Source organism: Polypterus senegalus, chromosome 8 (assembly GCF_016835505.1).
Source record: "Polypterus senegalus isolate Bchr_013 chromosome 8, ASM1683550v1, whole genome shotgun sequence".
Taxonomy (NCBI): Eukaryota; Metazoa; Chordata; class Cladistia; order Polypteriformes; family Polypteridae; genus Polypterus; species Polypterus senegalus.
The window spans coordinates 167,094,967-167,167,055 of NC_053161.1; the positions used below are offsets into that span (position 1 = coordinate 167,094,967).

The 72,089-nt window shown below is 39.5% G+C and overlaps 2 protein-coding genes across 2 annotated transcripts in view; both read left to right on the forward strand.

Moving 5' to 3' along the window:
- The window catches only part of LOC120534469 (oocyte zinc finger protein XlCOF6-like), a 67,745-nt gene extending 64,768 nt beyond the window's left edge, over positions 1 to 2,977 (forward strand). Inside the window, exon 4 of the mRNA XM_039762068.1 lies at positions 1,952 to 2,977. Within this exon, the coding sequence (XP_039618002.1) occupies positions 1,952 to 2,649 (698 nt within the window). The 3' untranslated portion in view covers positions 2,650 to 2,977. The remainder of the gene's footprint in view (positions 1 to 1,951) is intronic.
- Positions 2,978 to 35,807: 32,830 nt separating this feature from the next.
- LOC120534467 (zinc finger protein 3-like) lies at positions 35,808 to 46,994 on the forward strand. The gene is made up of 3 exons (XM_039762065.1): positions 35,808 to 36,487; positions 39,691 to 40,118; positions 44,281 to 46,994. The coding sequence occupies exons 2-3, from the start codon at positions 39,770 to 39,772 to the stop codon at positions 44,715 to 44,717; spliced, it is 786 nt and encodes a 261-aa protein (XP_039617999.1). The 5' UTR covers positions 35,808 to 36,487; positions 39,691 to 39,769; the 3' UTR covers positions 44,718 to 46,994.
- The last annotated feature ends 25,095 nt before the right edge of the window (positions 46,995 to 72,089 follow it).

The window sequence follows — 72,089 nt, forward strand, 5'->3', positions numbered from 1 at the left end:
AAAGATGATCCGCTGTGGATGGATGATCCGCTGTGACAACTCCTAACAGGAGCAGCCAGAAGAAGAGGAAAGTTGATTATTTAGTTTGATGTGTCTGAAAGTATCTTTTCCTTTCATTTTGTGGGTGGTCCCCCAAGAGGAAGGGCCATCTGCCCATCACTGCAAGGGACTGTTCTTACCCCTTTAAAGGCTCAGGAAAACCCAAAGTCCCTTGCGGTTCATTGAATGTGTTAGGTGGGTGGTGAGTTCTGCTGTATCTATTGCTCTTTTTTGATTTATTGTGATTTTATGGATTTTTGTGGACTTTTTTTTTTTTTTTTGCTCTGTTGTTTGACCATTTCTTTGCATTTCATATTGGGTCTTTGGTTGCTATTAAGCATTGCCTTCTGTATTATTTTTGTGCTTTTTGGAGCTTCACTGTTTACATGCATTTTTTTTATTTATAAAGATACATTTGCCCTTTTCCTGGCTAGCTGGATTTTAGCAGTCGTCCTTGTTGATGCTAGAGGTCAGAGGAGAATGGGCCGACTGATTCAAGCTGATAGAAGAGCAACTTTGACTGAAATAACCACTCGTTACAACCGAGGTATGCAGCAAAGCATTTGTGAAGCCACAACACGCACAACCTTGAGGCGGATGGGCTACAACAGCAGAAGACCCCACCGGGTACCACTCATCTCCACTACAAATAGGAAAAAGAAGCTACAATTTGCATGAGCTCACCAAAATTGGACAGTTGAAGACTGGAAAAATGTTGCCTGGTCTGATGAGTCTCGATTTCTGTTGAGACATTCAAATGGTAGAGTCAGAATTTGGCGTAAACAGAATGAGAACATGGATCCATCATGCCTTGTTACCACTGTGCAGGTTGGTGGTGGTGTTTTCTTGGCACACTTTAGGCCCCTTAGTGCCAATTGGGCATCGTTTAAATGCCACGGGCTACCTGAGCATTGTTTCTGACCATGTCCATCCCTTCATGACCACCATGTACCCATCCTCTGATGGCTACTTCCAGCAGGATAATGCACCATGTCACAAAGCTTGAATCATTTCAAATTGGTTTCGTGAACATGACAATGAGTTCACTGTACTAAAATGGCCCCCACAGTCACCAGATCTCAACCCAATAGAGCATCTTTGGGATGTGGTGGAACGGGAGCTTCGTGCCCTGGATGTGCATCCCACAAATCTCCATCAACTGCAAGATGCTATCCTATCAATATGGGCCAACATTTCTAAAGAATGCTTTCAGCACCTTGTTGAATCAATGCCACGTAGAATTAAGGCAGTTCTGAAGGTGAAAGGGGGTCAAACACCATATTAGTATGGTGTTCCTAATAATCCTTTAGGTGAGTGTATACCCAAAAAAAAGCACAAGGGTGACAAATGATGTTATACAAAAAGTTCATAAATATCTGACCAGTCTCAATGTCAACCAGATGTAAAGTCTGAATAGAGCTGCAGTCACCTGATGAAAAATAAAAGACCTGATGCTGCTTTAGCTTCTGTTCTTATAGAGCGGGTCTCACTGCGCTTCTCTTCTATGGTCCCAGTTCACATTTTTCTTGCATCAACTCGCACATCATTTATCCTTCTTGGTGTTAGACCCGAACGTCACTGTAAAAACAGTGTCACTTGTGCAATGGTATCACAATATGACCAATAATCCTGTCAGTTGGGTCTTTCACGTGTGATCTATTTAGTTTACTGTTTCAACTTGTTGGCTATGGTGATTGTGCTCAAGTACCAAGTAGTTGTAAAAAAGAGAAGGTAAAATTAACATATTGCGTGTTTTTGTGTGTCCAACTTAAGTTTTATATTTGCTTATGCTTATCAAACATTGTTCCTAATTTCAACCAGCAATTATTTACTTTAGCAACTTAATGTGGATAATAAGGGATTTGGTTATAAATAAATGCTCATTATTATTATTTTAATCTTTATTATACAGGAAAGAAATGTCACTGCTGTTTGGAATGTGGCAAGCAATTTCTTGACAGGAGTCATCTTCAGGCACACACGAGAATTCACACTGGAGAAAAGCCATATTGCTGTAATGAATGTGACAAACGGTTTTCAAGAGGAAGCACACTTAAGAACCACAAAAGAATTCACACTGGAGAGAAGCCATATTGTTGTAATGAATGTGGGAAACACTTTTCAAGAAGAAGCTCTCTTCAGATCCACAAAAGAACTCACACAGGAGAGAAGCCATATTGCTGTTCTGAATGTGGCAAACAGTTCTATCAGAAGAGTCTTCTTCAGAGACACATTCGAATTCAAACTGGTGGAAAGCTGTATTGCTGTTCTGAATGTGGCAAACAATTCTCTGATAGGAGTTCTCTGCGGAGACATGTTAGAATTCACACGGGAGAGCAGCCATTTTGCTGTTCTGAATGTGGCAAACGATTCTCTGATAGGAGCCATCTTCAGAGACACACAAGAACTCACACTGGAGAGAAGCCATACTGCTGTTTGGAATGTGGCAAACAGTTTTCACGAACGAGCCATCTTCAGAGCCACACAAGAACTCACACTGGAGAGAAGCCATATTGCTGTTTGGAATGTGGCAAAATGTTTTCACGATGGAGTGATCTTAAGAGGCACACTAGAATTCATAAAGGAGAAAAGCCCTTAGGAGTACATTAGAGGTGGGTGATGCCTGAAGGAGTCAAAAACTTCCTGCCCACAACTTTAAAATAGTACATTTACCTGGTGTGCTTTGTTTTATAAGTTGGGTCATTGCATGTCAAATCAACCAATGGCCCAATTGACCAAAATTCAATGTGAGCTATATGTAGGCCTCAGAAACACATATTTGTAACCAACACAGATATACTATATAGGCTTTCTGAAAAAGCAATAAACAGAAAGGTAACTATATCAGAATATGAACAGCAGACCTCTCAGATCTTTTTTTTTTATTGATTGTATTAAAATCAAATAATATTCCATACACAACTCGAGTTTTACAAAAAAAAAAAGAGGTTTGAAACAAATCAATCCCCACCCCTGAGAAAGAGAGCTAGGCCAGCAGTGTAAAACTTCATGCTAGTAAAAATAAGCAAATAGAGAAATGAATAAAGATAAATGGAGTAAAAGAGGGGAGAGAACCTGCTTCCTCAATTTACATGCTTATTCTAAAATGTTATTGATCCTGCCAGGTATTGAAAAAGTTTTGTACAGATCCAAATGAAATTTTTTCCAATTTCAGTAGTATATAACATCAGTTACCCACTGACTTAGATAAGGTGAGTTAGGATTCTTCCAATTGAGCAAGATAAGTCCACATGCTATTAGTGTAGTGAATTCAGTCACAGTTTGTTTGTCCTTCTCCACTTTAAGCTCATCTGTGAGCCTACCAAACACAGCTGTTAGTGGGTTAGGAGGGATTGTGACACCAAGGCTGTATGAAAGACACTTAAAGGTTTTGGTCCAGAATGATGTTAATTTGGTGCAGGCCCAGAACATGTGGCCCAGTGAGGCCGAAGCTTGATTGCAGCGTTCGCAGGTTGGATCTTGCCAGGGAAACATTTTGGACAATTATAAACGTGAGAGATGCGCTTGACATATAATTTTGAATTGAATAATTCTATGCTTTGTGCATATGGAGCTCGAGTGATTTCTCTGCATCGCTACTTTCCATTCCTTTTCTGAGATGTTGAGTGAGAGATCCTTTTCCCACTGTTCTGTGGGATCTTTGAAAGGGAGGGACTGTAAAATGTTTTTATATATTACAGAAATGCTCGAGACTGAGCAATATTTTTTCTGGCATAGAGGTAGGAAAATTGGGCAGGTTCTGTTTAACAAAGTTTCGAATTTGAAGGTAGTGAAAGAAATGTGTTGCTGAAAAGTTAAATTTGGAGTGTAACTGTTTGTAGGATGCAAAGATGTTGTTTATGTACAGATCTCTAAGTGATTTAATCTCAAATGTTTTCCAGGCATTAAAAACTGCATACATTTGAGAAGGTGGAAGAAGATGGTTCTCGTGCAGAGGTGCCACAGATAAAAGGTTCTGGATCTTAAAATGCTTCCTATATTGGTTCCATATTGAGTGAGTGAAGCACAATTGGGTTGTTAGTATATTGGCGATGACTTGTACTTATTGGGGTACAAAGCAAGGAATATAAAGAAGTACTGCAGGATTTTATTTCTTTGGCAGACCAAGCCTGTGTATGTTCATCTATTTGTGTCCATTTCCAGGTTTTTATAGCTTGCATATTTGCTACCCAGTAATAAAATTGAAAGTTAGGTAGAGCCATGCCACCTTCTGCCTTAGGTCTGTGTAGGGTCGCTCTTTGGATATGTGAATGTTTTGAATTCCAAATAAATTCAGTTATGGTTGCATCTAATTTCTTAAAATATTATTTATTGATGTACATTGGAATGTTTTGAATTAAAAAGAAAAGCTTCAGAAGGATATTCATATTAAAAATGTTAATTTTTCCAGCTAAATTGAGATGAAGGGTTGACCATCTGTTTTACTTATTTCCATACAGACGGCACAATTTTGTTGATAAAGAGGTTTATGTTTACTTGTGATGTTTACCCCTAGATATTTAGGGGTGTTTGACTTTGCTGGTGAATATACTTCATTAAATCGGTGTCAAAGATTGGGAGCTAAGTGTCGGCCTTTAATAAATCCAGTTTGATCTTGTGATATTACCAAAGATAGCTCTCTCTCCATCCTTCTAGCTAGGACTTTGGAGAGTATCTTAACATCATTATTCAGAAGTGACATTGGTCTGTATGATGCACATTGTAATAAGTCCTTATTTTGTTTAGGAAAGACAGTAATTAATGCATGGCGAAAAGTTTGAGGTAGAATTTTATTGTCTCTAGCTTCTGTAAATGTTGCTAATAAGAGATGGAGAACTTATACAATTCAACAGGGTAGCCATTGGGACCTGCTGCTTTCCCAGTCTGAAGTGACTTTATAGCATCTAGTAATTCTGATAGTGCCAACAGTTTATCCAATTCCTCTGTACAAAGAGTATCTACAGTGGCTTGCAAAAGTAATCGGCCCCCTTGAACTTTTCCACATTTTGTCACATTACAGCCACAGACATGAATCAATTTTATTGGAATTCCACGTGAAAGACCAATACAAAGTGGTGTACACGTGAGAAGTGGAACAAACAATTTTTACAAATAAATAACTGAAAAGTGGGGTGTGCGTAATTATTCAGCCCCCTGAGTCAATCCTTTGTAGAACCACCTTTTGCTGCAATTACAGCTGCCAGTCTTTTAGGGTATGTCTCTACCAGCGTTGCACATTTAGAGACTGAAATCCTTGCCCATTCTTCTTTGCAAAACAGCTCCAGCTCAGTCAGATTAGATGGACAGCGTTTGTGAACAGCAGTTTTCAGATCTTGCCACAGATTCTCGATTGGATTTAGATCTGGACTTTGACTGGGCCATTCTAACACATGGATATGTTTTGTTTTAAACCATTCCATTGTTGCCCTTGCTTTATGTTTAGGGTCGTTGTCCTGCTGGAAGGTGAACCTCCGTCCCAGTCTCAAGTCTTTTGCAGACTCCAAGAGGTTTTCTTCCAAGATTGCCCTGTATTTGGCTCCATCCATCTTCCCATCAACTCTGACCAGCTTCCCTGTCCCTGCTGAAGAGAAGCACCCCCAGGAGCATGATGCTGCCACCACCATATTTGACAGTGGGGATGGTGTGTTCAGAGTGATGTGCAGTGTTAGTTTTCTGCCACACATAGCGTTTTGCATTTTGCCCAAAAAGTTCCATTTTGGTCTCATCTGACCAGAGCACCTTCTTCCACATGTTTGCTGTGTCCCCCACATGGCTTGTGGCAAACTGCAAACGGGACTTCTTATGGTTTTCTGTTAACAATGGCTTTCTTCTTGCCACTCTTCCATAAAGGCCAACGTTGTGCAGTGCACGACTAATAGTTGTCCTATGGACAGATTCCCCCACCTGAGCTGTAGATCTCTGCAGCTCGTCCAGAGTCACCATGGGCCTCTTGGCTGCATTTCTGATCAGCGCTCTCCTTGTTCGGCCTGTGAGTTTAGGTGGACGGCCTTGTCTTGGTAGGTTTACAGTTGTGCCATACTCCTTCCTTTTCTGAATGATCGCTTGAACAGTGCTCCGTGGGATGTTCAAGGCTTTGGAAATCTTTTTGTAGCCTAAGCCTGCTTTAAATTTCTCAATAACTTTATCCCTGACCTGTCTGGTGTGTTCTTTGGACTTCATGGTGTTGTTGCTCCCAATATTCTCTTAGACAACCTCTGAGACCATCACAGAGCAGCTGTATTTGTACTGATATTAGATTACACACAGGTGCACTCTATTTAGTCATTAGCACTCATCAGGCAATGTCTATGGGCAACTGACTGCACTCAGACCAAAGGGGGCTGAATAATTACGCACACCCCACTTTGCAGTTATTTATTTGTAAAAAATGTTTGGAATCATGTATGATTTTCGTTCCACTTCTCAAGTGTACACCACTTTGTATTGGTCTTTCACGTGGAATTCCAATGAAATTGATTCATGTTTGTGGCTGTAATGTGATAAAATGTGGAAATGTTCAAGGGGGCCGAATACTTTTGCAAGCCACTGTATCTGTGGTATACTGTATGTAATGCATTAGATTGTGTCTTATCTTCTTTAACTCAGTAGAATGTATGGATTTATAGTAGTCTTGAAAAGTGTGCATTATATTTTTATGATCAATGATTTTGTCTCTGTTGGTGATTGCTGGGATTGCATTGCAAACTTCTTGCTTGTGGATTTGTTGAGCTAAGATCTTATTAGCTTTCTATCCATGTTCATAATAATGATGTCTTGCTTTAAGCATGAGCTGTTCAGCTTCTTTAGTTGTTAAGAGGTTAAAGTTATGAATGGAGAGCCTGTCTGTTCCTATGAAGAGCCTCATTTGGACACGTGGCATGTTCTTGATCTATTCTAGTAATTTCGCTGATTAGCTCTGATACCTTTCTTGGTTTCCAGTGTATTTCTGTGGGAAAGATATGAAATAATCTGTCCTGTTAAGAAAGACTTTGGGGTCTCCTAGAGTATTCCTGCAGAGATCTCTGAGGATGTATTTGTCTCTAAAAGAATCAATTTGTTTTGATATAAATTCTGTACAGTTCTCGTCTGCTAGTAAAAGTGGATTAAGACGCCATTTGCAAGATGAGTATCTGGGGCATAGTGATTTTAGCTCCAAGATCAAAGGGGCATGGTCAGAAATAACAATAGCATTGTACTTGCAGGATTTAATTGTAGGCAAGAAATTATTATCTACAAAGAAATAATCAATTATTGAGTAGCAGTGATGCACTGGTGAGAAGAAGGAATATGCTCTTGAGTTTGGTTTAGAAATCTCCAGGGGTCTGATAAGTTGTGGTCAGTTACAAACTGTGTAATTGTCTTTGCAGTGTTAGATGTCATCACCCCTTAGGCAGGAGACCTATCTAAGAGTGGACTTAAAACACAATTAAAGTTTCCAGCCATTATAATTTTGTGAGTGTTCACATTGGGAATGGAAGTATTAGGTGTGTAGATATTTATCAAAATCACTTTACTGTTAAATTTCCCATGACCATCACATATCTCCTTTCAGGATCAGGTACTACATGTGAAACTGTTCTAGGTATAAGAATTCCCACACCTCTAGTTTTCTTTGTATAGCTGGAATTGAGCAGACCTCTCAAATCTAAAACATCATTTTGGATTTCATTTTCAGAGCACCCAAACGTCAAGTGGGAATGTGGAGATAATTGTTTAAATATTTTTTGTTTATTCTACATTGTCCCTTCTTTCTCAAAACACAAATGTTACTTTTTTATGCAAATCTTTCATGTTTATTTTCCATCCTACCTCTATTCTCAATGTGCCAGGTTTCATTAATGGTAATCATTGACTTTTCAATCAGTAAGTTTATCAAAAATGTCAAACTGTTTTCCATATCAAATGACAATGTCCTATCTCGTGTTGCTGAACACAGAAGGTGATTCTCCATGGCCAAAAGAGTACCTGGTACTCGAGAATACTACTGTTACATCCCTACAGAAGACGGCAAACTCAAAGTCAGCTGGGTGTCTGGTGAAGACAATCAATCGACTGCCCGAATATTCACCACTGAAGCAGCAGTGGAGGTCCTGCCCTCTCACCATTACACTCCTGATGGAAAAGATGCATCCCTTATCTTAGACCAATGTCCTGTTGGAGGCTACGTTGGGTGCATCTATGATGAAAAATGATGGATTGGTGTGATTTGTGACAAGAGTGAAGTGGAATCATACATCCTGATATGTTTCATGCATCTAAACTATCCTGTACAGTCTTACCATTGGCCACCTAGAAAGAATATTTTTTTGGGCGCCATTACACCTATAACAGTCAGTGGGAGGCTACAGTGCCATCTTGATTTCAAAGGCAAAGATGCCCTACACTGTGCACTTCGGTTGAAGCATTCCTGCTGTTGCAATGCCAAGATGTTAACTAGTGTGGTATTTAATGATAAAAATCAAGCAGCTGTTGTTCCTGTGTTGTGCTTTTTGTGATTTATTTTTTTCCATTAATCCTAAACTCTAGTTAGTGATGAAGAACTTGATGAATATCACTACTGACAAATGGTGAATTTAACCCATGTTTAGAATGAAAAATAACAAATTAAGATTCACATAAGAAAAACAAGATTTGTTTTTTGAGAAAGAAGGGATCATGTATGATACAGGAAAATTATTTAAAAAGTGTCTGGACATTCCCACAGCGGATTAAGCTTGTCTGAAAATTAGACCCAAAATTATGATTTTTTTCACATTTGAGGGGTCTGCTGGTCAAACACTGATGCAGTTTCTTGTTTGTTTATAACCTTTTGATAAGCCCTGTGTAGGTTTCTAAACTTGGAAATAATGTCAGCAGGCTGTGTCAGTTAGAAGTGTGCTTTCTGAAAGTCTAAACAGGGCAAAGCCAAAAGCGCAATTTTTTTTTCTTCCATTTTTGAAGATCTGTGCTTACCAGGTGGTGTCAGCTGGAGCAAACCTTTTGATTTTGTTACATACTATACCTATAAAAGTACCAAGATGCAAAATCTGAACCTGCTAGGTGGTTTAGTTCTTGAGATATGGTCTTTGGTCTATGGAAATTGATGAAAAAGTAAAGCCGCATCAACTTTGACACCCCTCTCCCCTCACTATATTGACTGTATCTTGGAAAGTGTTGATCTTACATTGAAATAATTTGACAGGGTTACCTGGATACACCTGGTATTTTTTTCAGCATTTTTTGAGTGGATGGAATTTCTGGAAAATTGGTTCATTTAACATAGAATGACCCAGATCTATACCAAACCCCATCAAGATAAAAACTATTTTCGTAGTATGATCCAAAATAGACCTTCATTCTGGTTGCATGTCTCCAAGGATAAGAAGGTGCTCAGCCCCGGCATCAACACTAGGGTAGCTGATGGTGGTAGCAATAGTGCAACATCTTCAGAGGAAGAAAGAAAGACCTTCACTGTGGTAACAGTCCAGATGAACAGTGTTACTGTTCTCACAGCAATGAAATGGAGAAGACACGTAAACACACCTGGATCAAAAAATGAAAAGGACTAGATACAGTCCAGTGACCAACTGTAGATAAATAGGTAATCATGAATAGTGGAAAAAGAGGTGTGGCATGGAGTAATTAGGAGAAAAGCATTGGATAGTATATCTCACTCTTGGATTCTTAAATGTCAAAAGTCCATACAAAATCCACCCCATTCTGATAAATTTCATCTCAACCACTAGCAAGCCCTTCAGCACGACAAAGGACAGTTCAGCATCCCTAACATAAAAACAAAATCAGGAATCTTTCAAGGAGACTCATGATCACCCTTATTGTTCTGACTTGCTTGAAACCCATTAATCCCCCTTGGTAATAACCTCCACCATGGATTTATTAGCAGCTCTCGCAATGAACAAGAATCTCAGTCATTCATTTCCCATTTATTGACAATTTGAAACTGTGCAGCAGCTGGAGGAGCAGCTAGACATAGTAAAACTGTTTTCAGGTGCCACCGGAATGACATTTGGGCTTCACAAATGTACAAAAGCAGCCTTCATTCCTGGAAAGCTAACCTCCATTATAATCCTTCTCAATCAGGAGTATGCTATTAAAAATCTGAACCCAAATGAAATGGACTTAAGTACTTGGACAATACTTGGAAGGAGCAGACATAAACCATAAAACACTAAAACAACTGTCAGGCAATAACAACAACATTTATTTCAATCACACATTTTTCATACAAATGATGTTGCTCAAAGTACTTTACAAGATGAAGCAGGAAAAAATAAAAAAATTAAGCAATATGAATTAAAAAAGAATAAAGTAAGGCCCGATGGCCAGGGAGGATAGAAAAAAAAAAAATCTGCAGGGGTTTCAAGGCCATGAGACCACCCAGCCCCCACTAGGCATTCTACCTAACATCAATAATCTCAATCAGTCCTTATGGTTTTCAGGCTTCACATGGAAGAATTAAATGATGCCGGTCATGTGGACTAAGCCAAACACAACAAAATCCAAGCTATAAATCAATTTGCAATCCTTGTGCTATCCTGGAATAACACTGGGGAACGCATTTTTTGTTGAGTTAGATCTTACACTTGTTTTTTACTCATTTTTGGGTGGTGAATCCAGAAATGACCCCAGTTTTTAGCTATCACATCCAGTTTTTATGATACAGGGTACCCTCCATTTTTGTCAAATAAACATACAAATTTTACATACAATGAAAAAATAATGAAATAATAACTTGAATGTACTGCTTATTTAAATTTCTTTTGTTCATACAAAGGATTTATTGTTACTCTATGACATTTTTTTTTTTACAGTAAAACAAGTGGTTAAGGTAGAAATTTACACTTATAGCTTTTCCTGGAGTGTTCAGTGTTAGGACAATCCCACCGGATGCTCCAACAATAGTCAGCCATCATATGTACATCCTATCTACCCTGATACCATCTTTCCATGACCTTCACATCTTGGTGGTTGATTATAATCAACTAACCGCAAAATGAGCTTCATAAACTTGTAGCGGATGACACGTGCTATTATTCCGTGGGCAGTTAGCTGCTCCTTAGGCTGCATTGCAGGGAAAGTGGACACTGTAAATACACCTTTAAGGGGGAGGTCATAAAACGGTTAGGGTGGTTGGTGCTGAAGACTTAAAAACCGGAAAAGAAGGGGAAAGAAAGAGACATCTTGTGGTGGAGCAAAGAGAAGAGACGAGGTTGCGGCAAGTAAAATATCTGCTGGAAAAAGTTTATTTTTTTGAAGACTCAGCGACACAAGGGAGACACGTCTCTGAAGATGGAGACGATTACTTTGACCGGTAGGATTGAACTTTTTTGTTATCGGCTCAACGGCCGGCATATTCCGATAGGATCTCTCTGCGCCAAAAACAGAAAGGACAGTAAACTTGTTTGGACAAACTGGTTTCTCCTATTCATGAACATCGCTCTCCTAAACCGGGAAAGGTGGTTTCGATTGCTATGTATTTGATTGTTTGTTTTTTTTTATATGTAAAATATATATGTGTTATTCTTTTGCCTCTTCTTTATTTTGTGATATGGTTTGTAGTTTAATGCTGAGCTGGGACTTGTGGTGAGGGGGTCAAATAAAAGGACGAGCGTTGGTCACGTTGCCCGATAGATTTTCGATATTGAACTGCTTTGCTCCAACAGTTTTCTAATCGTGCGGTAACCCGGGTTGAGTTGTTCTCCCGGGGCAGCGGTACAAACTAGACAACAAAACAAAAACTTGCTATATGCATGCCATATTATTTAATGTATGCCAAGATTTTCTATCCCAAGATCACAAGGAGGCATGAGCCTAATTGAAATTGACAACACTTACATATCGGCAATGATTGGACTACAAGCTTACCTGACAAATCCCTACATCCTAAATGTACTACAGGGAGTGCAGAATTATTAGGCAAGTTGTATTTTTGAAAATTAATTTTAATATGGAACAAACACAGTGTTATCAGTCAATCCAAAATGTTAATACACCTGAAACCTGAATGTTTCACAACGGAAATGTGAGTGTGAACATCATCAGGGGAATACATATGTGCGCACAATTATTAGGCAACTATTAGTGTGCAGATTTATTATGCAACTAAAGGAAAAATGAAAATGTTCCCATCTCACTTGTTTATTTTCATCTGTTATAGTGAGAATAATAAACAAACACCTCAAAATTTACAAATAAACATCTCTGACATTTCAAAAAAAATAAATCAATCAATCAATGACCAATATAGCCACCCTTCTTTCCAATAACAGTCATAAGCCTTTCCATTCATGGAGTCCGTCAGTTTCTTGATCTGTTGACGATCAGCTTTTTGTGGAGCAGTGACTACAGCCTCCCAGACACTCTTCAGAGAGGTGTATTGTTTTTCTCCCCCGTAAATCTAGCGTTTAAGAAGTGCCCACAAGTTCTCGATAGGGTTAAGGTCAGATGAGGAAGGGGGGCCATGTCATTATTCCTTCATCTTTAAGGCCTTTACTGGCTGACCACGCAGTGGAGAACTTCGATGCAAGTGAAAATAAAAATCATGGTCTTTTTCCTGTATCACTGTTTGAAGAAAGTGTCTTTGAAAAACTGGCAGTAGGTTTGGGAGTTGATTTTGAGTTCATCTTCAATGCAAAAAGGTCCAACTAGCTCATCTTTAAAAATACCAGCTCATACCAGTACCCCACCTCCACGTTGGAGTGGAGCTCTGTGCCCATTACTGATCCACAGGTCCATCCATCTGGTCCATCAAGAGTCACTCTCATCTCATCGGTCCATAATACCTTTGAAAAAAAATCTGTCTTCAGATATTTCTTGGCCCAGTTTTGACGTTTCAACTTATGTTTCTTGTTCAGTGGTGGTTGGGTTTCAGCCCTCCTTACCTTGGCCATGTCTTTGAGCACTGAACACCTTGTACTTCTGGGCACTCCAGGTAGGTTGCAGCTCTGGAATATGAAAGTACTGGAGGATAATGGGTTCCTGGTAGCTTCACGTTTGATTCTTCTCAAATCTTTGGCAGCTAATTTGCATCTTTTGTTCTCAACACGTTTCTTGCGACCCTGTTGACTATTTGCAACAAAATGTTTGATGGTTCTGTGATCACACACCAATATCTTAGCAATTCCAAAAGTGCTGCATCCCTCTGAAAGACTTTTTACAATTTTTGACTTTTCAGAGTCAGTTAAATCTCTTTTTTGGCCCATTTTGCCTGAGGAAAACTAGCTGCCTAATAATTCTGCACACCTTGATATAGGGTGTTGATCTCCTTAGGCCACACCCTCCCTCATTACACAAATACACATCACCTGACGTGCTTAAATCCAATAAGCATTCAAGTTAATACAGCTTGGAGTTGGAATATACGCATAAAAATGATGATATGGTCAAAATACTCACTTGCCTAATAATTGTGCACACAGTGTAAAACTATTCAGTCATGAAGTAAGAAACCCAAAACAACATTCAGAATCTGCTGAACTAAAATCTAAGAACAACATTCGCACATAGGAGTTCTTTGAGTCCAGGTGGGTGAGGACTAGATGGACAGCAGCAGAAATGGCATCCTCTTTGGACCTGTTTGACCTGTATACAAACTGAAATGGGTCATAGGAGGGGGGGAAGAATGGCTCTGCATAACCAGCCGTTCAAAGCATTTCATGATGGTGGAAGTCAGTGCTACTGGCTTAACGCAAACAAATGGAAATTATTACTCTGTGAAATAACGGAACAGCGAAAAGAGATCGTATATATGGACAGAAAGAGATTGTTCAGCATAAAAGTTTAAGGAGGAGAATTGTAGATCATCTAATTCATGTTGCCATCAGGGAAAATGAAGAGGCGTATCTGCGAGAATTGTTTGGTGAAAGTGAAATCCACATACGCTGTCACACTTGGGTAACAGAATTGCACAGAAACACAGGAGATTTAAGAGACACAAACGTTATTTAAACACTTCAAACAAACATAAGTTTCTTTCAGGAGTGAATTGAGCTCCATGTGTAGTCGGAGGGGACAGTTCCATCTCTCAATTAAAAGAATAGAAAGTCTTCCTCTTCATAGGGGCGCACCTCAGGAGCGGGACCCCCAACAGGAGCAGAGAATGTCTGGGGAAGAAGAGAGACATGAATCTGTTGAGCATGAAAGAGATTTTCCCAAAGTTAATGTGTGGTGTGCTTTGGGAAAAAAATCGAGTCATAGGGCCATTCTTTTTTGAAGGGTGTGTTGTTAATGGTGATAGCTATTTAGAAATGCTGCAAAATTACTTTATTTCTCAACTTGAACAATTAGGACTGATAGAGAATACAGTGTTTCAACAAGATGGTGCTCCTTGTCACTTTGCTTTGCATGTTAGACAGTTTCTACATGAGAAATCCAGTAACAGTTGGATTGGAAGAGATGGACCATTTTCTTGGCCTCCACATTCACCAGATTTAACTCCATTGGATTTCTTTTTATGGGGACATGTGAAAAGTAATATTTATTCAACCAAACCTCGATCTTTAAAAGACTTGCATGCTAGGATAACTGATGTGATTGCTGGTATTACTGAAAATCTGCTTGAAAATGTTTTCTGAGAACTACAGATTTGTATTACCCTTTGTATTAGTAATGAAGGTGGACATGTTGAAAATTAACAAGAACAATAAAAAATTTAAGTGTTTCTTCTTACTAATCCTTTTCACAGATTCTTTCTATCACATATACTTACAAAGTTACAACTATTTTAAATTGCACAAGAACTTTATGTACACCCTGTATAATAGGATTTATCTTCATCCCACTTATTTCTAGCCTGTCCCTCCACTAATCTTTCTTTTAAATAATCCAATCTCTCCCAGTCAAACAATCCTTCAAATGACTACTGCAAATTTTGTCCCTTTATTTTTCCATCCTCTGTTAGTTTATGACAATTTTTGTGCCACCAATTTATTCATATATTTACTTATTCTTCCATACTTAAAGTATACTGTTTCTACCAGAGAGTCTACAGACATTTATTCTCTATATACCTTCGTCCTATTGGAGCTTGTGGTGTTATGGGTCCACAGCTCGTTGAGCAAAGGCCATTTTTAAATAAATAATCGATGCGATCGCGGCTTAGCGAGGGGACGTTGGGCCATAGCGAGCCGTGGGGCGATCCGTAGGGTGTGGGCGTTTCTCACCTAGTGCACAGGTGAGGAACTGCCTACATTCGTGATTGTCCCATGGCTAATGGTGCAGCTGCTGTGGCCCTCGTCATTTAAAAAGAAGCGCGAGTCGGTTGTGTGAGGAGGATTAAAAAAAGAACGAGATAAAGAAAAGACGGAGGTTACAGGGAGCGAGGAAGCAGGCGGTGCGTGTGTGTGGTGAGCGCGCGATCGAGGGCAGCTGTGAGGAAGCTGGGTGTTAGGCCGACACCCAGGTGTTTGAGTTGATGTTGCTCCCGCTGAGCGACCATGTAGCGGGAGTGACCTGGTGAAAGCAATGAGCAGAAGGCCAGAAAGGCAGCGAAGTCGGGTGGCTTGGTGGTGGAGTCCCCAATGTGCGTCCTGGCCATTGGGGTAATCAAGTCTCGGGGACTGGGATGAGAGCCAAACCGAAGCCAGGGATCGGGAGGTCTCCAGTCTCGAGTGTGTAGAGGAGGGCAGCTGCAGAGAGCGTCTTGCCTGCTGCTAAGCCCAAACGGGATAAGCAGGTAAGACACTAACAGAAAAGAAGCACCGAGCTTGTTTGTTGTTTTTAAGACTGCTTCCATGAGAAGATTTTAACCTCTGGTTTTTAAGGATTGTGTTTTTATATTGATTTTAACCTCCACCTTTTATTGGATTATTTATTGAAGAAAGAACTGCACTATTTATTTGAACACCTGTTTTGTTGGATTTTAAATAAAAGCACTATTCACTTTTTGCACCACCCCTTGCTCAAGTGTTTATTTGCCTTCACTGACTAGCTCACTCGGTTACGTTATCGACGGTGTTGGGTTCAAGTGCTTCCAAAAATCAGATGGGAGTGTGCAGCCAGAACCCACATCGCCACAGAGCTATTTTTAGGAAATTTAACATTTCTTTTCACTGCTATGCTGATACACCGGTTTATATTCCCGTCTGCAACTCTGCAATAAATCAACTCCACAACTGTCTTTCTGAACTAAGATCCTGGATGGTTAATAATTTTCTTGATCTGAATCATAATAAATCAGAGATGCTTACAGTGGGTCCATCAGCTAAAGCCCAAATTGGTCTTGGACTTCTCGGGCCTTTCTCTGTCTTTTGCAAACCTCAAGTCTGCAATCTAGGTGTTACCTTTGACAGTAACCTCTCTTTTGAGAGACAAGTAAATTCTGTAGTCAAGAGTTGCTTTTTCCAGCTTCGTCTATTAGGTAAGATCAAGCCTTTTTCATCTTCTAGAGATCTTGAGAAAGCTACTCATGCCTTTATTTTTTCTCGCCTTAAATACTGCAACTCGCTGTATTCTGGGATTAGCAAATCCCTGATACGCAGGTTACAGTTGATCCATAATGCTGCCGCTCGCTTTCTGGTTGGGGCAAGAAAGTATGACTCTGTTTCTCCAATTCTACAGTAGCTTCTTTACACTGGCTGCCTGTCAGTTTTTGAATTGATTTTAAAATCTTTTTGCTAGTTTTTAAATCTTTACATGGGCTTACTCCTGCCTATTTATCTGAATTGTGTGCTTTACACTAGCCATCTAGAGTGCTTAGATCTTCTGGTCAGGTGTCTCTTGTTGTCCCTCGTCCCAAATGTAAAACTAAGGGGGGCAGACAGGGCTTTTACAGCTGCTGCCCCTCGCCTGTGGAACTCTTTACCTCGTCACATAAAGGAGTCGTCTACAATTGAACTGTTCAAAACGAGATTAAAGACTCATTTCTATTCACTTGCATTCCGTGATCTTCAGTAATACTGATGGTTTCCTCATTGTGATTATATAACATTACTTCTACTTATTATTTATTTTATTTATGTTCATATATTTTATTTCTATTTTTGTTATCTATGTTATTTGTTTGTTTTCTTTTATTCTATTATTTTAAAGCACTTTGACCACAGCATTACTATGTTGTATAATTTAGTTCCTATTCCAAATATCAATAATGCACATAGTATTCATCTTTGCACCTCCGAAACATTAAATATGGCACTATTGAATGTTAGAGCTTTAACCAACAAAACGTTTTTTATCAACGATCTTATTAGTGATAAAAAAAAAAAATAGATTTTATTGCACTAAATGAAACATGGCTTAGCTCAGATGCGCTGTTTTAATCGAATCTGCCCTCCGGATTACAGTTTTACTCGTGCAGACCGCCAGGGAAAAAGGGAGGCGGATTGGCTAACATTTACTCGAGCCGATTAAAATGTAAAGATGTTAGTTTTGGTAAGTTCAAGTCCTTTGAGTATCTCGCCGTTGTTGTTCATGGAGATTCTCACGTTCTAGTACTATCCGTGTATAGACCTCCTAAATATAACGCGTTTTTTGAGGAATTCTCTGACTTAATGTCAATTTTAATTACTAACTATGACACACTCCTAATAGTTGGCGACTTTAATTTTCATATAGATAATCAGTGTGATCTAAAAGTAAAAGAATTTATGAACCTCCTGGATTCTTTTGATTTGAGACAACTCATAAATCAGCCTACACATAAAGCAGGTCATACGTTAGACTTAGTGATTACTAAAGGACTGAAAGTTGATATAAAACAGATCATTGATATTGGTCTATCAGACCATTTTCTTCTACTTTTTAATAAAGAAATAATGATAAAAAACACTCATGAGAAACATATTGTTAAAAACGCTTCTTTGATTCGGCAGCAGCTTTAAAACTTACAAACATTTTAAGCAATCAGTCCGTTTATAGTGCCAGCTATAATAGCGAGGATAATGTAAATAGTAAGGTGGAAAGATTTAATACTAAAGTGAGAGCTGCTGTTGACATAGTTGCACCTGAAAAGACAGTGAAAAATCTTCTAGCATTGTTATACCATGGAAGACCCAAAGAGTGTCTGATTTAAAGAGAACATGCCGTAGAGCTGAGCGTCAATGGAGGAAGACTAAACTTACTATCCACCATGAAATATTAAAAGTCAAAATAACAGAATACAATAACACTGTCCGTCTTGAGAGGTGCTGCTATTTCTCCAAGATTATAAATAACAATGCTAGTAATCCCAGAGTCTTATTTTCTACAATTGATCGCCTACTAAACCCAGGTAACTCAAAGGAATGCCTCCTAAGTGCTTCCAGTGAAACCTGTGAGGCTATCGCTGTATTTTTCAATCAAAAAATTAATGATATTAGAAATAACATAGTATATCCCTCCAACACTAAGGATCCTCCTAAACCCCAGCATCCTGTTATAAACAAATTAAACTCTTTCACTAGGATAGATTTACCTGATTTAAAAAAATAATATCTCAATTAAAACCCTCCACCTGTGTCCTTGACCCAATACCAACAAGGTTTTTCAAAGAAGTATCAGGCGTGGACATAGTAAATTCGTCACTAGATATGGGGGTCTTCCCAGACTGTCTTAAGACTGCTGTAGTTAAACCCCTACTTAAGAAACATAATCTCGACCCTCAGCTCTTGAAAATTTTAGACCCATCTCTAACCTGCCTTCTTAAGTAAAGTTCTGGAGAAGGCAGTCATTATGCAGTTAAATGACCACCTAAATAAACATGCTATTCTTGATAAATTTCAGTCGGGTTTTAGAACAAATCACAGCACAGAAACTGCACTCGTTAAAGTAGTAAATGACTTGCGGGTAAATGCAGACAGAGGCCATTTATCTGTTCTCATCCTCTTAGATCTGAGTGCTGCATTTGACACCATTGATCACAACATTCTTAGAAATCGCCTTAGTCAATGGGTGGGCCTCTCTGGCAGTGTCTTAAATTGGTTTGAATCCTACCTGACAGGGAGAACATTTTTGTTAGTTGTGGGAATTACAACTCGAAGACACATGATATCCAATATGGTGTTCCACAAGGCTCTATCCTGGGTCCGCTGTTATTCTCAATCTACATGCTTCCGTTAGGTCAGATTATCTCAGGGCACAACGTGAGCTACCACAGCTATGCTGATGACACACAGCTGTACTTATCAATAGCTCCTGATGACCCCGATTCTCTTGATTCACTAACACAATGTCTGACTTGTATCTCAGAATGGATGAATAGTAATTTTCTCAAGTTAAATAAAGAGAAAACTGAAATCTTAGTGATCAGCAATAATGGATACAATGAGGCTATTAGAAATAAACTGGATACATTAGGATTAAAAGTCAAGACGGAGGTAAAAAGCTTAGGGGTGATTGTTGACTGTAATCTGAATTTTAAATCACATATTAATCAGATCATTAGGACAGCATTTTTCACTTAAGAAACATAAGTAAAGTTAGACCTCTTATATCACTGAAAGATGCTGAGAAATTAGTTCACGCGTTTGTTTTCAGTCGACTAGATTACTGTAACGCACTCCTCTCAGGACTACCCAAAAAAGATATAAATCATTTGCAACGAGTGCAGAATGCAGCTGCTAGAATCCTAACTAGGAAAAGAAAATCTGAGCACATTTCTCCAGTTTTAATGTCACTACACTGGTTACCGGTGTCATTCAGGATTGACTTTAAAATTCTGCTTATGGTTTATAAAGCCTTAAATAATCTCGCCCCATCTTATATATCGGAATGTCTGACACCTTATATTCCAAATCGTAACCTCAGATCCTCAAATGAGTGTCTCCTTAGAATTCCAAGAACAAAACTTAAAAGAAGTGGTGAGGCGGCCTTCTGCTGCTATGCACCTAAAATCTGGAATAGCCTGCCAATAGGAATTCGCCAGGCTGATACAGTGGAGCACTTTAAAACACTGCTGAAAACACATTACTTTGACATGGCCTTTTTATAACTTCAATTTAACTTAATCCTGATACTCTGTATGTTCAATAACTATTCATGGTGGCTCTAAAATCCATACTGACCCCTACTCTCTTTTCTGTTTTTTTTTTTCCAGTTTCTTTGTGGTGGTGGCCTGCACCACCTCCACCTACTCAAAGCTTCATGATGCTCCAACAATGATGGATGGATTAAAAGGCAGAACTCTACGTGACCATCATCATCATCAAGCCCTTCCGTGAGAACCCTAAATCCAAAGAGGACTGTTTCATTTATGTTAGGTAGAATGCCCAGAGGGGACTGGGCGGTCTCATGGTCTGGAATCCCTACAGATTTTATTTTTTCTCCAGCCGTCTGGAGTTTTTGTTTTTCTGTCCCCTGGCCATTGGACCCTACTCTTATTCGATGTTAATTAATGTTGATTTATTTTGTTTTCTTATTGTGTCTTTTATTTTTCTATTCTTTATTATGTAAAGCACTTTGAGCTACTGTTTGTATGAAAATGTGCTATATAAATAAATGTTGTTGTTTTAAATAAATTGACATTGACATGGCTGGGTAAATGTAACAAAATCCCATAATAAACAGTGCATCAAAAACATTAAATCCTTTACTCACTTTTATAGGAACACCACAGTGGCGGTCCAGAGTTCTCAAATAGGGAGTTACTGTATATAATTAAAACTAGGGGGCTCTGCCACTCGCATATGGGGAAGTGGATGTACAATTTAAACAGATTGTTATTTTCATGGGAATTGTTACATATGCATAATAGAACTAACTACTGTATTTTACATTACAGTGAGCAATTAACCATAGTAAAAAATAATAAAACGTAATAATTTGAAAGTAAATCATGCTTCATGTTGAGTTATTTGTTGCGTAATATGATTTAGTTTTTAAACTTAATTTGTGTTATGCAATTTAAGTAAAAACTATTTTTTTAATTAAATTTTCGTCAATATCAGATTGAATTTTGAATCTTTGTTTGGACTTTCATCGTGACAATGCAACGTATACTGTCCATGATTGAATTTAATTTCTTTCTCTCTCCATTAAATGACTTTTTCGAATGTTTGTCTCTGTGATTTGTTAATTGTCTTTTCAAAAGCTATTCCAACAGGAAACTGTTAACGATTTAATACAAATGGCATATCAAGATCTCCTTTGGTGTCTAATGTTATCCCCTGAAGATGTACTACATTACCTTTCTTGGAAAAATCCTTCTTTCTACAGTAATTCGAGTGGTGGAAGACCAGACGGTGTTACTGGTTGTAGATATTCTTTGTGATGTTGTAAGTTGATGTTTTCATCTTCCACACCATCACCACCAACTGTTTCAGCATAGTCTATTGATATGCATTTAACCAATTTGCTGCGCAACCGATCAACATTTTTGGTGTTAATTCGTTTGACTTCATCATTTCTTGGTGCTAGGATTGCCCTTGTACTCATTTTTACTGTTGATAACCCTTTGTGATGAATTTCTTCTATAAGATTTGGACATAAAACGGCGTCTTTAATTGGGAACTTAAAGTGAGAAAAACGTTAACATTTAAAAGAACTGAGAGAGCAGGAACTGTGTTTGTCAAAATCATTGGCAGGTTAGAGGACCGTGGGCATGGTTGAACAGGGTTGAGAGGAGGGCGGGACTTGAAAAAGTCTCATGGCCAAAGTCTCGTGGGACTCTTGAAAAAATCTCTTGAAAAAAGTCTTGTCTCGTCCCTGGATTTTTTTTATATAATAGAGATATAAAAATGTGTGCTTTTTTCAACTCACCTTTTCTTTTACTTCTTTTAGTTAACTTTCCTCCATTGGAATGCTCTGGAGTGCTGGATAGCCTGCTCACTGCGCCAACTGTTGACAAAAAAACACACAATAACCATTCTCAGAACACTTATTTTATGCATATAGATATCACAAATATTTAGTAAAGATGGGGGTCCACAGACTAGACTATAAATGTTTAAACAATGTGTTCAGGACTGAGAAGAAGTAGTCTAATTGCTTGTTTAAGTTTAAGACAATTGTGATTTTAGGGACTTAAGTGAAGATCAGACCACATTGTTAGGAAGAATCAATGCAGAAATCCAGGGAATTGCCAAGGGTTTACAAACTTTCTTGCAATTATACTTTCATGTAGCAGTCTTTATCAAGAACAGGCTTAGAGTGTTTGCATAAAGTTATAACAATAATGGAAGAACAACAAATCACTAACCCTTATAAGATCACTGAGAAACTTTCACCATACATTAAACACACAATAAAATAGTACATCAATTTCACTACATTTCTAAGTTTCCCTTAAAAAGCACAGGACAGGCCTATAACACCTAACCCTAAAACATACACCTTTTTTGACTTCTTTGTAAGCAGTGGCTGATCTTTTTGAGTTCTAAGAGATGGCATTTTTTCATTCTCCTCTGTGTCAGACTGTAATGATTCTTTAATAGAATTCTTTAATAGATAGATAATAGAATAGATTCTTTAATTCTTTAATAGAAGACTCTGGAGATGAATAGTGTTGGCTTTGACAAGAGGCTAACCTGGCCACTGCATCATTTTGATGACCTTCATTATGGAAGTTTTCCTTTACACTCTCCACAACTCCATGGATGTCAACATTACTACAGCAGCTATGACAGAACTAATGGCTATGGTGGCAGAGAAAGAGAGCCCTACCTCAGGCCCCTAATACTGCTTCAGTTCAAGCTATTGCTGCAGAAGTTGGAGCAGATGATGACACAAGGGAAGGACCAAAAAAAGAAAAAAGTCTTTCAGCAGCTATTAAAAAAAACAAAAATAAAAAAAAAAAAAAACACAGGAGTTCAAAGAAGATGAGTCTCTGCACATGCAATTGAAAAAGAGATTAAGAGCTGCTTGATCATACCTCAGGTGGACAATGATGTAAATCCACTTGAGTGGTGGAAGACGCAAGAAGTACATCTCCCTAAATTGGGGAAACTTACAAAAAAAAGTACCTGTGGATTCCTGCCTCAAGAAACACTTCTGAGAGAGTTCTCAGCACTGGAGGAAGTGTTGTAACTTGTAACCGTGCTGCTCTGTAATAGTTTACTGATAAAAATTTGCCAGGCTAATATGGTGGAGCATTTTAAAAAACTGCTAATAACCCATTAATTTAATTTGGTTTTCTCATAGCTTCATTTTAGTGTCCCCCTACACAGTAGACCCCCGTGAAATCATGATTCAGAGTTCACAGCCTCAGTTGTTCGCCGATTTTTGCTTAGAACCTAACTAATAATTGTTAGCGGAAACCGCAAATATCCTCCGCAATTTTTTACGCCTTTTTTCATGGCAATACTGCACTGTAGAGAGAACAGGAAGCAACCGTTGAGGAAAACGCGGCTTGGTAGCCAATCTGAGAACGTTGTACTCTACTAGAATGTGACACTGCAATTCCCAGCAGTCCCTGTAGTGGCTCTGATTGGTCTTCTGCTGCAGGTGCAGAGGCTGTTGGGGCCAAAAGATGTAAAAAGGGGGTTGGTGACCAAAAGAAAAAAAAAGTTTTTGTAATTTGTGTTTCAAGTTCCTGTCTCTCTGCCTGCCTTTTTCTGGGTTACCTGTACTTATTTGTTTTGTCCTGGATCGTTTCGTGGTTGGGGTCTGGATTGTCTGACATCTGCCTCTGTACATGAGGACGGTAAGTGGACTCATGGCCATCCTGCGAAGAAAGGAGCGCTCCTGAACCCATCCACCCATCTTCACCATTTCAGGAACTACCAGTAGGACTGTCTTTAAGTTCGCATTCAATGTGCACATCTCTGGACTATTTTCATCATTACATTTTATCTGTTGCCATTTTTCATTGACTTTACTGTGTGAGTTTTGTTTGTGCTTTGTTGTATTTAATGTATAATCGCCGTAAGGGGAACAGGGGTGGTATCGTTGTTTTCCATTACATTCTTTATTTGCTGTTTGACTACCGGTTTGCTTTGTTTTTGTCTCTGTTTGTGAGTGTGTGCAGGTCGGGCCAAGGCTGGGAGCGTCCCTGGGATCTCCTCCATAAAAATAAATAAAACACTGTTTACTCAACGGTGTGAATCTTAGCGGCACCGGACCGCTGCAGCATTATTCATTTCCCCTTGCTGCTGATTGACTGCTGCCCTGTGATGCATCTCCAGCCGAGTATTCTTGTGTTTTCCGTTTTGTTCTTCTTAACCCTTAAACCGCCGCAACCAGCTATAGTCGTTTCCCAGTGCCATTTGTCAGCACACAGGAGCTGAGTATATTCGGCGACGTACATTCATTGAATGCTGCAACCAGCTATAGTCGGTTCCCAGTGCAATTTACCAGCACGCCGGAGCTGATCAGTCCATGCCGTACATTTGTTGAGCAGCCAACTCCAGCCCCTAGCGAATCAGCCTCATTGTCCCTGGGATTCAGCTGCTGCACTAGACTAGCCTGCAGTCATCAGCGCTTACCTCTGTGTGCAGTTGGCTCTGTGATTGTTTTGATTTGGGAAAATGGTTCAAGGGGTTCTTTAGAATAAGTGGGCAAAAATCAGAGAGAAGAGGTCCGATACTTCAATAAAATTTACTTATTCAATTATAACATTTAAATACATATAATGCAGTATAATGCAGTAGCGATAGATTATAGAAACAAGTATATGCTTACAGTAATATATTAAAAGAAACAAACTTATGCTTACAGTAATATCAAAAGACCCAGAGCCATCATCCTAGACCAGTAGACTGAGGGAGCCCGCATGTCAGTCTCGTCAGAGGATCAACTCTTTAGCCTACTCAAAGGTACCGGGCGGTGCGCGCATTCCCCACGGTTGAGCTTCCAAAGAAACTGAGGGCGGAACCTTCCCCTATATACTAATTGAGTGTCCTTGCCCCAAAAGCGGCTTATGTGCAAGCAATGTATACAGAAGTGATCAGTTTCAGTACACACCCTTCCACGGGACACGGTATTGTTTTTCTTCTACTTGGCCCTGACTAAGGCAAGTGCCTAGTACTAGAAGACACAGTAATATGCTTACATGTGAAAAAAGCCTCTCGAAGTGAAAAACAACTCCTTACATAGCCTTGGCTGTATCTTTAGAACATTCCCGGCTGTTTTTCCCAAAACATTAGTCTTTGCAGCTGGCTTTGCGCTGGAGCGACCAACGCCCATCTGCACTCCTGATTCCCTTCCTCTCTTTATTTCACCTTTGCTTTTTACAGAGAAAAATCCTTCCATTACAGTGATTTACTGAATTTCTTCAATGGCATCAGTTGCACCTTGTACAAATTGTTGTAGTAGTTTTTTTTAATAGTTTTTACAGTTCATTGGCAGTGTTGCAGTAATTGTGATGGTCTTTGCATGAAAAAAAATGTGTTCCATTAAAATTTCACTTTTTCTTGGTGAATTGTGACACTTACCTAAAAAGTGCAGCAAAAAAGTATTTGGCGTCCAGGGATGCACTAAACCCTAAGTATGTGGCAGATTAAGGGTTAAAGCCACAAGATGCCACTGACACGCCCTGCACCTTCTAAGGCTTCTGGCAATGAAAATGTGCTTGCATGAATTATAGTACATATAGCAGTAACATTGGTATTTTACATTCTAGCTGTGTGGGACACATAGCAGTACAGTACTATGTAGTATATGGGTTTACCTTTACTTTTTTTTTAGTTAACATATTAAGCTGAGTTTGAAATTAAATTAAAGTGCTTTGGGAGCATATTTAGGGTTTAAACTATAAAAATAGGTATTTTTAACCACATCCATAATTCGCGGGTGCTCTAGGAACATAACCCCCGCAAATTTCAGGGGTGTACTGTATATGCATTGAATTATTTTCTTTGTGGCTTAGCAATTCGTCCTAATCTTCACTTTTTTCTGCTGTCTTTTTTCTGTGATGGACACCTGATTAAGGCACCTTGCAGTCCCTGTGTTGATGGCTTGAAGGCCAGAGGTCCACATGACCATCATCATTAAAATCTTTCACGTGAAGCCTGAAAACCATGAGGACTGATTGAGGTCATTTATGTTAGGTCGAATGCCCAGTGGGGACTTGGTGGTCTCGTGGCCTCAGAACCCCTGCAGATTTTGTTTCTTTTTTTCTCTCAAGTCCATCAGGAGTTTTTTTTTTTTGCTTTATTTTTTCTGTCCTCCTATCCATCAGAACTTAGTTTAGGCAATATTAAGTAACAAAAAAAAAATCTTATTTTTGTTTTTATAAACTGTTCTTTCTTCATCCTTGTCACTTTGAGCTACACCATTTGTATGAAAATGTGCTATAGAAATAATAGTTGCTGTTGCTGCTATGAAAGCAGATGCTATGGTCAGACGAGTGTTTCTGTCATACAGTTCCTCAGTAGAATTTTACAATTCTTTTATATTTTTCTGATATCTTTGTGCAATACTGGGCTGAACTTGAAGTTAGTAGTTTGTTTTAAACTGTTATAGGTTTGGGTTTTTTGTATATGTGTGCTATATATGAAAGAACTTGTTTACAAATGCTATAGCTGTTTTTGTTTTTTACTCTGGACTTAAAAAGGGTGATTAACGTGATCTGTGGTAGACAGGGGGGTTCCATTTTGTAACCATTTAACACAAAGGTAATTCCTGGCTGCCACATCTACATTGTGGGGGTGGACACTGTGGGATCAGTGACTACGTTCAGCTGGGGACCCAGTTCTGTGGGGTAGTGCGGACCCCTACCCTGGGGATACAGGGTGAAGACATTGAGCAGCAGCAATTTGTTCTGTTGGATCGACAGAAGAACATTCACAGGAGAACAATGATCAAGGATGGACATTACATATTGAAATGACTATTCCTACTGCACTGGATAAAGGAACTGGGCACCCTACTTCAATAATTTATCCAAGAATACAGCTATGGATAGGATATGAATCATATAATGATGTAAAGGGAAACTTGCAGCTTGGTAGGGCATCATTTGAACTGCAGGGTGACCCAGATTGTAATTTAGTGACTGTGGCTTCCTGAATCGCAACATGGAATGTAAGGACTTTATACCAAGTAGGTAAACTTGTAAATGTGGTAGCAGAAATGAAAAGATTGAATATTGAAATATTGGGATTATGTGAAGTCAGATACACACAATCCGGAGAAGTGAAATTAGAAGATACAACCTTCAAATACTCAAGATCAGAAAAAAATACCATGTACATGGAGTTGGAGTGATAATGGCTGCAAGAATGGTGGGAAGCCTGAAGGGGTACTGGGCAGTCGCCAACAGATGGTGGGGGTAAAATTAAATGGACTTTTGTTTGATATTACTGTTTTCACAAATTAACATTATTCTAGACAAAGCTTTTTAATTACCTTTCAGACAGCCTTGGACTCACAATCCCTCCTAACCCATTAATAGCTGTGTTTGGGGTTCTTCCAGAGGGGCTTAAAGTGGAGAAAGACAAACAAATTGTGATTGCATTCACTACACTTTTGGCACGCAGACTTATTCTGATAAGCAGGAAGAACCCAAACTCTCCTCTTTTAAATCAGTGGGAAACTGATGTGTTATACTATTTGAAATTGGAAAAAATCAAATACTCAGAGGATCCGTACAGACTTTTTTCAAAACATGGCAGGATCTAATCAGTAATATTTTAAAATAAGTTCATAAAGCACAGAGAATTTATTAATTTAGGTATGTTTACAAGCCTTAAATTTCACGCCGTTTGGCTTGCTCTCTCTCTCAGGGATGGGGATCGATCTGTTATTAACTCAATTTTTCTTTTTGTAAAAACTTGATTGCTTTGTATGGATTGCAATAAAATTAATAAAGAAAAAAAAAGATATTACTGTTTTACAGGTTTATGTACTAACGAGTAGAAGCAATGAGGATGATCTAGAGAACTTCTATGCAAATATGGATAAGATGATTGCACCGTGCAAGAATCAAGAGATTGTGTTTGTTATGGGGGGACCTGAAAGTGAAAGTTGAATGGGGACAAGTCAGATGGTAGCACTGTAGTCAGGCCATATGGCCTTGGTGAGTGTAATGATAGAGGAGAGGTTATGTGCTCAGGGTGGTGAGCAGAATAATCTCGCTATTACTAACACGTTCTTTGAACGTCACCCTAGAAGACTGTGGACATGGAGAAGCCCCGATGATAATACAAGGAACCAGATTGATTCCATCATAGTTAATATAAGATTTTGCAACGCTGTAACCCAAGTAAACGGATATCCTGAAACAGACTGTGAAATGGTGTATTCGTATTTGCACTGTTTAATCTCAGAGGTGATTTAAATTATTTTTGTGTTATTTTACTTCAGTTTTAGGTAAATTACTAATACCTACTTTCTTTAAGTGTTGTTTCCATTAATCTCATTAATAAGCTACAATCAATATGCTATTCAAAAGACCAAGCTAGATCCAAAAGACTTTTTACAAACACGTTTTTAGAGGATGCAAAATATAATTATCATCATTATTGTCAAAATCCCAGAAAATACTGAGATATAATTTTTGGCCAGTCTTGCACACCCCTACTCTTCGTATCAAATTGTCAGGAGTAAAACCAATGTGTTAATGGAATGGATTAGCAAAATTCACTTCTTGGATTAAATATACTGTTGAGTGTCATTGGAGTTCCAGAATTGCAAAACAGACGCGGGTCAGAAAGGTGCAAATGAAACAGGAAATTAGCTTGCTAGAATGCACAGCTTATGACAGGAAACAAATGAATAGGTGAAATAATAGGTTTGCTAGCTTAGTGTGACAAGCATCATCCATGAAGGACACATTTCATTTTTGGTGCTAGCTAAGACACAGACCTTCATCTGGTAAATGACTAATACCAATCACAAAATTGATGCCCAGCCATGCTTTCACCTGGTGGGCCCATCACAATGTTTGATTGTAGTAACAGATTTTTTAAGACCTCTTGTTATCATTACAAGTTTCAAAGTGCTTTGTTCTTTTGAAGTGTGAACTTCCCTGCTTAAGATGTAAATGCCTAATTGACTGGACTTGGGCTCCAATAACGTCCTTCTTTGCACTGCCATTACAGGGAAGGGCAATAATTGTGTTTAAAACTAAAAGTACTAGAAAAGAGGCCACCAAATTTTCCTAATGTGTTAGTTTAACCTAAAATGCACAAATTGAATTTCTATAAACTCGGTCCTGGAGACCCACTGTAGCTACAGCATTTTGCTCCAGCCAGATTCATAATCAGTGACAACTGACAACACTAGTCTCATTTAATTAGCTATTTTTTTTTTTTGTTTGTTTTTTTCCTCTTTTCTTATTCTACATTCAGAAAAGCACAGCAGGATGATTTTACATTTAGTCCTTTTACAAATCCTTTAGAAATATTTCTATTTTTGCTATAGATTTAAATGCTTAACTCTTTTTTTGTTGATTTTGTTATATTGTGCTCTTTAACTCAGCAGTTTACTCCCTCAATTGTATCTTAATAATGACAATTAAAAACTAGCAGAGCAGAAACCCAGGGAAACAACACTGAGCTGTGAAAGGCTGCAACTACTTTAGCATTAGACCCACTAATTAGCAAATAATGGATTGATTAAATAATTAGAAACCCTGAAAAAGTAGAATGAAAATCAAGATAAAAATATTAATAAAAAGAAAAAAAAGGATTATTCCCATATAACTGCCCGGACACACACAGATGGACAACATATTGTTCACCCACACACCGTTTATTGTACACTATTTACAATTTGTGCTTATATGCAACCCCAGTGCCTCTTGCACCGATTCCCCCAAAGTCCAAGGCTCACAGTCCTTGTGCCTTTCCTCTGGCCGCCTCCTGTCCTCTATCCAGCTCTGCCAACTACTTCTCCCGACATCCACCAATGACTGGAGGGAGGCGGCCCCTCTTATAGGAACCCGGAAGGGCTCCAGCTGCTTCCCAGCAATTAGTCTTGGCCACACCCCTGTGTGGCAGAAGTGCTGGCTGCGCACCCAGAAGCCGTCCGGGTGTCCCCTGTCGTCTTCCCCCCGGCACTTCCTGGTGTGGCGGAAGTGCCGGGCTCCCGGGATAAATAGGCACTGGGGCGCCACCTGGCGGTGGCCACGAGTCCCTACAGGGCTGGGGTTCCAAGCCCTCTACTCGAGGCCCCCAACATAACCAGGACGGACGCCCCCTCGCGGTCTGGAGGAGGCATAAGCCCTCCTCTCGTCCTCCTGGGCGTCCCGGCCGGGACCACAATATATATATATATATATATATATATATATATATATATACACATACATACATACATACATACATACATATATATATATATATACAAGCCGTCCCCCGCGGTGATTTGAAATAGGACAGTGAGGAAGTCCCTGCCGGACTCCCCACTCCTGACATCAAACAGGGCCGTTCTTAGGCATGGGCGAGCAGGGCAGTCGCCCAGGGCCTCGAGACAAAAGGGGCCCCATCATTCAACAACAGTATCTATCTGTATATTTTCTTCTTTAATTCAAAGTGAATTAATATATACAATATACTGTATAATTACTACAAGATGTGTAGTAAAATACAGTACCCAGAAAACTAGTGTCATTTTGTACTTTAATTAATGTAATCCTTTTCCCGTCCTCTTAATTTAATGCTTTTCTAATATGAACTGCTTATGTCCAGGACTGTAACATCAATTTTGAGCTCACAGTTTGAAGACTCATGGAGAGTTGTGTAAAACAGAGATATTAAAAGTGAGCAACAACAACATTTATTTATATAGCACATTTTCATACAAACAATGTAGCTCAAAGTGCTTTACATGATGAAGAAAGAGAAAAAAGACAAAATAAATAATTAAAATTAGGCAACACTAATTAACATAGAATAAAATTAAGGTCCGATGGCCAGGAAGAACAGAAAAAACAAAAATAAGAAAATCACCCAACCCCCTCTAGGCATTCTACCTAACAAAAATGACCTCAATCAGTCCTCATTGTATTCTGGGTTCTCATGGAAGAATCTGATGATGATGGTCATGTGGACTTCTGGCCTTTAATCCATCAATGTAAGGACATCACGGTTCAGAAAAAGAACATAAGAGAAAGTAGGGGTTAGTACGGATTGTGGAGCCAACTTGAAAAATAATGATAATTAATTGAATATACAGAGCATCAGGATTTAACTAAGATGAAGCTATGAGAAAGCCATGTTAAAGTAATGTGTTTTTATCAGTTTTTTTAAAGTGTTCCACTGTATTAGCCTAGCAAATTCCTATTGGCAGGCTATTCCAGATTTTAGGTGCATAACAGCAGAAGTCCGCCTCACCACTTCTTTTAAATTTAGCTCTTGGAATTCTAAGCAGACACTCATTTGAAGATCTAAGGTTATGATTTGGAGTGTAAGGTGTCAGACATTCCAATATATAAAATGAAGCAGATTATTTAAGGCTTTGTAAATACAGTTGTGTGACATCAGCGTAGCTGTGGTAGTTCAAGTTATGCCCCGAGATAATCTGACCTAACGGAAGCATGTATATCGAAAAGAGCAGTGGACCCAGGATAGAGCCTTGTGGAACACCATAGAGAATATCATGTGTCTTTGAAGTATAATTACCACAACTAACAAATAATTTTCTACCTGTCAAGTAGGATTCAAACCAATCTAAGACTCTGCCAAAGAGGCCCACCCATTGACTAAGGCGATTTATAAGAATATACCTGACTGAAACTTACCAAGAATGGCAGGTTTATTGAGGTGATCATTAAGCTGCGTAATTGACTGCCTTCTCAGAATTTTACTTCAGAAAGGCAGGTTAGAAATAGGTCTAAAATGTTCAAAATCAGAGGAGTCAAGATTATTTTTCTTCAGCAGGGGTTTAACTACAGCAGTCTTAAGACAGTCTGGGAAGACCCCCGTATCTAATGACGAGTTTACTATGTCAAGAATACTATCAATTAGTGTGACTGATACTTCTTTGAGAAAATGTATTGGTATTGGGTCAAGAACACAGGTGGAGGGTCTCAGTTGAGAAATTATTTTATATAAATCAGGTAAATCTATCCTGGTGAAAGAATGTAATTTGTTTATACACTGTGTGCACAATTATTAGGCAAGTGAGTATTTTGACCATATCATCATTTTTAATGCGTATATTCCAACTCCAAGCTGTATTAACTTGAATGCTTATTGGATTTAAGCACGTCAGGTGATGTGTATTTGTGTAATGAGGGAGGGTGTGGCCTAAGGAGATCAACACCCTATATCAAGGTGTGCAGAATTATTAGGCAGCTAGTTTTCCTCAGGCAAAATGGGCCAAAAAAGAGATTTAACTGACTTAAGTCAAAAATTGTAAAAAGTCTTTCAGAGGGATGCAGCACTTTTGGAATTGCTAAGATATTGGTGTGTGATCACAGAACCATCAAACATTTTGTTGCAAATAGTCAACAGGGTCGCAAGAAACGTGTTGAGAACAAAAGACGCAAATTAGCTGCCAAAGATTTGAGAAGAATCAAACGTGAAGCTGCCAGGAACCCATTATCCTCCAGTACTTTCATATTCCAGAGCTGCAACCTACCTGGAGTGCCCAGAAGTACAAGGTGTTCAGTGCTCAAAGACATGGCCAAGGTAAGGAGGGCTGAAACCCAACCACCACTGAACAAGAAACATAAGTTGAAACATCAAAACTGGGCCAAGAAATATCTGAAGACAGATTTTTTTCAAAGGTTTTATGGACCGATGAGATGAGAGTGACTCTTGATGGACCAGATGGATGGACCTGTGGATCAGTAATGGGCACAGAGCTCCACTCCAACGTGGAGGTGGGGTACTGGTATGAGCTGGTATTTTTAAAGATGAGCTAGTTGGACCTTTTTGCATTGAAGATGAACTCAACATCAACTCCCAAACCTACTGCCAGTTTTTCGAAGACACTTTCTTCAAACAGTGATACAGGAAAAAGACAATGAATTTTATGCAGGCCAATGCTCCATCACTTGCATCGAAGTTCTCCACTGCGTGGCCAGCCAGTAAAGGCCTTAAAGATGAAGGAATAATGACATGGCCCCCCTTCCTCATCTGACCTAAACCCTATCGAGAACTTGTGGGCACTTCTTAAACGCTAGATTTACGGGGGAGAAAAACAATACACCTCTCTGAAGAGTGTCTGGGAGGCTGTAGTCACTGCTCCACAAAAAGCTGATCGTCAACAGATCAAGAAACTGACAGACTCCATGAATGGAAAGGCTTATGACTGTTATTGGAAAGAAGGGTGGCTATATTGGTCATTGATTGATTTTTTTTGAAATGTCAGAGATGTTTATTTGTAAATTTTGAGTTGTTTGTTTATTATTCTCACTATAACAGATGAAAATAAACAAGTGAGATGGGAAAATTTTCATTTTTCCTTTAGTTGCATAATAAATCTGCACACTAATAGTTGCCTAATAATTGTGCGCACATATGTATTCCCCTGATGATGTTCACACTCACATTTCAGTTGTGAAACATTCAGGTTTCAGGTTTATTAACATTTTGAATTGACTGATAGCACTGTGTTTGTTCCATATTAAAATTAATCCTCAAAAATACAACTTGCCTAATAATTCTGCACTCCCTGTAATAGAGTACTGGGGTTTAGGAATATCAGTACTGGGGAGATGTACTATATAATTTCTAATATTAATTTTTTTATTAAAAAATACAGCAAAAGCCTCACAAGTTTCACTGGAATTATTTTGGAGGCATTCCATTGAGTAACCTGGATTTAGCAGATGATCAATTGTAGAGAATAAGACTCTGGAATTACTAGCATTGTTATTTATAATTCTACAGAAATAACATCGTCTCTCAAGACGGACTATATTGTTGTATTCTGCTGTTTTAACCTTCAATATCTCATAGTGGATAATCAGTTTAGTTTTTCTCCATTTATGATCAGCTCTCCGGCATGTTCTCTTTAGATCAGACACTCTTTGGGTCTTCCATGGTGTAACAGTGCTAGAAGATTTTTTCACTGTCTTTACAGGTGCGACTATGTTAGCAGCAGCTCTCACCTTAGTATTAAAATTTTCCACCTTACTATTTACATTATTCTCACTATTGTAGTAAGTAGTACTACAAATGGACCAGTTGCTTAGAATGTTTGTAAATTTTGAAGCTGCTGATTAATCAAAGAAGCGTTTTTTAACAACATCTTTCTCGTGCAATTTTTCTATCATATATTAAATAGTAAGAGAAAATAGTCTGATAGACCAGTATCAATGATCTGCTTCACATCAACTTTTAGCCCTTTTGTAATTACTAAGTCTAACGTATGACCTGCTTTGTGTGTAGGCTGACTAATGTGCTGGCTCAAATCAAAAGAGTCCAGGAGGTTCATGAATTCTTTTACTTTCAGGTCACACTGATTATCAATATGAAAGTTAAAGTCACCGACTATTAGGAACATGTCATAGTTCGTAATTACAATTGACAGCAAGTCTGAGAATTCCTCAAAGAAATACGCATTGTATTTAGGTCTATACACGGATAATAATAGAAACTGAGAGACTCCATGAGTAACAACGGCAAGATACTCAAAGGACTTGAATTTTCCAAAGCCGACATCTTTACACTTTAACCGGCTCAAGTAAAAGTTTGCTTACCTTGGCGATCCGCATGAACAAAGCTGTAATTTGGAGGCGCAGATTCGATTAAAACAGCCGCACCATCAGAGTTAAGCCAAGTTTCACTTAGTTCAAAAAAATCTATTTTCCTATCACTAATAAGATCGTTGATGGAAAGCGTCTTGTTGGTTAATGCTCTAACATTTAATAAAGCCATATTTAATGTTTCAGAAGAGCAGAACTGAATTGTATCTGTGTTATGGGTATTCGAGACAGAAATCAAGTTAGCAAAGGGCTTATAAACAAAACTGTATGGAAAAAGATGCTCAATAATGCAGGACAGCAGCTAAACAGTATAAGTATCAATGAACGTTTGTATATTTTACTTCACAGGCTCTAAACCAGAACTTAGTTATTTTCAACAACTTCAATAAAGTTTCAGGTTTACCAATTTCACCTTGTGGAAGCAAGAGATGCACAATAAAATCATGTTTTACATAGTAACAATTTCCTACTACATACCAACTGCTCCCAGTATTGGGACTTTGTCCGAGTTGAGACCTTGTTAGCCTCAGTCTTCCTAAGAACACCATTGTCTTGAGATCTGTGTTCCTCATTGACCAATGCACAATGGTTAAACAGGAGCCAGAGGAAAAAGAACAAATTACTGACCTTCATGAATATTCTAGTTAAATCAAACACAGCCTTTCTGAGCAGAAATATGCCAGGCCAGTCAGTGGTGTTCACTTAAGAGTTCCTATTAGCACACAGAGGTGATCCACACAGCTTGGCTGAGCTCAGCACGATAAAACTACATGTAGAAGCTGCTTAGCTTCCACCTCACCACCATGGTCCAGTACAAAAGAAACACAAATTAAGGTAATTGAGAGTACAGATACAGGAACAGACTACAGGACATGCATTCGTGTTCACAACTATAACAAGCCAAGTTAGGTTTGCCAGTCCACTAAATTTTAGCATCTTTAAAAAGGATGAGAAACACACACACCATACTGGGCACACATGGTAACTGCATAGACTGTAAAATGTATTTTACTGGAACTGTGAGACAGTAACACCAACCACAAATCTCTATTAACCTCTTCGAATACTCATCAATAATGTCATTAATGGTTTTGGGCTTTAACACTGAAACATAGGAGTTTGTCATACATGATACAGGTTAAAAGAAAAAAATATATATATATATACATACAATCCTCCAACCATAAAATGCATGCATACATCGTCTACATGGAATTAAGCCGGTTTCAACATATTAGGCCGTGTATATACAGTAAATCACACACATACTGATAATGCACGTCAGCCTCTCACGGTTATTAATTTAATTTAGACTTCAATAGGCAGGTTAACGAAAAAATAACTGCACGACCGAATTACACGTTTGTCTCAGTCTATATATTTGATTTCGTTCTCCGCTCGTATGCACTTCGACTTTTCTCCACGGACTCCAGTTTGTTCAGTCACCGCGGACAGATGAAAGAGGAAAAAAAAAGTGGGAATCAAACAGCAGAGTGTGGAATCGACACCTTCCCGAGCTTGGCGAATGGAAAAGGTAACAAATGGAAAGATGCACGGAAAAAATGATTAACAGGAGGTGGTGTGTCTATGGAGTAGAACCGGGAGTTGAAAATGCGAGAGGGAAATTCACTCGAGCTAAGTTCATTGGTGGGTTGACAGACACGAACGCGCTGCACGCCACTAATTCAAGTCGCGTGCATTACCTCCGAGTGAAACGGAGGAAAACGCACAAATCCATAAAGTGTCGTGGCCAGATCACGGATACTCATCCTCTGTCTCTATGTGGTGAGATGTTTCCTAAACTTACTCCGCCTCCGGCTTCTCTCTGTAGACAATTGCCACTCCCCGTGTGTACTGCGCGCCCAAAGAGAGGCGGTAGCGTGCCTTCAGTTTCCGTCGCTGTTGATGACGTCACGTCACACGCCACCGCGCATGCGCTGAGGAGTACACGAGTCGACGATCTGTTGTCGAGTGAGGAAAACCAAAAACAAATACAGGGTAAGTGCTTGGGGTCTGGGGACGGCGCTCTGTGACTGTGTGAGTTTTTCTTCATTCCACTCAGTTACTGCACGCGATGTGAATCGGAGGCAAGCAGGGCGTTAGTGTTCATCTGCCTGCTGTCGAACTTTGCTGTGAATCCCCGCGTGGCCGCCTACGTGTCTGATATTTCTTGATGTCTGTTCTTTTAGTGTTTTCGAGTCCCATTTCTGATTTCATCCGCCCAGACGTACCACCAGTCCCGTTTCATATGTATTCTTTTCTCTGTTTTCCTTCAAATCGCTGAGTTGGACGTGGCGGCGAATTACACCTTTGTGTCCGCGATGTCCAGTTGATAGTCGTTTGACTGTTGAAAGCGTAGAGAAGAGCCAGTCGGGCTTTACGCTTCTGATTAGTAAAAGAAAGTAAGAAACAGATTGGAGTCCGTGACCGTGGAGAAGAGTCGGAGTTGGCGAATACAACTATATAGTGTGAGGAAACCGTATCGTCTCATAATCATCTGGTAACTAAAGCTAATGACTAGAAAATGCTAGCCATCTTAATTAGTATGTGTATATACGTTACATATACAAACTGTTTAATCCAGTTTAAACAGCGTACATTTGCATATTTTGCTTGGGAGGAAGATTAAATGAACCCTTTTCTTCTTTAACATATATCAGAGGTGGCGAAATCTTACTTTTCAGTGCTAAAGCCCAAACTAGTGATGGCTGGTAGTGTATAGTACAGGGGATCTACAGTTCCAGCACAATGATTTCAACCTTACAGCCTTTTTTGACGTGTTTGCATTTTCTTTGTGTCCCCAGTATTTGTTGTTTTCTCTCATTTTCTAAGCGTGCACAGACTGTTGCTTGGCGTTAAGGAGCGCCGTGTTCGCGTTTCAGAGGACTTTGTCTTAAACAATGATGTGATATCGGACACAAATACGAGTAACGCTGTCATGGCCCACAGTTGGTTCCTGTATGAGAACTCTGGTTTTCTTCTCATATTCCCATGACTACCATTTGTGTTTGTTTTAGGCACTCAAGACCTCAGCGACATGAAGGTCACAATATTAGGAGGGGCTAGTGTTTAGTAGACGTTTATTATAGTGCTAAATATGAAATCATTTATGATTTTCTGAGTGCGTGGACAAAATTTATTGTTACAAGATGAATATGGTGAACATGAAGCTTTGTTATGAGTTTTTCAAAGCAGCTGCTTTTGTTTTAGTGATTTAAAGAGATGTCTGCAAACTCGGACCGTGCATCTGCTGTCCTACATTAATAAGCATCTTATTTCAGACAATTTTATTTGTAAACCTTCTGCCGATGCCTAATGCCGTTTAAACTGTAGGATCAAAATTGCTTGTATGTAGACTGAAATAGTTCATATTCTAAACAGATTAAGAGAACTTAACATTACATTCATTAATTAAAAGTACCCAATGGTGCTGGTTTACTGGGTAATTTTACCACATATTTTAACTAGGATGATATATTTTAGTTCTCTCTGGTTTAGTTAAAAAAGATTACATAAATACATTTAATAATAATTCATTACATTTATATAGTGCTTTTCTCAGTACTCAAAACGCTATCCACACAGGGAGGAACTGGGAAACGAACCCACAATCTTCCACAGTCTTCTTACTGCAAAGCAGCTTTTATTATTATTATTATTATTATTATTATGTACTCCTTCCATTTCAGTGTGACAAGAACCGCACACCCTAATGTCCGAATTACATAGTTCAGTTAAATGTGGTCTGCCATATGTTTACTAAAGTTCATATCTGGTTACTCATAGAGTGCATCAGGCTCCATTACAATGATGAATCAAACTCAATGTCAGAACTATACAGTGATAATTACAATAACTCAATATACAGTAAGTGTAAAAAAATTTTGATTTGAATTACAAGTGGAAAAACAAACAAATGCACAGGTAAATAACCCCGCAGACCTCCACCTACAAACTGAGGCTCATATGACAAAGCTTAAAAAGAAAGTGGTACTAGCTGAATTCCACCTTAAGGCTTAGAAATAATCAAGTCCATAAATAATTACAACCTAAGGAAACAGCTGCCAACAACAGCCACTATTAAGAATAAAATAAATGTCACTCGATGACAATCACCCTATGGAATGCGTTATCAGGTAGAGATAAAATTGACATCTTCCGTGTTCATTAAAAAAAGATCAAGGCACCAGCTTTTGATTCTGGTCAGCTTACCGTCAAGTGTGATACCTCAGCTCAGACATTATCAGTGTCTTTTCCTGTAATGACTGCGTAATGATGCATGTCGTAGGAGCTCAAGTTGGATTGATTACCTGTTTACGTCTGCAGAAGGGAAGTTCACAACTCATCCATCAATCCATCCATCCATTTTCTAACCCGCTAAATCCGAATACAGGGTCACGGGGGTCTGCTGGAGCCAATCCCAGCCAACACAGGGCAAAAGGCAGGAAGCAATCCTGGGTAGGGAGCCAACCCACCGCAGGACACACACACCAACACACCAAGCACACACTAGGGCCAATTTAGAACCGCCAATCCACCTAACCTGCATGTCTTTGGATTGTGGGAGGAAACCCACGCAGACACGGGGAGAACATGCAAACTCCACGCAGGGAGGTCCCGGGAAGCGAACCTGGGAGTTCACAACTCAACAGCATAAAACACTTTTAAAACTTATAATGAAAAAAGTGGTTTTATAAAATCTATCTTTATAATCAAACATTGTGATCAATTCAGCAAGTTATACAGGGTCTGATTGCATTTTATGAATGGTTTTAATTAGTTACTAGAGAAAGGTTTGTCTAACCTACTGACAAAAATGGAAGGTGAACATCTTCAGCTACACCTGTGTGTTTCTTAACACAATCCTGTGACCCACTTGTAGTCCCATTCCTTAACACAACTGATAACATACTATAGTTATTGGTCTCCAGCTGCACTGTATGCTAAATTCAGGTAGTGAATCCTGCTGACCTCCAACCTTGGGAGCTGGGCTTCTTTCTCCCTTTTCTCCCTTCACTCCACTGCCAACTTTGATTTACATCTGTTAATTTGAAGTGAAGAGCAATGGATTACTGTCAGCATGCTATTAACGGTCTGTCCTGACATAGACATAACTGAGAGTGTGTCATAAAATGAAATTCAAATATGTTTAGAGCTGAATGATGATATTCTAATAAAGTTAAACCCTGCTCTTTCCACAGAAAAAAAAAGAAAAAACGGCGTTTTACTGTAATGTCTATGTGGATGTGAAAGAGGAGACGTGAGGTGGATACAAACATCATGGAGATAATAGCTGTAAGTATTAAGGAGGAAGACTGTGAATGGGAGTGTGTTCACCCTCAACAAGAGAGTCTGGACATTAAGGCAGAGGCGAAAGAGGAGTCTGTCAATATTGAAATGCATAACCATGCAAATCTGGAGAGTGTAGAGAGAGAAGTCCTTCGTTATGTGTGTCAAGATGGTGTGGTGATCAAGTTAGACTCTTCTGAAAGCAGATACAGTACGTCTCCAGAGCCGCCTGTCAATGTGAAGTCTAATTCATTACAATCTGATACAAAGAGAACTGAGGAAATTTCATCTGTTAGAACTCGGGAATATCAGTCACCACCTTCAAGTAAGCCTGAAAAAAGTAAGTGTGAAATAAAAATGTTTTAACTTTGGGAATGTTCCAATAACTATTTAACTATAAAATATATACAAAAATAACTATCTGTAGTAAATACGGCATTAAAGAAAAGAATGCTTCTCATAATTACAAGTTGTCCTATTGTTTAATTTTTTTCAGTAATTTACCTATCTGAAACAAGGCTTAATTAAAAAAAAAAAAGTACTTTTCACCATTTCTCGAACAAAAATAAATATACAACCTCACACAATCTGTTAATTAACATTGGAAATTAAACACAACTTTAATGTAAATATACATGCATTTTGATGTTTTAATCCCTTTTAATCTTTAATTGCTTTTAAAATGTGCATTTACTATTCTGCCCTGTGATGGACTGGCATCCTTTCCAGGGTTTGTTCCTGCCTTGAGCACTGTGCTAGATTGGGTAGGCTCCAGCACCCCCCGCGATCCTGTTTAGGACTAAGTGTGTTAGAGATGACTGGCATATATTATAGTTATACAGTTGTTTTTTTTTTTTTTTTCCTTTGGTGTACCAGCTAAACATTCATAATTTTTGAAGTTTAATTATAAATATGGATTAATGTTGAGCATGCTGTCTCAATTAGCAGTATCTCGCATAAAAGAGCAATGGAACTAAATTACCATAAAACTTAGAACATCAGGATCTGAAATGATTGTTTTTTTGTGATCAGCCAATTTACCAATCACAGATTGAGTCTTTTTTAGTGAAACTCGGTCGTTTGGGGTATAACTGGTAAACTTTATGGTCGGGGGGACTTGTGATTTTTATGAGAAGCTTTGAAATGTAGTTAAATTGTTTTATTGTGCGTTTAAATGTAATTTAAGATTTTATCTATGTTAATGTTGTAAGGTTCAGTAATTTGTTATTCTTTCACTATAGTTGTGTTTTGTCTTGGTAGACTAATATATTGCTCTACTTTTCCCCTTTTGTATTATTAATATGTAGCCTTTGTCAGAATGCCTCAAAACTCACGGACTTACCACTGTTTGTAAGGTACTAGCAAAATTCCCGCGCTTCGCAGCGGAGAAGTAGTGTGTTAAAGAAGTTATGAAAAAGAAAAGGAAACATTTTAAAAATAACGTAACATGATTGTCAATGTAATTGTTTTCTGACTGTTATGAGTGTTGTTGTCGTCAAGGATTTGATTATCATTATTTCTTTCAATCGGGTTCGTATTTGGAGGACATGTTGTGTTCAAGTTACATTCCGTGTTTGTCTAGTCTATCCCTGACCATCTCATCTTCGTTGTCAACCGTTGTAAAGACAACAGGTTTCATTCATCGAAGTGTTCACTACTCAAATCGGTACTCATGACTCTAAGATGTTTTACAGGCATTCCCGGCATTAAGTTGTGAATTTGCCTGTGAATATTTAGTGGCAGCGTGTCTATGAACATAATTTAAACTTAAGCTTTACACCTTGTTCTCCTATTGATATGTCTACAAAGGCTTGTTCAGATTCAGAGGGTTGTTCCTCTCTTACTGCATGAATAAACAGCTCGTCTTCCTCTTTATCTGAGACATCACACACTGCATGCACGGGTTTACCTTTCCCAGTCCTGCAGACTATAGCGAAGTGGTTCAATTTACCACATTTTTTACACTGTTTTCCTTTAGCTGGACATTGACTTTTTCCATTGTGTGCTTTGTTTCCGCAGTAGCTGCACTTATGAATATGCTTGTATGCGTCACTCGCTTCATATTCTTTTGCTGCCGTCTCAATTGTGTAATGCGTTTTTTGTTCAGCGCTCTTTGTTGTTTATTGATGCAGTAAGAGAGGAACAGCCCTCTGAATCTGAACAAGCCTTTGTAGACATATCAATAGGAGAGCAAGGTGTAAAGCTTAAGTTTAAATTTAAGTTCATAGACACGCTGCCGCTAAATATTCGCAGGCAAATTCACAACTTAATACTGGGAATGCCTGTTAAACATCTTAGATTCACGAGTACCGATTTGGGTAGTGAACACTTTGATGAAACCTGTTATCTTTACAACGGTTGACAAACATGGAATGTAGCTTGAACACAACACGTCCTCCAAATACGAACCTGATTGAAAGAAATAATGATAATCAACAGTCACAAAACAATTACATCGACAATCATGTTACGTTATTTTTAAAATGTTTCCTTTTCTTTTTCATAACTTCTTTAACACACTACTTCTCCGCTGCGAAGCGCGGGTATTTTCCTAGTACAAAGTATAAAAAAAGGTGTATCTTCATACAAGACTATAACCTCAGAAAAATAAATCATTCAGTTCACATGTTCCTGTCAATATGTAAAATCTGAAGCCCACTTATCAATTGCATGTGTGGGTTAAAAGGTAAGTTTTGAGTAGTGAGCTGTTATTATTATTATTATTATTATTACTACTAGGCATGTAAGCCTGTGCTATAAAAGCCCGGGGTCCTAGAAATTATTGAAATCATCAGAAAAAAACTGAAATGTAGAGATAGGAGGATTTGTGTTGCCGAAGTGCTCACATCGGTTATTTATTACCGGCTAAGCAAGTGTCTCTTTCTTCGTAGGTTTCAGTTTGCTGACATGCTTGCCTCACTTCTGTATTACTAGCTAAGTGAGTGACTCTTTCTTCGTAGTGCTCACCTCGCTTGTGCATTAGCGGCTGGAGGAAAAGTAAAAGGGATACCGTTTTGCTGATGTTAGCGGCTAAGCGACAGTGTCTTTCTTCGGAGGTTTCGTTTTGCTGACATGCTCACATCGCTTGTTATTAGCGGCTAAGCAAGTTTTCTTTTTCCTCTGAGGTGGAGCCCTTACCCCTTTGATGATCTAAATGAGCCATTTTTATTTATATTTTAGAGTCAAGTGGCTTTAGTCTAATGGAGTGGAAGTGTCAGGTCACATTCTGATCATTTAAGGTGCATTTCATGTGTGTGGCATTGCTGTGTTCTATAAATTAAACTGTCTTCACTATCTGGATAACTGAGAACTATCACTTTGCATCTCTATTAATCAAATGTAATATGAACAACATAATTGAATAAAATTGAAAGAGTTGGATGATAACTACATTGCAGAATTCTATTAATATTTTAACAAAATGTGACCAGTAGTCCTGCCAGTTGAGTCTAACACATGCAATCTGTTTAGTTTATTGTTTCAGCTTCTTGGCTCCAGTGACTGCGCATAGTCAAGTCAAGTCAAGTTGGGGAGCATGCACTGGTACAGTGCGTTGCTGCACCCACTACACAACGATACAACTCGAGATCCCGGTTTGCAACCCCCCAGGCAGACATGCGGTCCAGTCCCACCTTTCTGAAATGACCGTCTATCTGCCGCAACCAGGTGTTACATGGTCAACCTCTTGGCCTGGTCCAGGCACTCGGGTCACCAACAATGAGGATCTTATGAGCCGGATCATCCTCAGGGAAATGCACCGCATGGTCGTAGTGCTGTAACTGACGCTCCCTCACAAGGCAGGTAATGTGCCTCATTCGGGACTCCATGAGCAACCGCTCATTCGACACAAAGTCAATCCAGCGGCACCCAAGGATTTTCCGGAGGGACACAGTAACAAAGGAGTCCAGTCTTCGTCTCAGGTCACTGGATAGCGTCCATGTCTCGCAACTATATAGCAAGACAGGAAGCACCAGGACTCTAAAGACTTGGATCTTCGTCCTTTTGCATAGATATCGGGAGCGCCACACACCCCTTTCCAGCGACCTCCTGATCCCCCATGCTCTCCCAATCCATCTACTGACTTCATAGGAAGAGTCACCAAAGACATGAATGTCACTGCCAATGTAAGTAAACCTCTCAACGTGGTCGACACTCTCTCCTCAAACAGACACACTGCTGATGGCTGTGCTCAAGAGGTCGTTAAAGGCCTGGATCTTGGTTTTTATCCAGGTCACTCACAAGCCCAGACACTCAGACACCTCATTCAGTCTCTCGAGTGCCCCGATACATTGACTCCGCAAAGATCACAGCATCATCAGCAAAGTCAAGATCCTTGAATCTTTCTTCACCAACAGATGCCCCACACTGCGCACAGTGGCTTATGCTTATCATTGGTTATTCCTAATTTGAACCAGCATTGATTTAATGTTATGTCTTAATGTGCATAGTAAGGCAGTGGATTGAAAATAAGCTTCTTATTTTTTCTTTTAAACTTTACACAGGAAACAAGCGCCAACGCTGTTCGGAATGCGGCAAACAATTTTCTTGCAGCCATCTTCAGATCCATAAAAGAATCCACACAGGAGAGAAGCCGTGTTGGTGTAATGAATGTGGCAAAACGTTCTGTGACAGGCGTACTCTTCAGAGACACAAAAGAATTCACACAGGAGAGAAGCCATATCGTTGTTTGGAATGTGGCAGACAGTTCTCTGACAGGAGCAATCTACGGAGGCACAGAAGAATTCATACCGGAGAGAAGCCATTCTTCTGCTTGGAATGCGGCAAATCGTTTTCACGACTGAATCATCTTCAGAGACACACCATAATCCATACTGGAGAGAAGCCATATTGCTGTTCTGATTGTGGGAAACGATTCAGTCGCAGGAGTACTCTTCAACAGCACGCCAAAATTCACACAGGGGAGAATTCACACTCCTAATGAACTGCAAGAAGAGGCTTTATTTGGAACAATGCAGGTGCTAAGCTAAGTCCACCCTGCAAGTGTAAGACAGTGAGAAATGAAGCAGTACAATTAGACTATCCTGTTTCACTAATGTTTTGTAGTAAGCACAACTAGAAACTTTGGAGCAATTCAACCCGAGAGAAGCCGTATTGAGTGTGGCAGACAGTTCTCTGAATGGAAGTGTTCGCAGAGCCACAACAAGAATTCACACTGCTGAGCAGGCATATTGCTGTAATGAATGTGGCAAACAGTTTTTACAAATGTGTGACCGTCAGAGACACACTAGCATTCACATGAGAGAGAAGTACAATGGAAATGTCCTAACCAAAGAGTGAGATTCATCCCTGTCATGATAGTAGGCACACCATGAAAATTTAGAAAAAATAAACCCGAGAGAAGCCATATTGCCGTGATGATTCTCACAAACCAGCAGTCATCTGGGCCACAAAAGAATTCACATTGTGTGCCACCTCTGTTAGAAGGTAAAGTAGGAGAAAAGTCCAAATTCATCCACCGAACTACTCAAGTTTTTGGGTACCTTAACATGGTGGGCTTATTTGGACAAGATGTGTACCAGGGTTTCTCAGCCTTTTATCTTGACATACCACCCCAAGTATGTAAATGTTTCAGTCTCTTAATTGTATGTTGGTCTTAAATTAAGTGCAAAACTGTTATTGGGTAAATCTAAAGCTGACATTTCTTTTTTTGCCCAATAATATTATAGTAGGGAATTTTAACAATGTCTCATGGATAGTTTTTGTATATGTGAGTGTAATTTCCTTTTTTTTAATTAATTATCTTTTTAATATATGGACAACAATGTGGTTTAATATGAAATTAAAAGTATGGGACAGCTTTTTTTATTTACAAAAAATGTGCAACTGAAATAGATGTGTAACAGAGAGGCGGAGTCCCCTGGCCCCACAGGGTATCAACAGATGGGGACCTTTAATGGGCTTTTGGATATTTTAGCGTGGGATTTGTAAAGAATATCATCATCGTGGGACGTCTTATTTCTTCTACCAAGTGCCCATACTAAATTTATTCACTTGCAGTTTTTGTCTTTTTAATGCAAAAATTAAACTTAAAACCAAAACTGAACAATTCAAACAATATCCCGTCATTGCCGCCTGAAGTAGTGAATATAAACATAAATCAGAATACAGCATTGCCCCCGGAATCCGAACACCTCAGAATTTGAACAACTTGGAATCCGAACTAAACAATTTAGCAAATGTTGTCCCGGAATTTGAATGCTGCTTTGGAATGCGAACACCCAGCACGTTGTTCGTGTGTGTTTGTGCATATGTTTTTCCAGCGCTCAGGCCACCCTTACCCTTTGTCATTCAGTTTGTTGTCGGAAGCTGTAGTGAAAGCATCTCGTGTGATTATTCGCTGCTAATTTTATGCTTTGGTGCCTGTTTTGTGTTTATTTTTTATATATAATAACAACTTATTGTATTCGCCATGGGTCATAAAAATTGTAGTGAGGAAAATAAGAGTAAGAGGAAAGCTGTTAGAACTACAATTGAAGTTAAGAAAGATCTTATTGCTTTTTAAGGTAAATACAGGTTTTTATGTTTTTAATTTTATCAATTTACATTTTTATTCAAATATTATTTGTTAATATTTTACCTTAAAAATCCAGTGTATTTAATGTTAAAATCATTGTGAAAATCTGAGCTTGTTTGACCCAGAAACGGATTAATCCAGTTTCTATTATTTTAAAAGGGAATAATGGTCTTGGAACTCGAACGATTTGGAACTTGAACGGGGTTCTGGAATGAATTAAGTTTGGATCCCAAGGTATCACTGCATTTTGATTTACCTCTACTCTTTAAAGCTGCTTCTATAAGAACATATCTGTCTTTATCTGTTTTGTGACGATTGCAGTTGTGAGACGACATTAATGTGTGCAGAAGACATTAGCTGGTTAGGAACACTTACTGAAGACTAACGTGTAATCCACATTCACATAAATTTTAAATGTCACACACGTGATTCTTTAATTTTTCATATGTTTCCTTCCTGTTTCAGAATTCCTATAGGTGGTCAGACTTTTCCATTGGTTATTCTTGTGTATTAATATAGCATCAATCATTGAATTTGACTGACTATAAGTGCTGAAATTAGCTGTAAGAGACAACATTGCATTCCCTCCTATATCATTCAAATTATTTGTCATATGTGCTTCTGTCAAATTTTAGTTGTTATGCTAATAAACATTATTTTAGATTAAAAAAAGAACTTGAACTTAATGTTTGATGGTTCATTTTTGTAATTAAGCATGTTTTGTCGGTAGCTTCTCTTCGGTAATACACTTTCATTACAACTGTACGCGTCTTATTCCTGGAGAATTGTTCTTTGAGCTTTAAGACATTAGTGCAATGCTGACCAATGTAAAAGTTTGGGAACACTAAATACATTTTATTTTGGAGTGACGTATGCAGTATGTGGCACCTACACCCCATCAAAGGATGGGTCTCATCTATTGTCCAGTGCAACTGCGATAGACACTACATTCCACTGAACTGGATACACTGGTCAGGACACGAATAACGGTAGCCATGTTCATTCATAGCCTGAGAATAACTGCGAAGCTTCTTCTCTTTCTTGTGCCTTTGTATACAGTAGATGTGAATTATCAGCTCTCTCTACTGCCAGGGTATACAAGGTATGCACTAATCGTGTGTTTTTATTTCTTTATAACTCTACAATGGCATAAAAGAGGCAATAATAAAAGTCTTTCTTTTTTGCCTTGGAAGTATAGTGACATTTTTCTGGTTTATTAATTTAAATCAAGTATGATTTTTAACTAATAGGCTCCCACAGCCCTGTGGCTGGAAGTGCTTCTTGAGGTGTAACTGCCATCATGACACCTATTTTTTTCCTCTTTCTTTTGTCCGGTGTACCCTCCGAAACTCTCTCTTTCTCCCTCTCTCTGTTTTCTTGCTTTTTCTTTTCTTCTTTTCTTTTTTTCTTCTTACCTTCATATCATCAAGTGATTCTTCTTATACCACCAGTGGGGCACAGGCTGAGATCCATTCATTTATTCCAAATCTCATCAAGACAAAAGTATTTCCCAAGTTTGAATAGCAATTTATACTGCCCACAACGTGCCTAGCATAAAAAGTGGCTCACATACTTCTTCATCTATTAGGTAGGAAATGGTGATAACAATAGTGCAACATCTTTAGATAAAGAGAAGGCCTCCAGTGTGGGACAGTTCAGATGAACAGTATGGCCGGTCTCACAACAACAGAATAAATAAGACCACAGAAATGGGACTTGTGCTAAAATTAAGAGGATTAGATGAAGTTCAGTAATCAACTGAAGACAACGAGGAGATCATATACTGCTACTTTTACATAACAGATCCTGGTTTTCTGACAAAGGTATATGAATGGTGGGCTTGCACAACCCTGCAATCCAGAAATCTAATTTCAAGATTCAAACTATTATAACTGCCGCACAAACTTTCTAACCAGAATAATTACAGAAAGCAAATCAATAAAAATTAGAATATCCATAAGGATTAGAATAAGGATAATTAATACTTTAAAAAGTGAAGATGCAGTAGCTATGAGAACCAAAAAGGAGGAGACTTGGGATAATGAAATGAGGAAGGACCTTGTATTCTGTAACGTTTTCTCCCAACTTGAAAGCATCAGCAGTGAAACTGAGTAAAGAAAGAGGAAATAGGCCTGTTATGAAAACAAAATTTAGAAGGAAATGCCTAAATAGGAATAGACATACCTGAAACGTAATAATCACTGAGAAGTGAAATGTCCTCAAAAGCAACCAATTCTCAAAAAGTGAAATACTAACAATAAAAAAAAAATGGGTTCTGGAGAAGCAAAAACTTTAACAGACAGAAGCACCGCACACAGAAAGTGACCATGAAAGTCCATTTCCAAAACTGTCTGTGCTGAAATCACAGGTGAACAACACCATGATGTTACAGGAAGTGCAAATAGTAAAGGAGATCAAGTGGCATGCCAGATGTAATGGCAGTGTATTCACTTTGTTCCAACCACTGCATGTTTTTCAATCCTATCCAGCCACCTTAAAGAAAAACCTCACACTGTGAGTGTGGTGCTGAGGTGTCATGAGGTGGGTGCAGCAATCGGCGCATGCTCTCAATCGGATGAGGTGGTATTATCTCAACCTTCAGTTAAAATAGTTATTTAAATTATTGGAAAATTTCACTTAACTGTTTTGGAAAATGTCACAATCTTCCACACAGAAATTGCATTTCTGTACTCCACTGTCTCTCAGAATGGTAATGAAACTGGAGAATTGCACAGAAAGAGACTGCAGAAGCTTCAAAGACCTGTGAATTGTAGGACTGCCTGAAAATTCTGAGAACAACAATATTATTTCTTCTGATTCCAAAGTCGGGCCAAAGTGGTTTCCAGGATTAAGTGGTACTACATTTGAAATAAGAGTCCATCGAATACTCTCAGCACAGTCCGGTTCAACAAAGCCCCACATTCTCATCATCCAGTTCTCGAGATATGTAGACAAACAGAATATCCTGTCGGCGTCTCGTAAGAGTCCTAGGTTAAATCACAGGGCAGTCAGTGTTACGTTTTCTTCTGGATTATTCTGTTGTGACATCCAATAAAAGGAGGGTGATGAATCCTGTTATCTGCACTGTGAAGTAAGTTGATTTATGGACTGTGGACGTTAGGGGTCACTGTTGCCCCTTTCAACCCAACAGACACACCCTGGCATGGTAAAAGCAATGAGAAGTATTTTAATGCTTTTCTTCTCCTTAATGGTGCCCAAAGTACCAGAGCGACAATAGACGGGCAATTCAATTATAACAATTCACAACAAAAATCACTACAATTCTCTCCTCCCAACTCCGGCTCGCTTGCTGGGTCTTCAGAAGTACTTTATATAGACTTTGACCCAGAAGTGCTTCTGCTCTTCCATCTGTGTGACTAACTAGCACTTCTGGGTCAAATGGAGAACTAGAGTCCTTTAATCAGCCTGGAAGTACTTCAGGGCTCCCATGTGACTTAGTAGTACTTCTGGGATATGGATTAGGCATGCTTCCTCCTCCAGTCCTCTCACAGTTCCTCCTGGCAGCACCCATGGTACCCAACTGGGCTGAGCAACCAAACTCTGAGTTCCAAAATGCCCTGCGGTAATCCAGGACACCATTACACTCCAGGGGTCTCATGGATAATGGCATGTGTAGAATTCAAACTATAACATGGTGTACAGACAAAATGGAAATGTTCATATGCACAAAAAATCCAGATGCATAAATCTGTGCGAAGGCCAACTTCCACGTTCTTTCGCTTCTGCCCCACCCCAACTCCTCCCAGAATTACACCTCTTTGAATATGCAGATAAATATAAATAGCCCTTAAGCTTAGCATTCTGTGAAAAGGCAATGGCAAAAGCACAGGGGAAAATAGCAGAATTTCAGCAAATACCACTTGGAGGTAAGGAAAAACATACTATTTGTTGGTTTAAACAGTGGTATAAACAACAAAAGGAAGGTGATCGAGTGACACAGATTGTCGAAGAAACTCTATAAGAGGTTTTTTGTCATATATCAAAGTCGCCGTGAAAAGGCGAGTCTTAGCTCACCGTCTGAGTGTCATATGAAAGCTTAGGGTACAGAGAAAAAAATAGGCACACAGTGGGGAAAAAAGCAAAAAATGTCAACTTTAATCTTGAAATTTCCACTTTAATCACGTAGTTTATTTTGTCATTAAAGTAGAATATCATAAACTTCATCTTTAAATCGTTTAATTTACTAGTTTCTCAAATCCCATGGTAACTAAAGTAGCACATTAAATGCTTTGTTTTGTATATGTTCTTCTATGTGCTCTATGTGTGTGAATCACTACGTGCTTCTTAAACGGGCTTTCTCTTCCTCCAACTGGACACAGAATCCATTACATTTGTGACATTACAGCTCTCTGAATAATTAAAATATTCAGATGTATACTTGATATCATTTTCATGATGATAGGAGTTAAAACATGTTATTAAACATGGGAACATGGTGGCGCAGTGATTGTTCCTGCCTCATGCAAGATGCTTGCTGCACCGTGCGTGTCCTTCGATGAAATAATTTATTGCAGCAGTATGGTCTCCCCCAATTCCTGTCCTTACTTTTCTTTCTCCAAGTACCCAATCGCCATCCAATCAGCTCTGTAATAGACGTTAAGCCATCTGTAGGCTTAGAACTCTGATTCTTCAAAAATTTTAAGGAACATTGAAATATCTTTGTAGTACATGTTTAATTATTCTATCCATCTATCCTTCCAGTGTCGCGCAGTCCCAGCAAGAATACAGCACGAGGCACCGTGTCCTCACATGTTTAATTATGAACAATATAGTGTAGTTTACAGTGAGGTAATTGTACGAGGGATATCCAGAAAAAAAGGTTACAAGTGCCCTGGAGGGTGCAGGGAATTTTTTTTTTTTTTTGAAGGTTGGCATACCTGCGTGTAGGGGGGTCCTGACGGTCAAAATAAGCCCGGGACCGCGTCAGTCAGTTGTGAAATGTCATCACAGCAAGCGAGTTCGTCAACCTCTGCTGAGGCTGTTTACTCCACCTACCGCCGATGCGAGATTCGTTCGGTCATCAAGTTCCTCACTTTGCGTCGCGAATCCGCGGCTGAGATCCATCGTCAGCTTGTGGAAATTAATGGACCTGAGGTAATGTCACGTCAGCATGTTTACAAGTGGGTTAGGTCGTTCAAAGAAGGTTGCACTGACACTCATGATGAAGAAAGTAGTGGGAGGCCATCTCTCTTTCAGAAGAGCTTCTGCAACAAGTTGATGAAAAAATTTGCAGTGATCGTCGTGTGACGATTGACACCCTTCATGAAATGTTCCCACACATCTCACGAAGTCTCATGGGTGAAATTGTCTCAGAAAAACTTGATTACAGGAAGCTGAGTGCAAGATGGGTGCCAAAAATGTTGACTCCAGAACATCGCCAAAATCGCGTTTTGGCTGCACGTGAATTTCTTCAGCGTTATGAAATCGAGGGTGAGGCGTTCCTTGACTCTATTGTGACTGGAGACGAAACTTGGGTATGTCAGTATACTCCTGAGTCCAAAAGGCAGTCCCAACAATGGCGCCATACCCATTCCCCATCAGCCAAAAAATTCAAAGTTCAGTTATCAGAGCGGAAGATTATGGCATCTGTCTTTTGGGACAGAAAAGGGGTTTTGTTGGTGGATTTCATGGCCAAAGGGACCACCATCAATGCTGAAACATATTGTGAGACCCTAAAAAAATTGAAAAAAAAAGATTAAAGACAAAAGGAGGGGAATGCTGACTCATGGTGTGTCCCTCCTTCACGACAACGCCAGACCCTATACCGCTCGTGTGACTCAGGACCTGCTTGTGTCCTTTGGATGGGATATTGTTACCCACCCACCCTATTCCCCGGGCCTTGCGCCCTCAGATTTTCACCTTTTTACCAAACTGAAAGAATTCTGGGGTGGGAAAGGTTTTTCCAATGATGAGGAGGTGAAGGAGACAGTGGAGAAGTGGCTTTCGGAGGTGGAGCGGAGCGTATTCGATGAGGGTATAAAAAAGCTGGTGCCCAGGCTGAAGAAGTGCATCGAAGTTGACGGCGATTATATTGAGAAATAAACACATATTTTGGAACATACCTTGTAAATTTGGTTGAAATATATTCATTTTTCGATTTTTAACAGCTGTTGTAACCTTTTTTTCTGGATATCCCTCGTACTTATAAGTACAAACATTTCTACAAGGAGCACTTGATGGACTGATTGAGTGCATTTATAGTTCTTGTGATGAAACTGTTTCTGAACCACAAGGTCCATACAGGAAAGGCTCTGAAGCGTTTGCATTATGAAAGCAGTTCAATAGACAACATGGCTGAGGCAGTGTATGCTTGATGCTGTATACCGAGAACTCTCTTTCCAATCAGCTGCTGTAGATCGGTGATTCCCCCCTCAGATACAGTGATATAAATACTCTGAGTGGTACAGTGAGAGTATTATGGAAAAAGATGATCCGCTGTGGCAACCCCTAATGGGAGCAGCTGAAAGAAGAAGAAGGTGCAGTGAGAGTAACAACGCTAAAGCAGCTATGGTATTTAGAATAGTTTGGCCATTATGTGGACCATTATATTGTTACTGGTTAATTACAATCAGAAGAATTAAACTAATTAACAATATGCGGTTAATTTCAGTGTATTTATAAAGCCGCATCAGGGATGTGGATCTAAAACAGAAAGGGAAACCACTCTGGAACAGTAGCACTGCTTTGACACTGGGTGCCACCACTTTGCAAAACTGAGCGGAGAACTTGCGTACGCCAGGGTTGGAGCTACCGTAAAAAGTTTATGTTTTATACAAAGCGATTTGAGCGTGGAAACGGGAGTACGCAACATTTTTGTGCGTATGTACCATATATACAGTACATGAGGCCCCAGGGGACCTGCCATCTAGCATTTTTTTGTGGAGGCAGTGTTTTACAGAAGCTGCCTTTCCCTGTCCTTCCATCTCAAGGGCGTCCCGGCTGGGTTGATCTGGCGGCTGTTTCCTACAGGACATATTTACTCTACCTCTCCTCTTTGAACATTTCTACAGTTAACTAACTTTGTGTCTTGAAGAGGAACTCCAGGCAGTCAATACCTCCTCCATTACTGGTTTATTCACTAGTTAGTTTAGTTATGATGTTCATGTACACTGCAAGATTCTTCTAAAATCTGTTAATCATACTGCACATCTTATTCTCAGTACACTGTTCTCTTCAGTAGTTATAATACTTAAATTTATTTTCTAAATCTAATAGAGTGCTACTATACTGTATATATTCTGGTTGATGGTGTGGGGGTGACCTGTGGTTGATGAGTGCTTTTCTTGCCGTTACCCTTAAGATGCCTGGTGTTCATATTACACTCACCTAAAGGATTATTAGGAACACCTGTTCAATGTCTCATTAATGCAATTATCTAATCAACCAATCACATGGCAGTTGCTTCAATGCATTTAGGGGTGTGGTCCTGGTCAAGACAATCTCCTGAACTCCAAACTGAATGTCAGAATGGGAAAGAAAGGTGATTTAAGCAATTTTGAGCGTGGCATGGTTGTTGGTGCCAGACGGGCCGGTCTGAGTATTTCACAATCTGCTCGGTTACTGGGATTTTCACGCACAACCATTTCTAGGGTTTACAAAGAATGGGGTGAAAAGGGAAAAACATCCAGTATGCGGCAGTCCTGTGGGCGAAAATGCCTTGTTGATGCTAGAGGTCAGAGGAGAATGGGCCGACTGATTCAAGCTGATAGAAGAGCAACTTTGACTGAAATAACCACTCGTTACAGCCGAGGTATGCAGCAAAGCATTTGTGAAGCCACAACACGTACAACCTTGAGGCGGATGGGCTACAACAGGAGAAGACCCCACCGGGTACCACTCATCTCCACTACAAATAGGAAAAAGAGGCTACAATTTGCACAAGCTCACCAAAATTGGACAGTTGAAGACTGGAAAAATGTTGCCTGGTCTGATGAGTCTCGATTTCTATTGAGACATTCAAATGGTAGAGTCAGAATTTGGCATAAACAGAATGAGAACATGGATCCATCATGCCTTGTTGCCACTGTGCAGGCTGGTGCTGGTAGTGTAATGGTGTGGGGGATGTTTTATTGGCACACTTTAGGCCCCTTAGTGCCAATTGGGCATCGTTTAAATGCCACGGGCTACCTGAGCATTGTTTCTGACCATGTCCATCCCTTCATGACCACCATGTACCCATCCTCTGATGGCTACTTCCAGCAGGATAATGCACCATGTCACAAAGCTCGAATCATTTCAAATTGGTTTCGTGAACATGACAATGAGTTCACTGTACTAAAATGGCCCCCACAGTCACCAGATCTCAACCCAATAGAGCATCTTTGGAATGTGGTGGAACAGGAGCTTCGTGCCCTGGATGTGCATCCCACAAATCTCCATCAACTGCAAGATGCTATCCTATCAATATGGGCCAACATTTTTAAAGAATGCTTTCAGCACCTTGTTGAATCAATGCCACGTAGAATTAAGGCAGTTCTGAAGGTGAAAGGGGGTCAAACACTGTATTAGTATGGTGTTCCTAATAATCCTTTAGGTGAGTGTAATTCCCACCTGTAGGGATTGTTTTTTAATTTTGTGCTCATTCTCGTAATTGTATTTAATCTTTTGATGGGCTTCTTATGTAATTGCTCATCAATGGAGGTTTGGATGTTCTGTGTAAATTTTCAGTGACCCCTTTGCTTCACAGGTGTGATGGAAGGATTATACGGGGTGGATTTTGGGAGGTTATCTCTGTAATTTATACTGATTGCTTGTGTCCCCAGTGGGATGGTCACATGCCACCATGATTGTGCTCCATGCTTTGTCTTGATCTAGTTTCCTTTCTTAATCTTCACTTTCTGTTTCCCTCACAATGTTTTAATGGCAAATTTATCAGTAGCCTCATAGAATGTTTGCTGCTTGGGATTAAATATTAAGTGGATGGATGTTCTTGATTACCTATGGTGCAAAAAATATGGATGTTGCTTTATTTGTATAATAATCTAAGTTACTAGAGAGAGATGCAATTATGTGATAAGCCGTACATCATTGGTGCCTTGACATCTGCCAGTTCTGAGATGAGAGGTTTAGCAATCCTTATGTACCACCAGTTACAAGCTGAAAGACTGGAAGTATAGCCCTGTCAGTTATGTAGATCAGTGGATAAAAGATAGTAGTGTGTTTGGTTTTCTGTTGAACTCCTTATCAGTCAAGGTTCTTAATATTAATGGGCATAACAAGGCACATTTTAAGACTGAGGGATCATGAGATCATTTTGGGGATGGACACAAATGCCTTTATGGACCACTGCTCAATAAAGTTCCTCCTCCTCCTCTCTGCCTCCATGCTCCTCATTTGGCCTCTTTGCTGCAGAAGTTTTACTCAGATTGAATTTGATGGATTCCTTCCATTTGCTTACTCCTTCCACCTTCCAAGCCTTTCTCATTTGTTTTTCTCCTCATCATTCGTAATTATTCAAGGGTAGACTCTGGTTTTTGTTTCTCAGTCATTGGCTACATTCCCTCTAATGGAAGTTTGGAAGAAGCATCACTATCTGATCATCACTGTGTAGCAGTTACTTTAAGTTACTGTTGCATCCCTTACGCGTGCCGCTCATGGGTTGCTATGAAAGGAGCCATACGTGAGTTCACAATCGGGAACACTACAGATGAAGCACTTAAACACAGACAAAGAATACAAGAACTTGAATTTCATTTCACATCTGTGGAAGAAGCTAGCCCCCCTATGCGGTCGACTCGGAATATGATTTGATCAATCAGATTCACGGCTCCTTAAAAAGACAGACGTTCAAATTTACGGTACCAGCACTAGTGATAAGTCTTGTAAATTATTCACTTTAAAGTTGAGAAAATGTCAAGCATTTGCATCTGATCAAGCCATTAAAAATTAACTGGGTTCTCTTACTCATAATCCTACTTTAGTAACTAAATTTTCTTGGAGTTCTACTCTGATCTTTTCTCTAGAACCTCTAACACTCGACTCACTGAGATTGATGCTTTTTCAGACATGCTGTCTCTCCATTGTGTAAAAACAGAGGACTCCACCTCACTGGATTCCCCAATACCGATGTTGGAGCTGCAGGTAGCTCTTGATTGGATGTGCCCAATGAAGGTGCCAAGCTACTGTCTGTTTGTTTGGAAGCAGCTTTCTCCACACAATCTGCAAGTGATGACATACACTCTTTCCTCTTCCAAACTGAACCTGAAAATAATCTCTTCTGTGATCAAACTCCTTTTAAAACAGGGAAGGGATCCTCCAGGTTGCTGTAACTATCACCCCATTTCATTAATAAATGCAGGTACTAATTTACAGGCAAAACTCCTGACCGGATGTCTTAAATGGGTTATTTTTAAGGTAATCCATTTTGATACGTCTGGTTTTATCTGCTTCCATCATGTAGGGGACAATGGAAGACATCTACTTCATATTTTTGACATAGACCCTACTGTATCTCAATGGGCCGTGATTCTCTCTCTCTCTCTCACGATGTTGAGAAAACATTTGATCATCTGAACTGGAATTTCCTCTGGTAGGTTATGAATGTGATGGGTTGTGGTGATCAGTGTTTTCAATATGGTTAAAACTTTACACTCTTCCCCATGCCCTCCCCTCACAGCAGTAATCTTCACTGAGCCAAATATATCTCATCCTTTTCATATATTCAAGAGTGCTGGGCAGGGCTGTCCACTTTCTCTGTTACTTTTTAATGTTGATCTTGATCCTTAGCCATTGCCTTTCATTTTCAAGATTTGATTTCGCCTGTAAGATCCTATGGATCTCAACATAAAATTTTTCTTTATGCTGATATTTTGCTCTTTCTTGTGGATTCCCCCTCTGATCTGATCTGAAACTGTTCTAAATCTGCTCATCTTCTTTTAAATTATCATTCTCACCAAGATGTTTTTCCTGCTCATGTCCATGTCTATTGCTTACACAGTGTTTTCTTTGCTGAGGAGATCTCATCAGTCAGCGGAACTTTCTTGCAGCATGATGCACGGGCCCAGATAGGTCTTCCTTCCAGTTTCAATGCCGTGGTGGTCATCAACAGGACCTTTAATGGGCTGATCAACCTTGGGGCCAGGCAGTGTCGCCTCTTAAAATGTTTGAAAAGGGCCCCAACACCTTGCTTGAGCAAATGGTGTCAGAAACTTGAAGTTTCAAACGGGCATTTTAAATCTGTTAAAATAATGATCTAAGAGTTTTGGTCAATAATAAACATAACTGAAGTATGTCATCTGTAATTGCGCTTAGCATTCTTTAAACCTACATCATTGGTAGGGAAGTGGATGAGGGAATGCCCATGAGAACATATGGTGAGAGGCCTATTGTTTTGTTAGGGGGACACCCTGAATGACATTAAGGCTAGCTGTACAACAGATGACCATTTAAGTCCAATCACTGCTTGGACTGTATCTTGGTTAATTTGTTTTGAAGTAAAATGCCTTTTGTTTTCCTTTAAAATTTTCCTTCATTAAGATCTGAACCACTACAGCCATGTCAGGTTTTGGCCATTAGTGTGGTCTTTACTCATTTGGAAAAAGATATCCATCAAAGCAAGTAAATATTCATAATATCATACATAATACCTGAACAAAGCACTGTGCATCTGTACTGTATATCTATGTAAATATATATAGATACATGCATGTATATATTTTCACAAAACAACCCCAGACAAATACAAAGGTTTGGGGCAGCCACCCATATGTTATATCCTGGCTGCAAAAAGGTTGAAATAAAGCAAGTTTTTCACAAGACTGAATCCAAAACAGAGCTGAATATGTGGAGGTAAGATGGCAGTTTTAAAGGCTGGTGGAGGAAATTATGTTGTTTATACTAAAACCGGAAATTACATCATCAGAGGCACCGGGACCAGAAATGACATCATCACAGATGCTGGTATCTGGCGGGATTTCCTGGGAATGGTCTGCAAGAAACTGAGATAGACAGTCAGTACACTGACTGCACCCCCTGCTATGATGTAGCATTACAATTACTCAAGCCCTTTAGCTGTCTCCTATTCCTATTCGGATATAACTTCCTAAGTGTGTACGGAAAGTATTCAGACCCCCTTCAATTTTTCACTCTTTGTTATATTGCAGCCATTTGCTAAAATTATTTAAATTATTTTTTTCCCTCATTAATGTACATATAGCTCCTCATATTGACAGACAAAAAAAAAGAATTTTTGAAATTGTTGCAGATTTATTAAAAAAGAAAGGCTGAAATATCACATGGTCCTAAGTATTCAGACCCTTTGCTCAGTATTTAGTAGAAGCACCCTTTTGAGCTCATACAGCCAGGAGTCTTCTTGGGAAAGATGCAACAAGTTTTTCACACCTGGATTTGGGGATCCTCTGCCATTCCACCTTGCAGATCCTCTCCAGTTCTGTCAGGTTGGATGGTAAACGTTGGTGGACAGCCATTTTTAGGTCTCTCCAGAGATGCTCAATTGGGTTTAAGTCAGGGCTCTGGCTGGGCCATTCAAGAACAGTCACAGAGTTGTTGTGAAGCCACTCCTTCGTTATTTTAGCTGTGTGCTTAGGGTCATTGTCTTGTTGGAAGGTAAACCTTCGGCCCAGTCTGAGGTCCTTAGCACTCTGCAGAAGGTTTTTGTCCAGGATATCCCTGTACTTGGCCGCATTCATCTTTCCCTCGATTGCAACCAGTCGTCCTGTCCCTGCAGCTGAAAACCCCCCCCACAGCATGATGCTGCCACCGCCATGCCTCACTGTGGGCACTGTATTGGACAAGTGATGAGCAGTGCCTGGTTGTCTCCACACATACCGCTTAGAATTAAGGCCAAAAAGTTCTATCTTGGTCTCATCAGACCAGAGAATCCTATTTCTCACCATCTCAGAGTCCTTCAGGTGTCTTTTAGCAAACTCCATGCGGGCTGTCATGTGTCTTGCCTCTCCTCAGTGTGTGGAGACAACCAGGCACTGCTCATCACTTGTCCAATACAGTCCCCACAGTGAAGCATGGCGGTGGCAGCATCATGCTGTGGGGATTGCTATATATATATACTGTATATACTGTATATATATATATATATATATATAAATATATATATATATACACTGTGTGCACAATTATTAGGCAAGTTGTATTTTTGAGGATTAATTTTAATATGGAACAAACACAGTGCTATCAGTCAATCCAAAATGTTAATAAACCTGAAACCTGAATGTTTCACAACGGAAATGTGAGTGTGAACATCATCAGGGGAATACATATGTCGACAATTATTAGGCAACTATTAGTGTGCAGATTTATTATGCAACTAAAGGAAAAATGAAAATTTTCCCATCTCACTTGTTTATTTTCATCTGTTATAGTGAGAATAATAAACAAACACCTCAAAATTTACAAATAAACATCTCTGACATTTCAAAAAATCAATCAATCAATCAATGACCAATATAGCCACCCTTCTTTCCAATAACAGTCATAAGCCTTTCCATTCATGGAGTCTGTCAGTTTCTTGATCTGTTGACATCAGCTTTTGTGGAGCAGTGACTACAGCCTCCCAGACACTCTTCAGAGAGGTGTATTGTTTTTCTCCCCCGTAAATCTAGCGTTTAAGAAGTGCCCACAAGTTCTCGATAGGGTTTAGGTCAGATGAGGAAGGGGGCCATGTCATTATTCCTTCATCTTTAAGGCCTTTACTGGCTGGCCACGCAGTGGAGAACTTCGATGCAAGTGATGGAGCATTGGCCTGCATAAAAATCATGGTCTTTTCCTGTATCACTGTTTGAAGAAAGTGTCTTGAAAAACTGGCAGTAGGTTTGGGAGTTGATTTTGAGTTCATCTTCAATGCAAAAGGTCCAACTAGCTCATCTTTAAAAATACCAGCTCATACCAGTACCCCACCTCCACGTTGGAGTGGAGCTCTGTGCCCATTACTGATCCACAGGTCCATCCATCTGGTCCATCAAGAGTCACTCTCATCTCATCGGTCCATAAAACCTTTGAAAAAATCTGTCTTCAGATATTTCTTGGCCCAGTTTTGACGTTTCAACTTATGTTTCTTGTTCAGTGGTGGTTGGGTTTCAGCCCTCCTTACCTTGGCCATGTCTTTGAGCACTGAACACCTTGTACTTCTGGGCACTCCAGGTAGGTTGCAGCTCTGGAATATGAAAGTACTGGAGGATAATGGGTTCCTGGTAGCTTCACGTTTGATTCTTCTCAAATCTTTGGCAGCTAATTTGCGTCTTTTGTTCTCAACACATTTCTTGCGACCCTGTTGACTATTTGCAACAAAATGTTTGATGGTTCTGTGATCACACACCAATATCTTAGCAATTCCAAAAGTGCTGCATCCCTCTGAAAGACTTTTACAATTTTGACTTTTCAGAGTCAGTTAAATCTTTTTGGCCCATTTTGCCTGAGGAAAACTAGCTGCCTAATAATTCTGCACACCTTGATATAGGGTGTTGATCTCCTTAGGCCACACCCTCCCTCATTACACAAATACACATCACCTGACGTGCTTAAATCCAATAAGCATTCAAGTTAATACAGCTTGGAGTTGGAATATACGCATTAAAAATGATGATATGGTCAAAATACTCACTTGCCTAATAATTGTGCACACAGTGTATATATATATATATATATATATATATATATATATATATATATATATATATATATATATATATATATATATATATATATATATATATAGTCAAAGCAACTGAGAGGGCACCCGTGATGGATGTTTGCCGACCGGCAGACCAACCACATGCGTTACCTGATAGGTACCCACCCATACAATCAGATCGGGACTCAGACAACGGATGCTATGAATGTAATTACTCCAGTCTACAGACTGTCAGATAAACAAACCACACGCCGTTGCGCAGTGTAAAGAGGCTGCGCTTTTGACGCTGATGTCCGAGGTTCAATTCCCGAGAGGGGTGCAGTGAAGTGTGTACGCCTGATGAACCCAAATAAGGGTGAAACAATTGTTGCATATTCTTTGCATTATTTGACAGTAAACTATGTAATATATATACTGTATATATTAGGGTGCCAATGAACAATATGCGAAAAAGTGACGTATCTATGTTGTGAAGTCTTACCCTGTAAAAATGTTCCTTTTCATAAAATGAAACATGAAAAAAAATTAAGATGAATATATATATATATATATATATATATATATATATATATATATATATATATATATATATATATATATATATATATATATATATGCATGCCAAGGGGCATTTTGCTGGTCTCACAACATTCAAACTATTGGCACATCCCTTTACTAATACTAAGGTGAACTCCAGGGTTATAGTTAGTGTCAAATATATAATGAAAAAGATAGATATCTACTAAATTAATCAAACCATGACAAGAGGGAATGGGGAGCCAGTGGGCATTGGTCAGGGAAAGCCAATGAGAGCCTGATGAGAGTCACATGTTATGACTTCACTTACAGATAACACCAAAATGGTGAGTGGGGGAAGTAAAATCAAGAGAAAGAGAAGTCAGAATAGTATGAAGATTAGTAGCCTTAAGGCCGTGGTGCTTGTAGACGTTAAGACGTTAAGAACATTTCAATCTTTTATTCTAAAAAAACAAATGTATTCATTTCTTGTAGTTCTCGATCTTTACTATTCCTTTTGAAGAGGAGGAGTGGCCAGTGCACACAGGTACTCTGGCAGCATGGTGGCTTAGAGTTATTGAAAGGTAATGTAGCACTGGTGTCCTCCTAAGATCAGACAGCTCTCATATAGCAAACTGGAGTCAAAAAAGAGTCACTGGACCAGTAGATTTCTATTTAACTTTTGGAAAACATCAAATTCAGCCTCCACAGTTCCAATTTCAGTTTCCAAATGTTAAATATTGTTCACCTATGTGCACATTTCTATTAGTAATAAATATTTCAATATATCTGGGGCTAATAAATGATTCATCCTAAACACATTTTACGTAATTATGCAGAATTAACATTCTGTTTTTACTCTATACAAATATCCGCAAGATTTTACTTATTAGGCTTGGCTGTTATGTACACATAGTTACTTTATTTCATATTGAAAATGCACACACATTTCTTATGAAATAAAAGAAGGACGAGGGAAGAACTCAATTTAATGTGTATAACTCTTATAATTTTGTCAAATGGTTCTGGACAGTCAGGAGGTCATTCTGATATGCGTAGGCTTAAAATGCAATAACAAGAAAAGTTCTGCTCCTTTCTATTAGTGAACTGTTACTTTTGTTCCAATTCAAAGGAAAAAAAAACAGTCTTGTTAATAATTTCAATGTATTTATGTAGGGAAAATTATGATTTTCTTTTACCCATAACTTCTTGTTAAAGCTAATTAATACAAACTAAATTGCTAATGTCCTGTATCTTCCACACAGTGTTGAAAAAGCACAATCTAAAATCCTGTTGTTTTAATCCTCATCCTCATTCTCTGTTCTTTGTGTTAAGTTCACAAAAACTAACCACAATGAAAATTTACCAGCTCAAGTATATCTTTTATAGATCTTATCTTATACAGGTGCTGGTCATAAAATTAGAATACCATGACAAAGTTGATTTATTTCAGTAATTCCATTCAAAAAGTGAAACTTGTATATTTGATTCATTCATTACACACAGACTGATGTATTTCAAATGTTTATTTCTTTTAATTTTGATGATTATAACTGACAACTACTGAAAGTTGAATATTGTGAAAAGGTTCAACATTGAAGACACCTGGTGCCACACTCTAATCAGCTAATTAACTCAAAACATCTGCAAAAGCCTTTAAATGGTCTCTCAGTCGAGTTCTGTAGGCTACACAATCATGAGGGAAGACTGCTGACTTGACAGTTGTCCAAAAGACGACTATTGACACCTTGCACAAGGAGAGCAAGACACAAAAGGTCATTGCTAAAGAGGCTGGCTGTTCACAGAGCTCTGTGTCCAAGCACATTAATAGAGAGGCGAAGGGAAGGACAAGATGTGGTAGAAAAAAGTGCACAAGCAATAGGGATAACCGCACCCTGGAGAGGATTGCGAAACAAAACCCATTCAAAACTGTGGGGGAGATTCACAAAGAGTGGACTGCAGCTGGAGTCAGTGCTTCAAGAACCACCACACACAGACGTATGCAAGACATGGTTTCAGCTGTCGCATTCCTTGTGTCAAGCCACTCTTGAACAAGAGACAGCGTCAGAAGCGTCTCGCCTGGGCTAAAGACAAAAAGGACTGGATTGCTGCTGAGTGGTCCAAAGTTATGTTCTCTGATGAAAGTAGATTTTGCATTTCCTTTGGATATCAAGGTCCCAGAGTCTGGAGGAAGAGAGGAGAGGCACAGAATCCACGTTGCTTGAGGTCCAGCGTAAAGTTTCCACAGTCAGTGATGGTTTGGGGTGCCATGTCATCTGCTGGTGTTGGTCCATTGTATTTTCTGAGGTCCAAGGTCAACGCAGCCGTCTACCAGGAAGTTTTAGAGCACTTCATGCTTCCTGCTGCTGACGAACTTTATGGAGATGCAGATTTCATTTTCCAACAGGACCTGGCACCTGCACACAGTGCCAAAGCTACCAGTACCTGGTTTAAGGACCATGGTATCCCTGTTCTTGATTGGCCAGCAAACTCGCCTGACCATAACCCCATAGAAAATCTATGGGGTATTGTGAAGAGGAAGATGCAATACGCCAGACCCAACAATTCAGAAGAGCTGAAGGCCACTATCAGAGCAACATGGGCTCTCATAACACCTGAGCAGTGCCACAGACTGATCGACTCCATGCCACGCCGCATTGTTGAAGTAATCCAGGCCAAAGGAGCCCCAACTAAATATTGAGTGCTGTACATGCTCATACTTTTCATGTTCATACCTTTCAGTTGGCCAACATTTCTAAAAATCCTTTTTTTGCATTGGTCTTAATCTATATTCTAATTTTCCGTGATACCTAATTTGGGACTAAATAAACATCTGAAATACATCAGTCTGTGTGTAATGAATGAATCTAATATACAAGTTTCACTTTTTGAATGGAATTACTGAAATAAATCAACTTTGTCATGATATTCTAATTTTATGACCGGCACCTGTATAGCTCTTCTCCGTGTAGTCAATGGTCGTCTCCGGTCTGCAGATTGTGGTTCCCTTAATAGTCTCCTCCTTCTTGACGTAAGTGCAGCATTTGACACTGTTTACCATGAAATCCTCCTGTCACGTCTCTCTGCTGTAGGCATCTCTGGCTTTGCCCTTCAATGGCACACATCATATCTTTCTAATAGGCAACAGTTTGTCACACTCGGCCGATACAAATCCTCCACCTCACCTTTGTCGCGTGGTGTCCCACAGGGTTCAGTCCTTGGGCCGTTACTTTTTCTACTTTATATCCTTCCTTTGGGTCAGATTATTTGCAGACATGTCCTTAACTCCCACTGTTATGCAGATGATATACAGTTATATCTTAGTACAGACTCGCCTCCCAGCACACTCACTGACTGCATCACTGATCTTAATCTATGGATGGAAAATAACTTCCTCATATTTAATGCCAATAAAACTGAAGGTCCAAAATCCCAACTTTCTAAGGCATCCAATTTCTCTGTTTCTGTTGATGGTCCACTTGTCAAACCTGCTCCTGTTATCAGAAATCTTGGTGTTTTGTTTGATTCATCACTTAACTTTGAGCTACACATTAGGTCTCCTTCCAAAATGTCATTCTGTCGTCTCAGTAACATTGCTCGCCTCCATCCATTTTTGTCCTTTAATGATGTCCACCTCTGGTTCATTGTTTCATAATGTCTCGTATTGATTACATTGGCCTCCCTGCTAAATCTACACAGAAGCTACAGTATATTCAGAACTCCACACCCACACAAAGCGGTTTGCTCACATCTCCCTTGTTCTCTCCCAGCTTCACTGGTTACCAGTTCCATCAAGGATTAAATTCAAGATTCTGCTTCTCACCTTCAATGCCCTACATAACCTTTGCCCCCCTCTAGCCCACTCAGTTACTAGCTCCTTACACTCCTTGTCGATCTCTCAGGTCCTCATGCAGTCATCTCCTTACTGTCCCACGCACCAGACTCTCCACCCAGCTCCTTCAGTGCTATAGCCCCTCAACTCTGCAACTCTCTTCCTCAGTCTCTCCATGATTGCTCCTTTTTCTGCAGTTTTAAATCTCAACTGAAAATTTTCCTCTTCTACAAACTTTTGTCATCGATGTCATTTTTTATTTTTTTTTACTCTGTATGTAAAGCAACCTTGGGTTTGTGAAAGTCGCTCAATAAATGTAACTTATTAATATTTATAAAAATGTTTCCAATTAATTCTATGTATATCTATCACATTTGGAGATGGAGCCTATCCCAGCAAGTATCAAGTGCAAGGAAGGAAAAATACCCAGACAGGACAGCAGTCCATCACAAGGTGGGCACACATACTCACTATGGTCAATTTAGCAACACCAGTTCTCCAAACCTGCATGTCTTTGGACTATAGAAAGAAACCAGAGCATCAGAAGAAACACACAGGTATATATGGAGAGAACATGCAAACTCCATTTAGAGAGCACACATGGTAAGACCCTTGGTCACCTTGTTGTAAGGCAGCAGTGCTCACCTCTGTGCCACCGTGCCATCCCTATTTGTCAATCACCCCATGGCTTATGCACAAAAATAGTTAAAAGGATTGCTGTAATGAATATTGATTATATTACCCTTCAGCAAAATAGTTTTCTATCATCTTCCTACTTACATTTTTACTACGTTAACTGTGTTAACATTTAGCTTTCACTCATCTTTAATCTCAAATTAGTTGACTAAACAATCTTCTTATGCATACTTTACATAAAATACACATAAGAACACACAAGCATGTATGCATCATGAGTACTCAGTCTGACATGCAGGCACACACATGTCACAGCATTTTGTTTTGAGAAATTTGGCTATTTTGTATTTTATGCATATTAAAAGCAACACTTTCTCACAGAGCCTGTCCAGAACCCTGAGAAAAGATACTTTAGATAATGTATATTTTGCTTTTAACAAATGAGGAGAAATTTTATATTGTGCCAGTTATACATATTCAAAACCAGTTGTGAATATTGTATGCCCATTAATTCACAGCTCTGTTAATTTGACTATAGATGTTTCATGTTTTGTGCACACAATCTGCTTATTAGTTTTCAGGAATTGCTTTAGCACTTTTAATGGTACTGACAACATCTTAATATTACTATGCATAAAAGAGCGGAACAATTATACTTCACTAGCCAACCCGCGGCGTACCATATGCCGCATAATCAGGCCGGTTTTTTAATGATTTTTAAGCACAGGGAGAAAATGAACATTTGAAAAATCGGTAATGTAATAAATCAGCAAGAAAAGCAACATTGTAACAATGCACGGAACGAACCAACACACAATCGTCCGTGACTGAAAACTGGCGGACCGCCATTGCGCCTTCTCCTTCCAGACGGAGGGATGGGGGTGGACGGCGCTCAGGCGCGGAGGGTGGAACGGGAGGAGAGGAGAAGGACATCCACTCCGCTCCCTCCGTCATGCTAGTCTGCTGATTTCTCGTTCAGTATACACTGCCCGCTCATGTGCCCACCTTCAACTTGTCACTCGAGTCGTTGTCGTCTTTGCACAGTCCAGATGCACCTGTGAATCACGTAGACTTTTCATTGCTCTGTGAGGTTTTGGCTGCCTTTCTATATATAAAAAGATGGAACTCTGGAGAGAGCAACATATAATTGTCCGTGACTGAAGAAGACGCATGTTTGTCGCGGATGTGAATTGCTGTATGTAGCATGTAAAACAGTTTGCTATGGTGCACGCAGTCGTGCGTCGTAACCGAAAACTTGGTTTTTAAAGACTGCTTACTTCATTGTGTTTTAACCTCAGTTGTAAAGGATTGTTTGAAGGATCCCATGGGATACCCCTCACAAACCGTTTTACACGCTGCATATGGCGATTCACCTCCGCGAGAAACACGCCTCTATGAACAGTCAACGTGGCTCGGAGGTGCATGTGGCCTCTATGACAGATGAATATAAATGACGCTGTTTTTTCTGTGTCGTCGTGTCTGAGTTGGTGGGCGTGGCTCTGCGAGTTGTCGTATCCAATGGTCTTGGAGTTGGTGGGCGTGGTCATAGGTGTCTTACTTGTCGGCGGCTTAGTGAATCCACGCCCCTTCTGGCGTGCTTTCCATGGGTGTCTTGACTTAGTGAATTATATATATACTGCTCAAAAGAATTAAAGGAACCCTTTTTAATCAGAGTATAGCATAAAGTCAATGAAACTTATGGGATATTAATCTGGTCAGTTAAGTAGCAGAGGGGGTTGTTAATCAGTTTCAGCTGCTGTGGTGTTAATGAAATTAACAACAGGTGCACTAGAGGGGCAACAATGAGATGACCCCCAAAACAGGAATGGTTTAACAGGTGGAGGCCACTGACATTTTTCCCTCCTCATCTTTTCTGACTGTTTCTTCACTAGTTTTGCATTTGGCTACAGTCAGTGTCACTACTGGTAGCATGAGGCGATACCTGGACCCCACAGAGGTTGCACAGGTAGTCCAACTTCTCCAGGATGGCACATCAATACGTGTCATTGCCAGAAGGTTTGCTGTGTCTCCCTGCACAGTCTCAAGGGCATGGAGCAGTTTCTAGGAGACAAGCAGTTATTCTAGGAGAGCTGGAGAGGGCCATAGAAGGTCCATAACCCATCAGCAGGACCAGTATCTGCTCCTTTGGGCAAGGAGGAACAGGATGAGCACTGCCAGAGCCCTACAAAATGACCTCCAGCAGGCCACTGGTGTGAATGTCTCTGACCAAACAACCAGAAAGACTTCATGAGGGTGACCCAAGGGCCCCATGTCCTCTAATGGGCCCTGAGCTCGCTGCCCAGCAGCATGCAGCTCGATTGGCATTCACCATAGAATACCAGAATTGGCAGATGCACCACTGGTGCCCTGTGCTTTTTAAAGATGAGAGCAGGTTCACCCTGAGCATGTGACAGAAGTGAAAGGGTCTGGAGAAGCCATGGAGAACATTATGCTGCCTGTAACATCATTCAGCATGAGCAGTTTGGTGGTGGGTTAATGATTGTCTGGGGAGGCATATCCATGGAGGGTCACACAGACCGCTACAGGCTTGACAAAGGCACCTTGGCTGCCATTAGGCATCAGGATGAAATCCTTGGACCCATTGTCAGACCCTATGCTGGTACAGTGGCTCCTGGTGCACGACAATTCCTGGCCTCATGTGGTGAGAGGATGAAGGAATTGATACCATTGACTGGCCACCACACTTTCCTGACCTAAATCCAATAGAACACCTCTGGGACATTATGTTTTGGTCCATCCAATGCCACCAGGTTGCACCTCAGACTGTCCAGGAGCTCAGTGATGCCCTGGTCCAGATCTGGGAGGAGATCCCCCACAACACCATCTGTCATCTCATTAGAAGCATGCACCGATGTTGTCAGGCATGTATACAAGAACACAGGGGCCATACAAAGTGCTGCGTACAATTTGGAGTTGCTGCAATTAAATTTTGGCAAAATGGACTAGCCAGCCACATAATTTTTTCACTCTAATTTTTAGGGCGTCTTTGAATTCAGGGCTCTGTGGGTTGATCATTTTCATTTCCATCAAACGATGTGGCATCCTTTCGTTCCTAACACATTACCCAGTCTATAGCAGTATAGATATCCAGGAGGATTTCTTTTTCCCATTGAGATCTGATGTGTTTTCAAAGTGTTCCTTTAATTTTTTTGAGCAGTTTATATATAGATACTAGATCTACTGATCTTCATATGGCCCTTGAGCTGCATTAATCTTTGAATAATTAGTTGAGTACTTTTGTTATGTTGTTTTGTAAGACACCTTCTTTTGTTTAATTTGGAGATGTTGAATTCTATGGACACTGAATGTGGTTTATATATCACCTGCAAAAGCCTTTTCATAGGTTTCTTGTGTATTAAATTATCCTTGGTATTGTTGTAATTACCTTATGCTTAGTAGTATTTGATGTAATTACTTGTAATCGTCTTTTATACTTTGTTGAACTGCTTTTTATTTGAAAGAAAATTAACTTCTGTTTTCATGTTTATTTTTGTATATCCATCCATTATCCAACCTGCTATATCCTAACTACAGGGTCACGGGGGTCTGCTGGAGCCAATCCCTGCTAACACAGGGCGCAAGGCAGGAACAAACCCTGGGCAGGGCGCACACACACACACACACACACACACACTAGGGACAATTTAGGATCGTCAATGCACCTAACCTGCATTTCTTTGGACTGTGGGAGGAAACCGGAGCACCCGGAGGAAACCCACACAGACACGGGGAGAACATGCAAACTCCACGCAGGGAGGACCCGAGAAGCAAACCCGGGTCTCCTAACTGCGAGGCAGCAGTGCCACCACTGCGCCACCGTGCCGCCCTTATATTTGTATAATACATTTTAATTAATTATAACATAGATCTTTATAATAACTATGTATGTTAAGTTTCTCCTTGTGTATATATCCGTTGATTGTATGTAAACATAGTTACTGCACCTTCATATATTTATAAATGATTTTCATCCATCTTAATGGATAGATAGGCTTTACTGATTGATACACACTTTGATGTTGTAAAGTGGTTTTGTCTACCACATTATGATTTTTCTGATTTTGTTCTAATTATCTTATTTTTTGATCTAGCCAAACATTTAGGTAATTATACTGATAGCTGTATTAACACTAGGGGCCTCCTGTATAAATGTTGTGTACACCTATTTCCCCGATCATGTTGAGATGTATAAAAACTAAACATGGGATTAATGCTATGCACATTTTCATGGCAGCCTCACACCATGCGTACACACGTTTCTGCTCAGTTTTGTAAACAGGCGGTAACTCAACATCGAATCAGTGCTACTGTTTCTTTGTGATCTCCCTTTCGTTTTTAGATTCACATCCATGATACAGGCTTTATCAAATACAGTAATCCCTCCTCGATCACGGGGGTTGCGTTCCAGAACCCCTCGCGATAGATGAAAATCCACGAAGTAGAAACCATATGTTTGTGTAGTTATTTTTATATATTTTAAGCCCTTATAAACTCTCCCGCACTGTTAACTTTATTAGAGCCCACTAGACATGAAATAAACCCTTTAGTCAAAAGTTTAAACTGTGCTCCATGACAAGACAAAGATGAAAGTTCTTTCTCACAATTAAAAGAAAGCAAACATATCTTCCTCTTCAAAGGAGTGCATGTCAGGAGCAGAGAATGTCAGAGAGAGAGAGAAAAGCAAACAATCAAAAAATCAACACGTGCTGTTGGGCTTTTAAAAAGCGGCTGGAAAGAAGGGAGCAATGTGAAGGTAGTCTTTCAGCATTTTTTAGAGGAGCGTCCATATCCTCTATGCAAACAGCCTCTGTGCAAACAGCCCCTCTGCTCACAACCCCTCCGTCAGGAGCAGAGAATGTCAGAGAGAGTGAGAGAGACAAAGAAAAGCAAACAATCAAGCACCGCGCGGGAAGCACATCGTATATCATTGAGGAGTTTTATTTAATATGTAATACATGCTCTGATTGGGTAGTTTCTAAGCCATCCGCCAATAGCGTCCCTTGTATGAAATCAACTGGGCAAACAAACTGAGGAAGCGTGTACCATAAATTAAAAGACCCATTGTCCACAGAAATCCGCGAACCAGCAAAAAATCCGTGATATATATTTAGATATGCTTACATTTAAAATTCGCGATGGAGTGAAGGCGCGAAAGTCGAAACGCGATTTAGCAAGGGATTACTGTACACCAAAAAAAAAAAAGGTTAACCTTCCAACAGGACAGAACAAAGACAACACATGAGTGACTGAGGGTTAACTCTGTTAATGTTCTGGAGTTACCCAGGCAAAGCCCAGTCTTGAACCTAATCAAACATCTCTTGGGACACCTGAAAATAACTGTCCATCGATGGTCACCATCCAATCTTACAGAGCTTGAGAGGATCCACAAATTCAGGTGTGGAAAGCTTCAAAGAAACATTACATCGAACCCAAGAATACTCCAGGCCATAAATTGCAGCCAAAGTTCCTTGGATGAAATGCTGAGTTAAAGGTCTGAATATTTGTTGTAGCTGCGTTTGTCAAGTGTTTTCAAATACAGTCAACCCTCGATGTACGACTGGCCTGACATGCAAACAACTTGGTTTATGACCAAAATTTTTGTTTTGAATTATGACCAACGTCTTGAGTTGTCACCCAAATGTGGTCACGTGTATCCGCTTGTGCGATTGTAAACAAACAGCCGAGAGCATTTGTAAGCGTCAGTTGGATCCCAGATACGTGTGTTTGTGGACGTAATTTCGGTCAGTGCGGTGATTTATATCATTTATTTTGATAATTGCTATCAAAATGGCCACAAAAAAGCTAGAAACGAAGCTAAGGAAGAGAAGGTAACGAAAGTAAAGAAAGCGATCACAATCAAAACGAAGAAGGAAATTGTGCGGAAATATGAGAGTGGCGTTCATGTGACCAATCTCGCTAATATGTACAGCATGTCGAAAACCACCATCTCGACAATTTTACAAAGAAAAGATTTGCATAAGGAGGCTCCTTCTAAACAATAACCACCTTCCATTTCATTCTCCTCCTCCTCCCTTCCTGCAAGCCAAAGATGTCAACTTAAATGGTGAGTACAGTGTGAAATTGTTGTTTCTGGTAGGCTAGGCACTTTTTATAACTTTTTGGTTAGTACATTAGAACAATTATT

Excerpts from the sequence above, each read along its gene's own strand:
- LOC120534467 (XM_039762065.1), top strand. The coding sequence starts at position 39,770 with ATGGAGATAATAGCTGTAAGTATTAAGGAGGAAGACTGTGAATGGGAG. Across the intron at positions 40,119-44,280 it reads TTCAAGTAAGCCTGAAAAAA|GAAACAAGCGCCAACGCTGT; the intron begins GTAAGTGTGAAA and ends AACTTTACACAG.